Source organism: Prunus dulcis, chromosome 2, assembly GCF_902201215.1.
Source record: "Prunus dulcis chromosome 2, ALMONDv2, whole genome shotgun sequence".
Lineage (NCBI taxonomy): Eukaryota > Viridiplantae > Streptophyta > Magnoliopsida > Rosales > Rosaceae > Prunus > Prunus dulcis.
In genome coordinates, this window is record NC_047651.1 from 20,001,134 (window position 1) to 20,062,081 (window position 60,948).

At 35.8% G+C, this 60,948-nt stretch overlaps 5 protein-coding genes across 6 annotated transcripts; 4 read left to right on the forward strand and 1 right to left on the reverse strand.

Moving 5' to 3' along the window:
- Positions 1-27,675: 27,675 nt before the first annotated feature.
- On the forward strand, positions 27,676-31,039 carry LOC117618779 (probable protein S-acyltransferase 15). The gene is made up of 7 exons (XM_034348506.1): positions 27,676-28,069; positions 29,122-29,214; positions 29,314-29,415; positions 29,497-29,568; positions 30,003-30,101; positions 30,194-30,289; positions 30,411-31,039. The coding sequence occupies exons 1-7, from the start codon at positions 27,797-27,799 to the stop codon at positions 30,504-30,506; spliced, it is 831 nt and encodes a 276-aa protein (XP_034204397.1). The 5' UTR covers positions 27,676-27,796; the 3' UTR covers positions 30,507-31,039.
- Positions 31,040-36,189: 5,150 nt separating this feature from the next.
- On the forward strand, positions 36,190-44,427 carry LOC117618620 (amino acid transporter AVT1C-like). 2 transcript variants are annotated; one of them, XM_034348274.1, is made up of 13 exons: positions 36,190-36,430; positions 37,152-37,446; positions 38,252-38,583; positions 39,652-39,866; positions 40,155-40,178; positions 41,352-41,532; positions 41,911-42,130; positions 42,342-42,477; positions 43,062-43,081; positions 43,369-43,508; positions 43,717-43,760; positions 43,864-43,926; positions 44,120-44,427. In XM_034348274.1, exons 2-13 carry the CDS (start codon positions 37,262-37,264, stop codon positions 44,216-44,218), a joined length of 1,659 nt encoding a protein of 552 aa, XP_034204165.1. In that variant the 5' UTR covers positions 36,190-36,430; positions 37,152-37,261; the 3' UTR covers positions 44,219-44,427. The 2 variants fall into 2 exon arrangements, with proteins under 2 accessions (XP_034204165.1, XP_034204164.1); XM_034348273.1 differs by having other exon boundaries at positions 36,191-36,430; positions 37,228-37,446.
- Positions 44,428-45,973: 1,546 nt separating this feature from the next.
- Positions 45,974-48,726, forward strand: LOC117618622 (thioredoxin-like 3-2, chloroplastic). Its single transcript, XM_034348276.1, has 5 exons — positions 45,974-46,584; positions 46,924-46,998; positions 47,613-47,679; positions 48,328-48,345; positions 48,431-48,726. Exons 1-5 carry the CDS (start codon positions 46,235-46,237, stop codon positions 48,533-48,535), a joined length of 615 nt encoding a protein of 204 aa, XP_034204167.1. The 5' UTR covers positions 45,974-46,234; the 3' UTR covers positions 48,536-48,726.
- A 2,162-nt stretch (positions 48,727-50,888) lies between these two features.
- LOC117618619 (pumilio homolog 4) lies at positions 50,889-57,876 on the forward strand. Its single transcript, XM_034348272.1, has 12 exons — positions 50,889-51,131; positions 51,311-51,378; positions 51,701-52,382; positions 53,115-53,940; positions 54,078-54,663; positions 54,751-54,892; positions 54,972-55,079; positions 55,598-55,810; positions 55,888-55,998; positions 56,641-56,835; positions 57,108-57,282; positions 57,377-57,876. The coding sequence occupies exons 3-12, from the start codon at positions 51,711-51,713 to the stop codon at positions 57,412-57,414; spliced, it is 3,066 nt and encodes a 1,021-aa protein (XP_034204163.1). The 5' UTR covers positions 50,889-51,131; positions 51,311-51,378; positions 51,701-51,710; the 3' UTR covers positions 57,415-57,876.
- LOC117618621 (protein WHAT'S THIS FACTOR 9, mitochondrial) lies at positions 57,755-59,767 on the reverse strand. The gene has a single exon (XM_034348275.1). It carries the CDS (start codon positions 59,547-59,549, stop codon positions 58,323-58,325), a length of 1,227 nt encoding a protein of 408 aa, XP_034204166.1. The 5' UTR covers positions 59,550-59,767; the 3' UTR covers positions 57,755-58,322.
- Between the last annotated feature and the right edge of the window lie 1,181 nt (positions 59,768-60,948).

Consider the following 60,948-nt stretch of genomic DNA (forward strand, 5'->3'; position numbering starts at 1 on the left):
GCAAAGAAATTGAACACTAACGCTTAATCACGTGAGCTACAAATAACCTATTAATTTTAAATTGTTGGAAATTGAAAAGGAATTGGAAAGAAAATAAGTTTTCAACCACACTGAGGTGATGACAAGATCACCCACCCCACCTCACACACACATATACACAACTTTCAAGCTCTTATTTTGCCTAACTCAATTGGGAGATTGTATGTGGACATTTACTCAGCCATTTCACGTTAGATACCACATAATGCCTGGTAGGATGATTGTCTTGTCATATGGGCAAACATCTATCCTGTCCAAGCCATTATCTTTATTCCCTTATCATGTCTTCTAATTTAACCTAATTAGCGTTATTCACGTTCTTGTTAACCTCTTCCTCCAGTCCAACAAGTGTCAGATTGATAGCAAATTTGTAGGAGTGCTTCCAAAATGATTAGAAAACAATATATAAAAATTTATCGACGAAAAATAAGAATTTCAAATTTCAAACGTCTCGTAACATAAAGGTAACTATTAATAAACTAAGAGTTAGTTGATTCGAAAAATAGCACAATTGTGCAGGATTTTAAGATGAGAAGATATAGAAACAACAAGAAGTCCTACATAAACTAAAGTGGTAAGAATTTGTCTGGAGAATTGGCTTTGTGATAACTAAATAATGGGTGAAATGAAAATAATGAGACTATATATGGGGACATGTAAGTAAGTTGATATTCTGCAAGGAGATGTGACGTGTCATTGGGGATATATGGAATTGCTGATTAGACTAACCCACTTTAAGGGGCACAACCTCATTGAAGACTGAAAGCAAATGGGTCCTTTCCTTTTTATACTTGTTTGCAGGCTGCATTCATCTTTCATAATCTTTGATAGCAAATTTGACCGACACCTAACCCTCCATTTCGCATAACTAGTAGAAGGAGGAAAAGGTGATCAATGAATCATGCATATGGCCTATGGAGTCATTTAGATCAGGAAAAGTATTTCCCTACCCCCGTTTCGGTGTTATTCTCTTTTTATTTCTCTCAATACTTAACCTATCACGAGAAATAGAAATAGAAGAACCATAAAGTTATTCTGCAGTTTTGTACTTATTAACAATTGTGTATTAGCGTCACACGCCCAAGAGCGACTGATCAATGCGGAGCACCGCCTAGCAGCTAGGGTAAAGACTTCTTCCCAGTCCCAATAAATAAACTTACCAAATTGCATTCATGTTTGCCAACTTAAGTGTTCAAAGTTTTCTGCTTCATGGAAAATGGGATTGGACATAAAATTCACCACAGCATATGCAGTTGCCAATTGGTGGAGTAATTGTCTCATGATTTAACAAGTAAGGCAATGCTGCATGTGTGAAGCCAATTGAACACTCTTTTCCCCATTGGGATCAAAGACCATTATGATTCCACTGACTGATGCCTGCCGCAGATGTGACACCCTGCCTTCATCAGGCCCTTTATTTCACCTGCACGTGTCATGCATTAAAACTGGCCCCACATCAATGGAACCAATTGCATGCCCCATGATTTAATTCTTTGGATGATGCCTAGCAATTACCCTAGATCCAATCCAAGTTTTGATAATGAAGAATATGATCATATTTATAGGCATGTGCCCATAGCCACATGAAACAAAGATAGAGCGAAGTAGGAAAGGAATCAATGGAAGCATCCCTTCGAAAATAAATCGACATTGGGAAGAGGGAATTCGAACTTTAGACATCGCTTTAGCTACAAACTTCTATATGTGAATTAATAAACACCGTGAGGCAATATTACGATCACAATTCGAAGTTTCTTTTCACTACTATTTCTAATATCACTCGTGAGTACTTGATCCCAACTTATAAGATGATCTTATTGGCAGTAAATGTTCTAGGGCCCAGTACCTGGGAGTGAAAAAGTAAATAAAGAAAGTGAAAAAGTGAAAAGGGGGCCGCACGGGGGGAAAGTGGATAGAACCGTACGATGTCCCGCCGTCTGACTTACGTTTCCCATATTCCCCGATTCCCATCCTTTATTCCTTCCGATTTTCCTCAAAATAAAGTTTTGGCGATATTTCCGAGTCTTTAGCTTGTGATTCCAGTGATTTTATTCCATTATTCAGCAGTTAAATTTTTTAAATACGCATTTGGCCATAATAACGGAGAAAAGCAAACTTTAAAATAATTAAAACTTTTGTCAAATCAAAATTGTTGATAAGTGACGTATTACATTGTGTGGACTCACACAACAAATTAAAAAATTACAATTAATTACGTACACGTAGATAACGATTACAGTTGTTAACGATATAGCATTCATTATGAACTGTACATTTATGATTCATATATCATTATCCATACATAACTTGTCACGTCAATTTAGAGACCAGATCCGTACTTTTAAATCTCATTAGATATAGAGGATTATTAACCATTAAAGATCAGATTAAGCCAAGATTAGTAATAAGACTTTTATAATTTGTTATCTAGTTTACTTTTTTTGGTTGGGATATAGATTTAGGTGATAATTACACGTCTCCTTCAAAGAGAAGAGTTGTCTTCCTACACATTGACCATCTTTAGAGGGAAACGGCATTTGGTAAGGGATGCATGAGTTTTATCACAACCCACTGAAAAAAAAAAAAAAAAACTAATATTATGTCATTATAGAAAAAACAAAAATCAGCAGACATGATGGGAGCTTAATTAGAAGGGAGATATCCCATTAATTTTAGGAAAATATCTACCTCCTGAGTCATGGTCCTCAGCCTCTTGGCCAAAAGAAAAAATATTCTAAGAAAATTGAAAGAACAAGGAAATCCCTATGATCTAGAGCACAAGAGAAATCCAAAACCGACCTGAATTTAGAGGTTTATTTCATTAACCACCCAGTGATCCTCAAACAAAAACCCCCAATTGAACTTTGAATCAATTCCCCCTAATTAACTCCAAGCTTCTTAAACCAAATCTAGAGAGAGAGAGAGAGAGAGAGAGAGAGAGGAAACCAACACATAGAACTTGAGTGAAGCCAAAAATTTCAGCTATTAAACAAAATTGTAACATATAAAATTGGCCAATTTTTTCAGCATGGTCTTCTTCTTCTTCTTCTTCTTCTCATGAGGCGTATGCTATAATACATATACATATGTACACTCATATATATATATGATATAATGGATACAAAAAAAAAAAAGAAAAAAAAAAAGAGAGAGAACAAAAAAATTATAAGTCACCCCGCTCATGCCAACAAAGGAGCATAGTGACACATCGCCTGAGAATATAGAACCTTGCCCTTTGCTCCTTCACCAGCATACTGCATCTGCGCCCAAATGACCTACATGGCTCTCTCACATGCCTGCAACAGAAGTTGCTGTTGCTGACGTGGCCCTGCCCTTGGCTTTGCTTCATATCTTCTTCTTCTTGAGCTTTGAATGGCTATGTGTATTTATATGGAGCTTGAATTATAGTGAGAGGGAGGGGGAGAGAGAGAGAGAGAGAGAGAGAGAGAGTCTTTGATTTGTTTAGTGGAGAAGATTGAGGAGGGAGGGAGTGCCTTTTTATAAGTTTGATTTGGCTAAGTCCTTTAGGAGAGATATGACTTAAAGATTAGGTGGCCCTTTGTCAAAAAGACAAGTTTGTCCATGGTATTTTTCTGCTTGGGGAGATTTGGTAAGATTCCAACAAGGGTTTGGAGGTCATTTGGAGAGAGAGAGCCTATGCTGTCATCCACTTTGCACACGGGTACTTCCATTTTAAATTTGGAAATTATTATCTATTTGTTTATTTGTTAGTACTATTATTTTGGTTGTTATTAAGATAGCAGTTAGAGAATAAAACGAGGTTGTCATTATTGAATTGTTATTAGTTTGAATATTGTTTTAGTTTTTAATTATTATTAATCTGGTGTTGGTGACCAGATGAGCTATCTTCCAATGGGAGCCAGAGTGAGTAGATTCACAAGTCGACAATCGACTGATTTTAGAATCGAAAGCTTCTTTTGGTGCAAGAATTTTTAATTTCAATGCACTAAAGTATTGACTCCATCACAAAAGTTCGACTCTCGTTAATTTTTTTTTATATATTTAAAAAGTAATCTAATTAGTTTTTGAATACAAATCTAATTTCGTGCTCACATGTTGTTAAACTAATTTCAATCCAATATTAAGCCACTTAAGCTGGATTCTATGAGTAAAGGACCCACTAGTGTAGTGATTTAGAGTATTTACTTCCTCAGGCAAGGTTCTGGGTTCGAGTCTTAACATCCGTGTTTTGTGTATGAATTTAATATTCTATCGCCCATTTCAATAGGAAAGGTACTCAAAAATAAAAAGCTAAACTCTATGAACACTTAATTAGATTACATTCTAGTTTGATTTATTAAATGAATTATTCCGGTTGTTACATGCCCAAGTAAATGAAGAAATTGTGATTAATAGGGTGTTTATTGAATTGGCTCAAATTTTTGGTGTGCTTCTAAGTAGTCAACAGAAAAGGTACTCAAAAATAAAAAGCTAGACTCTATGAACACTTAATTAGATTACATTCTAGTTTGATTTATTAAATGAATTATTCCGGTTGTTACATGCCCAAGTAAATGAAGAAATTGTGATTAATAGGGTGTTTATTGAATTGGCTCAAATTTTTGGTGTGCTTCTAAGTAGTCAACAGAAAAGGTACTCAAAAATAAAAAGCTAGACTCTATGAACACTTAATTAGATTACATTCTAGTTTGATTTATTAAACGAATTATTCCGGTTGTTACATGCCCAAATAAATGAAGAAATTGTGATTAATAGAGTGTTTATTGAATTGGCTCAAATTTTTGGTGTACTTCTAAGTAGTCATGATTCAAGCCCCCCGTGTCTGTCTCCCCCTTTCTAATGTTGACAAAAAAATTAAAAATTGAAGAAATTGTGATCACGAACGCAATCGAAGTTTTTATATTTTATATTTTATAGTTTTGAAGTTTGGGCAAATTAGACACATGACAAGATATGATTGGTGGTAAAGACAAAGTTGATCCTGATCACCCGTGACGACCCAAACATTTTTCAACCAAAATGTCAATTTTGTAAGACTCCAACGTATAATAATTGATATTAATGTCAGAAAACTATTTGATTTAAATATGTTTTAATGAACTTTTTATGCATCAGTTGAAGAGATCGAATTCTTAATCAGTACTTGTTCTAGAACACCCTCCCCACTTGAGCTATTTAAGCAATACACAAGAAGTAAAAAAACTCACCGACTTCATGTCAAAAAAATTCATCTTCTTCCTTTCCAAATTCCATCCCTTTCTGCTAATATTACACTCTTTGAGCTCTCAAATTTCCACTGTCATTGCTACGAAACAAACAGTGTCAAATTCTGTATGTATGGAAGTTTCGTCCTTTGGTCAAGGTTGCAATCTGAGAGGGAACTAATTTAAGAGATTATATCATATAGAAAAACGAGTCACTTTGGTTTCTATAATCCGGGGAACATAAATGCTTTTTTTAGTTTAGAAGGAATATTTCCTTGTAAAGCACTCATGTAAATTCCTATATATACCTCATTATGAAGAAGAATAAAATTCAACATAATATATTCAAACCATATTCATATTTTAGCAAAAATGAAAGTAGAGATGAATGATTTTCCATTGTGGGGATTAGGACGGATAATTTTTAAGGTGTTGTTATCCTACTATTTTGTGGGGATTAGATGTGATTAGTTTTCTTCATGAGTAATCCATCTTTACAGTCCTGATCTCTTGGACCCCTGTAGTCCAAGAGATTTATGGTCACTCACCGTTGGATGTAAATTCAACGGTTGACTTGAATCGGGGAATAATCATTTATGTCATATTGCATTTATATATATCATTTTGAACCATTGGATTAATATCCAACGGTAGGTGACCACAATCTCTTGGACTCCTGTGGTCCAAGAGATCGGGACTGTCCATCTTTAACCTTCAACTTGGTTTCTTCCTTAAACATGCTTTAAATGTAGAGAGTTATCCTCTCCAATCCAATTCTAAACACCAAACGAGCACATAGAGGCAAATTCATACCCTGGCCTTACTCGCGGGGTAAATAGTAATTTGCTTCACTAATCTTCATTTTTTTAACATATAAAAAAACACTGTCATCCAATCTACAACGAAAAGTTTGCAACTTAATTCGGTACTATATAAAATCTGGAATTTGATTTTAGTAAATCTAGTATATTATACTGGAGCAAAATGCAGGTAGAAAGTCACCGACCAATGCATTGTAAAAAGCAACGACTATAATAATATTCCATTTAAGTGGCAGATTTTAGGCCAAGGTGAGGTGATGGCTGAATATGTTGAGTATTGTGTTCATATCTCAGTAGAAATTCTGTCCTCCCTCTTGGAGATATCGGATGCTCATCACCATCCATGTGAGTCTGCTTACCGATACACGCGTTGATCTGATCACATGCATAAAAAAAGGAAGATAATAAAAAAAAAAAGCCACATTGATTTGGGACGACGGTATCCAAATGTGATGTTCATGTGTCCATTTCAAGTGTGAAGATTCGGCAGATAAGGGGCTCAGGGCTGTTGTGAGAACCTCAACCACATTAAGCGTCATTCCATTTTTGCTTTTCCTACCTTTCTGTGTCAACTCTTGTTCCATTCTAATCTTACTCTCCCGTCCAACTATGCCTCTAGTGGGAATATGATACTTATTGTCGAGCCCTCTATCTAATCTAAGCACAAATTTGGAGGATCTTACTGTATGAGAGTATTTTTCTCAATCTTTAGGTATCAAATGATGTGACAAATGACATCATCGTACATGTATAATGTATTTGTCAAACTAGTCAGGATCTATAATTTTGATATTTGATTTGAATGCACGTGGTATTAATACTCATCCAAGCAGTGATAAGAGTTGGAACATAAATGCTCTTGAAATTACAAGGAAACTAACTATGCGTACCTCTCCATCATCATCATGGTATAGAATTGTCTAGTTGTATATACTTTTTCATACAAGCGTTATTAGAAAAGGGGGGAGGGGGGTGGGGAATCGAACCTAGGATCTTGGATAAATATTTGAGCTACAAATGATCTTGCTTTTAGCTCTATAATTTTCATAGTCATTAATTAAGAGCTTAGGTTATTAATCATTCGTTTAGTTATTTAACCACCTAATTATTAGATCCCAATAATAATAAAAAAAAAGGCTTATTTATGTACATGCCTCATGTGCTTTCAAAGTTGTCTCAGATTACCACATGTGTTTGCAAACGTCTCAAAATACCCCCTGCACTTTTAAAAATTGTCTCACCCGTTCCGTCAGCATAAAGAGACGTTCTGTTACATGGTGTTGGCCCGACTTCTTTTAAATCGCTTAACAATGGAGAATAAAGGTTATTCATCAGTTTTAGAAAAAAAGGGAAATTTGTGAGAAGGGGAAATTGGGAGAAGAGGGTAGGGTTTATGAAAATCTATCCAGTAGCCTTATGAAAATCTGTCTAGGATTTTTGGTGCACTATTATACTCCACTGAGGTGCTGCCCTCCTCCTCATCACCTCAATTTGAGCTTCTGCACAGTAGATTCGAAACCCTAGGGATTCTATTCTGCCAGTGCTCCATCAATGGCGAGTTGAAGAGGGAGACGTGAAGCAGCCCGAGCTCCAAGGTTTCATCAAGTGGCTCCGAGGGTATCGTCATTATGGCCATGCTCTACAGATTTCATAGTGGATGAGCGATGAACTGAATAATCCTAGCCCTCTTCTCCCAATTTCCCCTTTTCTGAAACTAAACAACCTTTACTCTCCATTGTTAAGCGATTTAAAAGAAGTGGGGCTCACACAACGTAACGGAACATCTCTTAATACTAACGGAATGGGTAACGTGAGACAATTTTTAAAAGTGTAAGGAGTATTTTGAGACGTTTCAAAGCACAGGCACTACAACAAAAAGGCTTTTTGATGACATGGTTTTAATGATGTGTCAGGAATACACGTCATTAAATGTAATTATCTATGACGTGCTTTTAAAATGCGTCATTTTGAAGCTGGTTTGTAATATCCTTTCAATGACATCTGGATATCCACGCCATTGAATATGCATTCAATGACGCATAAAACGCGTCATAGATTTTTTTGACTTTACATGACGTTGGATCTGCGTCATGAAATGTTTCTTAAATCAATGACGTGTACTGTGCGTCATAAATGTCTATGGCGTTGGGCTGCGTCATGGAATCAAGTATCCAAGGCAGGCTAGTTGCGTCATGGAAGTGTTTTTCGATGACATTTCCTATTCGTCTTAGATCTATGAAAATTTCCCACTTAATTTTTTTTTTTGGTTCCCCGCAATTGTTTTTTACCTCTTTAATTTTGCCCACTATTTTTTCATAAATTATAAAAATATTTTTAATACCCTTTAGATGACGCGTCTTGAGCGCCATAAAAGCTTTAACGATTTGACGACACAGTATATGCGTCATGGAATTGGTTTTGAGGGCGCCGTATACGCGTCATAAAATATTTTTTTACGACGTAGATTCTACGTCATGAAATTTGGTTTTGAGGCCCCAATTTCTTTTTCATGTGGCGCTCTTTTTTTGCGTGAAATTTTAGTTTGCCCGCTATTCCCTTCCATCTCTCTCTCTCTCTCTCTCTCTCTCTCTCTCTCTCTCTCTCCACAACTCCAAATCTTCTCTTCACTCTCTCATCTCTCCCTTCCCTTTCTTTTCTTTTTCTGTTCACTCATTCTCCAGCCCTCCTGATCTTCTCCTCATCTTTTCTTCTCGTTTATCTCCAACGGTGGCTTGTTTTGCAGGGGATATGTGATATTGAGTAATGAAGGTGGGGATTCTAATTGAAGTTGTGGTAATTCAACGCTCAATGTACAAATTTCTTCTTCTTCTTCTCTTTGTATTTTTCTCATTTATATTTTAGTTTGTCCTTAATTCTTTTTTATATTATCATTTTTGTAATGAATTTTCGGGACATTTGAGCTGGTGAAGAGGTGTCTTTTTTAGCCTTTAATTTCTTCTGGGGACATTTGAGAGCGCTTCATAAAGCCATTGTCAGCTTGGGCAGATTTGTTGAGAAAGCTAAGGAATTTTGAATTTCTTCTTGAACCCATTGTAAGTTTGTTTTGTTAGATTTAATTTCTTGTTTTTTGGATGTTGTTGTCTCTGTTGGGTTGATTATTTAAATTATGTAGTTGATTGATTGCTCCACAGAACCCACGAAACTAAATGAAAGAAGAATATGAATTGGATTTATTAAGTTTGGGTGTATTGATCAACTTTCAGTCTCCAGTTTTGGTTTTTCAAACTTCGATTCTTGTTGGTAATTGAGTAGCAGTCAGAACTGAAATTATATACTTGTTTTTAAGATTGTTCACGAGTGTTTTGGGGTTTTGTTTTGGTTTTTTTTTTTTCTGAAAAAAAAAAGGTGCAAAAGTTGTTCAGTTTCAAATTTTTAGAAAGTGTGATTGTTTTACCGACATTGACTGTTAGTTTTGCACAGGTTGTGGGTTAGTTTTGAGATATACGTACTTGGTTTTAAACTGTACATATCCAGGATTAAAAGCCCTCTGACATCATGTGATTTGGCTGAAATTTGATACCTAAAGTTTGGTAATTAAAGTATGACTACAAAATCTGTCAAAAGCAGGGGCTGCAGTTTCAATTTTGAGACACTTACCTTTGTTATATGAAAAGAGACATCTTAATGAACATTTGAAAACTTGTTTCATGTCAATCAGAGTTAAATTGAATTTATGGTAACTTTTTCAAGTTAGTGTTATGCTGCAGAAAAACAGAAAAGTCTATAACTTAGTCTGTTTTGAATTCAGTTTTTGACATGATTCCTTAACTTCGAATTGAATGAATTTTTGATATGATGAGGTTCTATATGTGTCTAGTTATGATCTAGAAAGTTTTACATTCTTTTGAATTAAATTGAATGTTTAGTTAGCAACACCACTGCAAATGTTAGGTGATGGCCACAGAGCTCAAGATCTCCTATGTCAAGATTGTAACCCCAATTTACCTTCTATGCAATTGATCATCTTTTCTCAAAAAAAAAAAAAAAAAAAATTTGACGGGGGATTGTGTTGGTTTTCTCTTACCATTCCTCCCCGTACTTACACCCATTTCTTATCTTTCTTTTTTTTTTAAATGGTTTTTTGGTAAGTTGACTTCATTCAGGAATTTTTGGTCCTTAAAATTTGTTTTGTTGGATTCTTTATTCCTCTTGTTTTATTTGGCATTTGGTTTAGCAAGACATTTCTATCAAATGAAATTTCTGATTTGGACCAAGAATTTACAGACCTGTATCATTTTCATTCATGCTTACTTGTAATTTCTAGACCTTCATTCTCATTTTCTAATCTTCTGTTTTAATGCAGGTGTGGTTGTAATTGTTTTAGTACCATTTACACCCTTTTTTGGATATGAAGCATCACATCCTCTCATACGATCATGGAGCATACTTTGTTTTGGCAGTCCAAGTATCAAATCTTCTCAAACTTCATAGGATTGACTTTGTGGGATTATTTCAAGAAAATATTAATGTACTAGCATCCTTTTGAGTAACAGAGATATAATCTTGAGTACTTTTCCTTTGTGTCTTCATTTTTGCTTCTATATATTAATTTTTTTTTAATAGTTATAATGATGAGATATATATACATATTAGAATTTTAATTTTTTTAAAAAAATTAAGAATTTCAATGACGTCTGAAATGTGTCATGAAAAATATTTCAATGACTTCTCATCAGCGTCGTTAAGTTCCATAACGCCTAGTTCGCGTCATGTAAAGTCCTAAAAGAAGGCGTCAAATAGAACGTCATATTCTTAATGACGCTCAATTAACGTCATCAAAACTTAACACATGACATGGAAGACGCGTCATGGAAAGAGTAGGACGACACACGATCCGCGTCATTGAAACCCCATTCTATGACACGGAACAGACGTCATGTTTTGAAAAAAGTTTCCATGACCCCCCCTTTCTACGACGCAGGTTACGACGCCTGATCCACATCATTAAATGCCTTCCATGACGCAAATCAGACGTCATAGAAGGGTTTTTGTATTGTAGTGAGGTGGTAATCTGAGATAATTTTGAAAGCACAAGAGGCATATATATAAATAAACCTAAAAAAAAAAACACGTTACCAACTAGTTTCTAATCTAGTATTGCGCCTCTTTTCAATGTTGGAAAAGGATCACAAGTTCAAATCTCACACCCATGTTGATAAAAAATAAAAGATCATGTTACTATCACGGTATCAATTCAACCTGCTGGCAAATATAAATTAATAAAGGGATAAAAGAAAATGACAGAATTTGAAGGGAAACAGAGTTTCTATATAATTAATTTATTAATTGTCTTATTTTATATATTACTGAACATTATGTCATTATATCTATACCCTATAACTTATGGAAATTTACATCTCCATTCTCATCATAACAACACAACTTTTGATACACAATCACACAGCTTTTCTCTTTCTTCATGGCCTATTCATGCGCTTGCTTGAAGAACACAGTTCTGAGCCGAATGTCTGGCCATTCACATAGTGGCTAGGGGCAGAGGAGGGACGAAAACCTTTCGGCAAGCAACTCTCCACAATGTGACTTCCAAAACCATTTGCAGCACCACCATGGCCCTTTTTATAAGCTCTAACAGGCACATAATTTGAAGGGTTTGAATTTGACTGAATTGGCTCCAATGGCCTTATGGCAGCCACAACAAGCCCTTCAAAGTTGCTTTGGATTAAACTGGGAGGAGGAGCCAAGAGAACCAACAAGAGGAAGAACACTGAGATCAAAATCTTGAAGGACATTGTGATCAAAATAACGCAATTTGAATTTGGATTTGGAGAAGAAGATGTGGTGAAAATTGAAGGGTGAGAGGAAGGCCTTAAATAGGGTCATGAGGAAAAAATAGATGGATGCAGCTAGATATGCCCAGCTCATAGCTAGCAAAGATTGCATGCTGGTCTTCGTACTTGCTGTGCAATTATGTCTTCACTTTTTTGACTATTCAGATAGGACTTCCCGTGTCCTTAATTACTATTGTCTTGAGTTTCTTCTAGTCAAAGTCAAGTTCTTTGATTTTCCACAGAAAATATAGTTATAATTATGTTTATGCACAGATGAAAAGAAAATTAGGGCAACTAAACCCAAGCCAAGTCAATCCTATCAACTTCAAAGGCAACACATGGGACCATCTGATTGGGCCAGGTGGAAGTAGTAGCTTACCTGTTTGGCCTACTGTATCAGGTTTATCATCTGTTACACCTGGCTAAGCTCATCTTTTGCCACGTTTGATCAATATCCAAAACTTTAGATCTGCGAGTATACTTTGGCATGCACATTGTGCAAAATCTCAACAACTACTTGCAGATCTGTAGGCAAAGATATAAGATTTAATGAAGCAACAAGTGTCCTGCTTTATAGTTTCTTGCCTTGTTGGTATAAATCTCTGGTTGATAACATTAAGCTAGCTGTGGGAGCAAAACACCCACCTATTTCCATCTTTATCAATTTCACTTTAACTACTCAAATATATTACCTCCCTAAATTTTTATTTTCCCAAATTTTCTCATTGTGTTAAAATGAAACTAATTTGATTTATTTAGTAATAGGTCGTATGATTTATGAGTAGAAATACCCGAATATAGCCGCGCGGCTATACTTGTTTTGACACGTAGCTAGGCAGGTCCTCTTTTAAATTTTTTTTTTAATAGTATAGTTGAACGGCTATACACTTGGGTATGTTTTTTTTTTTATATTTTTATAAAAGACTAGTATAGCCACACGGCTTCTCTAGACACGTCATAGTATAGCCGCGCGGCTATACTCGGGTAATTTTTATTTTTTTTTAAAAATAGTATAGCCGAGTGGCTTTACTGTGGTATTTTTTAAAATTATTTTTAATAAATAGTATAGTAGAGCAGCTATACTCTTTATCTATATACTGGGGTCCTTTCTTTAAAAAAATATTTTTTTCCTCGGTTTTCTTTTATTGATAAGAGTAGTTTACAACATTATCCATTATTATTAGGTCATTACCCGCGTCTCTATTGTCCCCTTTTGATTTTTTATTTTTTTAGAGTTATTACCCTTATAAAGAATTTAGCATTTTCACATTTAATACTCGTATTATACATGTACATATGTTTTTTTTCAATAATACATTTTTCTGTTCACATCTTGAAGACTCAGTAAAATACACACTTTTTAAAAAGAAAATGTACAATACTCGATCGTACAAGTATGTACGTCTTTTCATGTTTAATGCACTTATATTTTACAAATTTTTAAATATTACACACAAATTTTCAAGAAATTACTACCTCAATTTAGCAAGGCAGGTCATGCATTCTTAGACCAAATAAGTTTGGGTTGAACCTCCTTGACGCCAAAAAAAAAAAGTTTGGGTTGAACCGCGTGGGTGCAGATTTGATATTTGACACGCCTTTATCATGTTAAGGGGCTCTTGGGCTCAATTCATTGTTGTTCACTTCTTGGGGTCGACAACTCTAAATTTGATAGATTCTAGGGCTATTCCCAACCCAACCATGAGAGATTAAAAAAGGTCTCATCCATATTGTAGGCCCAACTGTTAAAGGAACCCATACTATATATGGGCTTAGACATGTTCATGGCTTAGACATGTTCATACGGTGAAAAAGACTTTTCAAATGTTATATCAAAATTTTTATTTTTGAATACAAGCGATAGTCTCTAGTTTTTTTTAATTTTTTTTTTAATTTTATTGAAGACCTTTCCTATTGAAAGGGGCGATAGCATATTAAACTCAAACACACAATACGGATGCTAGAACTCGAACCCAAAACCTTGTCTGAGGGAGTAAATACTCTAAACCACTACACTATCGGTTCCTTTGGCTAGTCTCTAGTTTAAACTATAAGGAAAATGGGGTTTCTCACACACACAATACCAAGGTGTCGTGGAGGTTCGAACCTGAGACCACTGATATGCAAGTCAAGTTTCTCCAAATTTATAATAAGTAACTATAAAAAGGTTTTCATTAAAGAATCGTATAAAGTGGTGGCAATACCCGACCAAATTATTTACAAAACTTATATTAACATTAACCCCATCGTGGTTAAATTTAAAAAATAAAATAAAATAAATGATGGTGTGATTAAGCTCTTAGCACAATAACCAAGACATATATGAGAATGTTATTATGAATTTGGCACTGGCTATGCACTAGTGCACAAACTAATTGTACAAGTACAGTGTCCTTTTGCTTCACATATCTATGTGTAGGTACACTGCCTACAAGACCAAATTAATTAAAATAGTAATTTTACCTAGTACATGTTTTTTTTTTTCCCTTCCTCGTTCCTGGAATTAGTAAAATAAGGTCCTGGTTTCAAAATGACCGCCCAAGCTCTGCCATTGGTTTCAAAATGAATCTCATTCAACTGATAAGAGCTGCTCCTTTAAAGTTCTTTTAACTAACCGTCCAAGCAAGGCCTTGAAGGATTTTTATTCATATTTTTAGCAGGGAGGCTAAGGTATGATTTATTTATTAATTATTGATGAGTAGGCCAATCGTTAGGTTAGGTCCTAATACAACTGTGCCTAGTAGATCTCACGATATTGTTATTAGAGTCGGACACACACATTTATAAATTACTCGTGTTTATTGAGTTTGAGTCGTAATAAAAGTACGCAGTAGATCTAACGTTATTGTTATTAGTGACCGACTTACATATTTATAAATTACTCGTGTTTATAAAAATGATAGCTTCATGTGATGCTTGAATATCTGTGATTTCTGCTTAACTTCCTTAATTTACTTGACATTAACTGATACCTCTAATGATGTAAAATGAGGATTTATTAAAGTTCATGTGAAAAAATTCATATGTGAATGCTAAGGTGGTGGACTTCAAGTAGCTGATCACTTCTCCCCAAGCAATTAAAAAAAAGTCACCACCACTTGGGAGATTGCAAGCTGAGAATTCCACCTTCTGTTTGCCCAGCTGTGTGATCATTTTTCTTTTATTTTCACTTTGTCTTGCAGCGCAGCTGCGCAGGCCAGTGTGAACACTTATTATTTTAAGAAGATGGTGAAAACTTGAGTGGACTTGAAATCCAATTTGTTAGTTTAGTTTTCCCGAGAAAAAAACCAGATGAAAAGATAGGTCAAATGGGAAAATAACAAATGTAATGCGCTGCATTTCATCCCTTTTTATTGGAACCTAAATTCCAAGTCAATTCTTTTCTTTCTTCTGTTTGGTAATTATCACATCAATTTTTACAGTCAATTATTGTTAAAAAATATATAAATAATTATCATTTTGTCAGGGTTTTTCTGTTTTCCAAGTTTGAATAATAATAATGAACACATGAAGTCCCCTCTCTGTCTCAATGTGTTGGCAACCTAGAATCCAGCAAGGCACTCACACATACTTCTTAGAGCTAATCAAATGTAATCTCGAAAAAGATTCATGTGATTATAAAATAATGCAAACCAGCTGTTAGCCCACTGTTTTGGAGCAAAACCACACTATTGTTAAAGAATATACCACTCCAACAAAGCTCGGATTATCATATTAAGTCCGTAATCTCCAAACAGCTTAAACCAATTAAACTAGCAAAAGATACTTAACTCTCGTGATTACTTCAACATAATCAAAGCAATAATCAACTATGCCCCGATTAATTAAGTTGCTATGTTTCACAGCCCAAGAGATTGTTCTTCAGCATCCTATTAATCAATATCCATATTAAAGTAACACATCAAACGATTTTGCGTCAGATTACCACCGACTAAAGCTCGATGATTACGGGAATAAATCATAACCATTCACATGAGTCATGTGTGTTGATCATTGAACTGGATTACCATTAGATTAGGTTGTCGGCATTAGATCATAATAATATTAAGAGACTCCTTTCTCATAACTACCATTCAACGATCACGCGAATAAATTATAACCATTCACATAAACTCTACTCATTAATGTTTGACTTAAGTCGTGAGCAGATTAAGTTGCCCCCGGGATTTTTTGTAATGTAAAGAGGTAAAAAAAGGTTGGGCAAGTACTCATTTTGCTATCTTGTTTGCTTAAACGGTATAGTTACTCATTGCCAAAAATCAAGAAATCTAAGGACATGTATTCTTGGTGCTCACTTATTAAGTACCATCCCCTTTAAAACCAATAAAAATTCAAGTGAAGGTAAGATTAGCCAACAGCGAAAAGCATAATCTATCTAGTAAATCCTTCAATATAGTTGAAGCACTTCATTCACTCATGGAGGGCAGGGCGTGACATTAGGATCTAAACTGGTACTAGGTTGTTGGCCACGAGTGGGGCATCGTATCTCCCTCTCCAATTTTTTAGTAGTTATTAATGGTGCGGAAGTTTGTTGGCCACCTAAGGAGTGGTTTGATTATTTATAGCCACTTAAATCGCAGATTCTTAGTGTTTATATACAAATAATTTTATTGATTTAAAAACATCAGATTCTTAGTGGAGTATGGTCCACCATGAATTGGTCCCACATTCAGCTTTGTGTAAGTATCGTATGATCAGCTTGAAGAGTCCAAACAAGAAAAGATTAGTGCAAAATATAATATGCAGGCGTGTAGGTTGAATGAGATGCTACTATTGAACAAACCTCAATGCCAACTAATCTTTAATCTTTAGTGTAGTGGTTAGTAATTGTCTTTATTTAGTTGGTGGTTTCAATTTCGGCTTACATAAATATGAGGATGATATTTATTTGTGATAAATTCAATATTTAATTGTGGTTAGTTCTATTGTGATGATGTAGTTGATTGTAAAAATATCTTATAAATATCTTATCGTTTATATACATAAAAGATATGCAATCACGTCTATCTTTTCGCATATAAACTGGCAACTTTTACGTTTACATAAAGTGTAATGGGTGACGGTTATATCTAAATAAGGTACAACTGGTGCGAGTTGTATCTACACATTGATCGCAAATTAAACCATCATCCCAAACAGTAGTTCTGTTTGAGTTAGAATCAAAGGACAAACACTTTCACAAATATTTTTACAATGTGTCCTAGCTTTTAGATCTCATGCAATCTAAAGGATTTTTAACAAGATGACATGGGAGTTTTTTAATTCGTGAATGATACGGAGGTGATGTGACACTATAACTAGAGAGAAAAACAAGCTCTTGGATTAGAATGAAATTAAGTTACCTGGTAAAATGAAAAGTTGATTTGGTAAATAATAAGCACAAATATGCAAGGACATTGATAAGTGCTTAAGCAAATGGTGGAGTTAAGTTGACCTTAATTTAAAAAATAAAATACAATAAAAAAAATCTAAGTGCCGTAAAGTAATTTTGTTTTCGTACGCAGTGCACCAGCTAGCAGAGCTTTGCAAGTGGTGTACGATATCAATCGAGTACTATCTATCCATCTCTCTGGTTTCATTCTCGTTTGCATTATTTTCCCTTTGTTCAACAAAAGCATTTACGTCATAATACATTAATTCATTGTCGTGTTATGCGTATTTTATGGTTTATGTAAAAGTGAAAATGAAAGTTTTAGTTACAGGTTCATCATAATATAGAGAGATAAGATGATGATATTGATGGGTGAATGGCTTGTGCTTATCTATAATCTCTATTTCCCAAATTCCAATCTTATCGTTATACATGTCATATAATTATACCATCTTGTTTTTTCCCTCTCAAAAGAATTGTATAATTATATGACAGGTATATAGGAAAAATTCGTAGATGTGACGATCACATTGCCTCATAAATGTTACTACCTAGTACCGAAGAATTAAGTTTTACAAAGCAGAGAATACTTTTTTTAAAATCACTTTCTACATTTTCTACATAGAATTGAAAATCAAGGATGGCCGGCCGGTATTGATTGGTTGAGGCTGTGCACCGTTAGTCTTGTGGATTAATTAAAGCAATAAAATTAAGAAATTAGGGAGAATTACACCCCTTTAGAAAAATAGAGAAAGAAATGAAAACAAAATAAAATAAGGTTTTTATGCACTGTATATGATGCATAAAAAAAATACTATGATCTTTAGCTTCGCAGACCACCCACACACAAAAAAAAAAAAAAGGAAGAGAATTGCCCGACACTCTCCACTAAACCCGTCTCAATAATTGTCATTGTACCAAAAAATATAATAATAATAGAAATTGTGGTCATATGGCTCCCTATAGGCAACAAGGCACTTGATACTCTAGATCTTTTTTGTACTAACGATATTTGAGAAGGGAAAAATCGAATTTAAGATCTCAGGTGCATAAGTAAATGCTCTTAATCATTTGAGCTATAAGCTCTTGCTTGATATCTGGGATCTTTGATTATGGAATTATCATTTTCTCAAATAGGAAAATATTGTCGTGGGCTTAGCTTTGATCAATATGGGAAACCTTCTGATTTCTTTCATATATAGTTTGATCATTAATTGTTGAACATTTAAGGGCTCATTTGATAACTATTTTAATTTTAGTTTTTAGTTTTTTGGTTAGAGTATAGAGGGAAAATGAGAGTTAAAATGGGAGTCAGGATGAGAGGGGAGGATAAGAGGGAGGAGTAATAAAAGTGAAAACAATTTGAAATTGAAAACTAAAAGAGTTTCCCTCTCAATCTCATCTCCACTCTCATCCTCACTTCTATTCTTCCTCTTTTTTTCTTTACTCTTAACACAAAAAATGAAAACTAAAAACTGAAATTGAAATGGCTATCAAACGAGCCCTAAATTATTAGGTCAACACCTTTATATCAAGTCTTCTTCCAAGTATCTCTGATTAGTGTAGTGAAATCAGCCATGCACCCACTCTTTGAAAATGGAAAAGTTTCTTCGCCATAGCTTTGAACCTCAAGTGTACATATCTGGTCATAAGCTTTTGTTTCAGAAGTCAGAAGTTTGAATAATTGAGCAAACTTTTAGTCTTGATAGGAGTCTTCCAAACCTTTAATTGAAAATGTCTATACTAAAAGTAGATATTCAAGTTCGAAAACTAAATTAGAAGGAGATGGGAAAAGTGTTAATTTGAATAATTGAGCAGGCCTCTGCCTTTTCTCATTGAAAAGCTACATCCCAAGTGTTGACTCACGTTTTAATTTTGTATTACATGATATGCGTTTGATTTGTGATGAAATATTAGTAGACCAAAAGCTAGTTGTTAATAAACATTATCTTTTAAACTCATGTTATATAATATTGTATGACATTATATACGTTTGAGTCATAATGAAATATCAGTAGACAAAGAGCTAGTTGATAATATAATATTACCTTTTAAACTCACGTTATAATCTTATATGACATGATATACGTTTGAGTCACAACAAAATATCAATAGACAAAAAGCTAGTCGATAGTATAACATTACCTTTTAAACTAGTCTCATCCATGCCGGCTCCATTAATATTACATGCCCTCAGTTAGAAGCTTATTTGCCCCACCTTGAATTTTTCACCCCCACTTGATTTTGTTTCCCTTAATTGGATTCATCGGCTCTGTCACAGCTTATGTTGAGATGGACAGAAGAAGAAATCTTGACTTTTCAACTTTGTTTACTACATATAATGTGTCTAGCTGGGGTGTTGACAATCTAATTTAATCGGCTCAAACTAATTAATCCAATTCAAATTATTTCAACAAATTGTATTCGACTTCTTAATTCAAAAACCTTTTGTGGTTATTGTGCATTCATCTTTATATTAACTCTTTATGAGTATTTAGTATTTGTAATTATTGAATACAATTATCGTTAATTTTCAAAATGAAAAAAAAAAAAAAAAAAAAAACCATATGCCTGGTCAGTTAGCCAAGTTTCCCATGAAAACCCAATCCAACTCCATTGAGGTTTCTTACTTTTTGATTATACCCTAGGTTTACAAGCATTTGAAACTATGTAATCTAAATCATTTAACAAAATTATGTTTGATATTCTACAGCAATTTACTCTTGAATATTGTAATGTCACATATAATTATGTATATAAAAATTTGTTACTGGATTTAATTTGATGACAAAAAATTTCTTTGTTTCAGTATTTGTGTCTTCGTTAGAGAAACTGAATCATCCATTCGAAATTGCAAATCTTCGAACCAATCAACATTTGAGTTGGACTGGATTTTGTCAAATCCACCAAATTTGAACCCAGGAACACTTTTCCTGATCCTATGACGTGGCGTATCACTGACCAATCAGAAACCCGGATAGCTTTTTACCCCTTGTGCAAATGCAAGAGCAAAACCCCTATATATACACAACCATGGGCACACAAGTTCCATGCATCTAGCAGTCACGGAAATACTCCACAGCAAGACGTCAGTGTGTATATATAAGTACCCCTAACAACAAACCCTTCCTCAACTACTCTTCTCATCTCTGTCTCTCTCTGTCTCTGTCTCTCTCTCTCTTTCTCTCTCTCTCTCTCTCTCTCTCCTTTTTAGTTTTATGAATAGATCTTGAGCTTTCTTCTCTTCCTCTTCTTATTTTTGTTCTATACACAATTTGTGTCTGATTGTTTCATTCCTGCAACTTTTGCTTGTTCTTCTTCAATTTTTTCGATGCGTAATGATTCGTATCTCATCCACCGGATTTCGAATCGGGAGTGCTACAGTTTTTATTGGTTTTTTAAGCTGATGATATATTATTAAGTATTTAACCCACATGTAATCTGGTCGATCAGTCCTTTTATTTTTCGCAGCCTGCAGTACTATCAGCCTACTGACCCACAAGTACCCTCACACCCAGTGTCCATGAATATTATTACAGAAGGCAAAAGTAGTTGGCCTGTGTGTTGTTAGCTTTGTGCTGCTTTCTTTTTCATGGCATAATTAAAAATCCAATTTTTTCCAAAAGGATGTGTTTTTTTTTTTTAATAAAAAATTTCTGAGTCTTTGGTAAACGTATATTCTATTAGGGTTCCCTCAGGTCATTGGATTCGGAGCTGCCCTTTTATTCATATCTTAGGACTATTTGTTAGATGCCAGTTGCCACCTCAGCCAGATACGAACATACACAAGAAACCTCAGTATATTAATTGTTCCTTTTCTTTTTCAAATCATCTTAATTTTCTTTCTTTCTTTGGTTCTCTTTCTTCTCGATCGCCCACAGATGAGACTGTACAGAGTACAACAAATTGATTCAGTCATTGTTTGCGGGTGCAGCATCACCAAGATTCACAACTGATCAAGGGCACAGTGACATCATGATGTTATGATTTTATTATGACTATGTGTCTCCTAAGTTTGAGAATCTTGATGATGCTGCATCAGCAATAGACGACTATAACCCCGGGAAAGCTGCGAATAATCGATTTTTCGGCATCTCCAGATCAACAAGGTGAACTCCTTCCCATCATCAAGAGCCACTATGCTGTGATTATTAATATTCATCATCCTTGTTTATTATGCATAATTTGGTGGTTAATTTTTTCTTTATTTGAACAATTGAGGGTTTTTCTTCTTGGGACCAAAGAACTAGTCTTGAAAAAAGAAGAAAAGGTTACCGAAAGGGGCAGAAGAAAGGAGGGTGGGACTGCACTCTTATATGTTATGCTTACCTTTGGATTTTATTATGTTTAGGGTTTTTGAATGTAGAGATCTAATGGGTAAATGAAGTTTAGGGTTTTGTTTGTCATGGAAAGAAGAATTTATGGGTGATTGAACTGCACTTGCTATTTCAGGGATAATTTCTTGGTGTGAGTTTCTGGATCTATAAAAATTTGGAGTTTCTTTACTACTTGAAATTGAACCAGAATATGTGGTTGGTTCTATGAGTTGTGCTTCAATCATTCTTGTTTTTCTTTACTCTAAACATCTATTTCTGGGCTTGATATAGTTCAATCGAATTTTAAGCTAAGCGATTTGCAGAAGTGTACTATCAACTACATCCAAATAGAAAAAGGGAAAAGAAGAGAAAAGGCATGTGTACTCCTTCATCTTTTCCTCCAATATGTATAAGGAATCGGTTGTTTCGACTTCCATTCTCTCTAGAAATATAGTGGATATGTTGGATTGATCATGGAAATGAGTTAATACCTTAATTTAGATCTGTTTTTAGGCCTATTTCACTTCTGAGATAACCTTCTTCATTCTTAATCCCACACCGAATCAGTCACCGATATTCTTCTGAGACCTAGTTGATCAGTTAATACATTATAATTAACATCAAATTATGATGAGAATTAAGGACTTGCTACATGTACTTATGCAGTGGAAAGTAAATTAACTTGTGAATATGTGAGATATATAATTAAGTTTAAGTATAGACAGCAGTTCATAATTCCTTTACATGTTAAAGCCGGTCGATCGATGCCATGCATGCGCATATATATATTTCTGTATTAATAATATCTAAACTTCATTGCAGTGAGGTGCGTGCTTAATTAAGCTTCTATCAACCTGATTAGTTTGGAGGGTGCTTGGTTGACTTCCATTAACAAGCTGTATTAGTTTGGAGGGAGCCATTTTCTTAAGTATCTAATTAGTAAAAAACCATGACTAAAAAACCTCGCTCTGATACCATGCTTGAGAAACTTTCGATGTATTGTATGACTACGCCAAAGTCTCAAACCTAACGAGATAAGGATTTTCAATTACAAATAATTACAGAGAATATTCTAGAATATCTGCAACTCAAGTTAACAGTTTGAAGACATATGTTCATTTTCCTTGTGCAGTTAGGTGAATATTAGACCTAAGAGAGCACCCAAGCATGGCTAAAGCTGTAGAAATTGAACTGGGGAATATTGTAGCAAACTTATGAAGAAGAATCTTAAGCCATGTCATGTGGGGGCATTGGTGACAAGAGCTGTTATGTCAAGTGAAAAGAAGGGAGAAGAATAATTCAAACATCTGAAGGTCCACAAGTTTGTAGAGTGAGAGAGAGAGAGAAGAAAATAATAGTAATGAGTATGATGAGGTCAGAGCTAGCAGATCAACCCAACTGCAAAAACTGCTGGGATGCGTATGCAAATAATGCATGTAAAAAAAAAATTAAAGTCTCTGGTTTCTTGATTGATAACTATATTCTTGTACAATAATATGTGGCTAGAACCTTGTCGTACAATTCATCTCACTTTTTATACAGTTATTAGTTGAATGTTCCAATCAATCTTGGCATTGTACAGTTCTTGATTTTGTTTCAGAGACCTTTTTGATTCTTATTGTATGGTTCATATATTGTGGTTCATGTATATTACATATATATATATATATATGAATGCCGAAAAAGCAAATTAATTTATTTTTATAATATATTTAGATTTACAGTTTAACAACATAATATATCTCATCGTACTCAAAAAGCAGAATTAATTTGTTTCCGAATATCATGCCATTATAATGACGACCTACCTTGTAAGCTAAAGTTTAGGAAAGCACAATCATTAAAGCTATATCCTGAGCACCAAAGCTAACTTAAGGAATCTTATGTATATATAATACCAAAAGGTGAATCCAACGTTTAAGTTATTGTGACAAGATTGCAAGTAACTTGTCTTTAACTTTCTTTTAGTTAATTAGTAACGGCCATATGCTTGCATGTGTGCCCTAGCCAATTCATTATACAAGTCAAATATTTTCGACCGCCATTCTTTTTTTATCAATAATGGAAATCCTTATAAATTGATCATGACATTTTCATGTCTCTTAAACTATATATTTTTTTTGGTTTTCTGATTGATTATTATCAACGTATATACATGATTTATCTCATACTCGATTGAAGGAAAAGGGTTTTTTTTTTTTAGGGTACTCGGTAACAGATCAAGTGGAGAAGAGGTGGGCTTGTAACTCAGAGAATTAGAGTACGCGGCCACGAACTATGGTGTAGGACTATAAAATGGTTACGAAAGTAATATTAATAAAACGAGTGTTATTACATTGGTGGGCTGTAACATCACGTACATATTGGTCATCTCATACCAAAAATTTATAGCTATTGTGATGAGTGGTTGATTCTTGCCATAGCCGTTCTGACAATTAACCAAAAAAATATAGCTAGGTTCACTGAGGAAAGGAAGTACCGCCTATATAATGGTCAGACGACGGACAAAGTAGCAAATTAATTTGAACCTACCGTAAATGAACAAAGCAGATCATAATAGTACTGCATTATACAAATAGCAGTATATATATTTAGACATTGGTATCTACAAACCCCAGATGAACAGAAAACATTTGAATTCTGTGGTACAATTCTAATGTGGTTTCAAAAAGTTCTGGCTCTTTGTGGACCAAATGCTAGCTAGCTCTAGCTATATGATATCTATCTACTTTTTGGAGGGAAACGGTTTAAGAATTGTGCATGAAGCTGCGTCCACCAATAATGATGTGAGAGAGGAATAGTACTGTGGACCTGTATAACAGTTATTTCAATTGATATTTGAATTCGCAAAACCATTTTCATCCCTTATATTGTATAGAAAGTAAAGCCATCACGACACTGTCTTAGTCCTTCCACAGCTTTTCTTAATTTGTCTCATTTTATTATGATATACGTACGAATGCTTTTATTGTCCCACTTAATAGCAAACTATGCATTTCAATAAGAATTAAGTCAATTAACAATTTAAATTCACAATCCGACAATACACGAGTGTCTTATATTGTCAAACAATGTGAAATATAACATAACGTCAAGGGCCTTTGGGCAAATCCGTGGGACTGGTGCACATATTTATAGCATTTTCGTTGGTTCTAAGTCTTGTTCCATGCGTTGTATTGATCAATAGTTGTCACCCTAACATTGTACAGTGGCACTGAAGATGCTAGCTATCATGCAAGCTGGGTTTTGGGGTCCGCATATACAAATTAAAGATTCAGATGGATCGTATATCAATGGTCCCCATATATACATATATGTATACATGATGTGTTTTAGAGGGCATAGTACAATATATTGATGCTCGAGGCCGACAATGGTGTGGTGTATTCCCACTTCCCACAATTCCAACCTAAAAAGTATGCAAAATCGTAGACGTGGCATTTTGAATGATGTTCATGTTTGTGTGATCAGATAAATCCGTTGCCGTTGGCACTTGTACTGTTTTTCTTGCAGACCACAAGTGTAGTTTGTGGGTAATGACAATTGCCAGAGAGAAAAGTTATTCAACCTTATTTGCGTGGCTCTTCAGGCTCCTTGCTATATATGTTGCTTTTGAGTTTTGGCCGGTATGAAGCTAGCTCAAGATCGAGGCCAAGTGATTGCGCCTTAGTTTGATGTATGCTAGCTTTTTAAAGTACTTTTCCACTATGGAACAGCTGGTTACATATATTTATGGCATTCGCCCAATAATAATATACGGAACTTTTCTACTATGGAACAGCTGGTATATGTATTTATAGCGTTCGTTCGTACGATAATTATGTCCGAACGTTTGCATAGAAGAAAATTCATATATATATATATATATATATATGTACACAGAGAGCTTCCATGAAGGATCCCTCAAATAATTATTTGAGGGACACTCTTGTAAAGCCTACTTCGTATTGTATTTTATTATTCCAAATGTCTATTTTGTAGATATTCATTCAAATATCATTTCTACAAAAAATCACTTGAATTCGATATCATTTGACCACTCACTTGAATGTTGAAACGTTTTTCGATTTGTCTAGTTTTTTGCAAGGATGATCTATGAATGTAGACTTATAAAATAGATGGTTTGAATCGTTGAAAAAAAAATTCGTAAGAGATCCTAAAAGGTGTCTCTCAAATAAAATTATTTGAGGAATTCCTCAATAGAATGGGATTGATATATATTATTTTTGGCCGATGATGTGTTTGGATAATACTTCATCTAAAAACTTACATATATGGTCTTAATTTGTAGGTTAGTTAATTATAATTTCCAAAACTTGAATCTGATTTGCCTAAACTCAGTTGGGATGCGACCAGATATTTCACAAGACCCCCCTAGCCCCAATTGTCCTAGGCTGACCTTCCCAAGTTCCAACCCTATTCAACTAGTTAATTAAGCTAGCCCAAGTTCCAAGCCCTCTGAAAATCAGGAAAAGAAGAGGAAATTAAGGGCATAAACAATAGGGTTAATTATTATAGCCAACTGCATGGTGTCTAACGATTAGTAATTAACTTACTAGTTTGATGATTTTTTCAAAATATAGGCGATAGTATAAACTAAAAAGACAAGGAGAGTTTCTCACACAAACACGATCAAGATATCATGGAGGTTTCTCACTACCTTGTTGACATTAGTTTGGTGCTTTAATAGAATATAAAAGGCTAATGAAACTCAAATATAATCCTAATCTCTATACATTACATAGGCACCACAAATGACATATCGCAAGAGGGCTAGCTATTTGCTGTCGTATAATAGTTAACAGCTAGGGTTCGATTTTCCTAGACAATAATGTTTAAGTGCATATAAGATTTTCTCAACCCTGTAAGATTTCCTTAGCCAATAATGCAAGAACCTTTTGTCTGCGCTTTTATGTTGTGGCGTGAAGATTATTACATGTACGAGCCTGACTAGCTTCAGCCCCAGTTGAGGATCGAGATCAAATTCGATCGGGACACCAGAAATGGTAGGCCTTGATTGAAACATCAGTGACAGAGGGTGGGAGCTTTGGGACCGCTCTACTTCTCCAAATTCTTGCAGGCTAGCTAGGGTTTCCTTTCTACTACTGAGTTACCTAACCTGAGTAAATTTCTTTCTCCGCCGACCTCCCCACGAAAAGCAAACTTTCCTAGGTCGGCCACTGCACAATGCGTACATTTAATTAAGGATAGGATTCATGGGAAACTTTGAAACTAAATAATTGAGATCATAACTTCATGGATTTTAAGGCATCCCAAACAAAACAAATTGATATTATTATCTCTCAAAAAAAAAAAGATAAATTGATATTACAGATGAGTGAGAAATGGGTATGGTTTTTGATGTTGCTTTTCCGAGGAGGCTATAATGATGAGACTATTTGAGGAGGTCAATCTCATTATCAACAAATATAAAGAAATCATGGGACTTAAACATTTCAAATGTTTTGATGGTGAGATTGACCTCCTCAAATAGCCTCCTCACTTTAAACTCCTCATTGTAGCATCTCTCGTTGTTTTCCACGAGTCTTTTTATGGTGAGGGCGCAATATATGGACCATAGATATAGATATTCATATTAGTCACATGATTCAATTGAAGAGTAACTTAACTTAAGTTTAATAAAATGATCATGTAGCTAATATGAAGATCCACATGAAAAGTCCATATATGACACACTCACTGTAGAATTTCACTGCTTTCCACTCCATTTGTCCATTGTTCTCATGGGTTATGTTAAGGTATGTCCAAAGACAAAATTACTTTCATGCTTGTTGGGCCAAAAGGCAAAGTTTCTTCAATTGTTGTTATTGAAGAAGATGGGTTCATAGATGTCTAAAGATATCCATTTGTTACTTGGGTTTGAGACTGATTTAGGCCCAAATTCTGACATATTTTTTTTTTGTTTTTGCCGGCCCAAATTCTATAAAACTTATACATTTATTTATTTTTATTTTTATAGCACTTTATATATTTAAGTCAAATAATAAGTCCTTATTTATTTTTATTTGTGTATTTTTGCCTTTATGATACCATAATCAACCAAAAAAAATTATGAAAGCAGGCTGTGATTAAATTATTTTTTACGCCTAGAATAGAAGAGAAACCAAAAAGCAAAAAAAAAAAAAAAAAAAAAAAGCGCTGACCTTTTTCTTGGATTTAGAATTCCCGGGAAATAGACTTCCTAGAAAAAAATTGGGAAACTTTGCTGTTCTTCCATTCCTCAAAACCCACGATGAAGTGCGAAAGATTCCTTTCAATTCCAATCTTTATGGTGTTTGTGTTAATTGGTGTTGTGTGTTACGTCACGCTTTTCATCTTCATCGAAGATTGGGTTGGGTTGAAGAGCTCTGCTGGTTCTTTGAACGCTTTGATTTTCATTTCCTTGGCCTCTCTCTGCCTCTTCTCTTTCTTTTGTTGTGTTCTCATTGACCCAGGTTATGTTCCAGCTTCCTATGTCCCTGATATTGAAGACAGTGAGGCATCTGATCAAGAACTCAAGAAAAATGTAAGCTTTTACACGCATATATTTGGGCGTGGTCTGTTTGGGTGATGAGAAAATTGAGCTAAACGAAAGAAAAAAAGATTGAATTTTTAATTCTAATGCTTTCTGTTTGGCTGGTGATTAGAATATAAGTTTTGACTGGTACATTAATGGGTTGATGAGAATGTTATCTAATTTTAAATTCTAGTGCTTTCTGTTAATAGCTATTGTCACTCCATTGTATGTTGGATCTGCTTCTTGTGTAATTCTCACTGGCTGATATGGCATAGACAAATTAATTAACATACATGCTTAGTGCGTGAGAAAATATGAGAACTGGACCACTGAGTTGCATTGCTTGTTGAAGGGGATCTTTTCATATGTGAGTTAGTACTGTGTTACCTATTTCATCAAAGGTGGATATTTGTTAGTGTAGTAGAGAGTGATAAAAAAATGTTAACAATTAGGTCAACGCTGAGATGAAAGTTTATACAATTACAACCTTAGGAGCATGGACATGGGACATGGGTGACATAAGATACAAGCGAAGGAAAATCTTGACAGCAGCTAATAGGGGTTTTGTTTTTGGTAATGGCTAGGGATTATGCACTGGCATACCAAATAATTATGATTTGAAGCTCTTAAGGGGGTAAAGAGAGGGGAGGAAGGGGGGAAGAGAGAGAAGGCTGAATGTTGTTTTGATGCTATGATTGGAATCGCTGATAACTGTCAGGATTTCGCTTGAGGTTTTACATGCTGCTTGTTTAAGGTTTTAAGTCATAAAGATGAGTTAACATGATCAGGAACTCCCCATTTCTTACTCCTCAAAGACCATAATTGCATGAAAAAACTTCTAGAATTATGGATTAAAATGTTGCATTTACAGCTAATTAACACTGGAATGATTTGTCTACCTCATAGTATAAATCTTACAGTCTGTTTAAAAAGCGTATCACACTTGTTCATTATATCAAGTACTTTATGCGTACCCTGTTGTGTATCTAGACACACATTTGTAATACTGATTTCTTCTCTTTGTAGCTAATTTTGAAACGTTGGATTCTTATTTCTGACAGGGCATATCATCCAGGCGCTGTGACAAGTGTTCTACATACAAACCTCCCAGGGCTCATCATTGCCGGGTCTGCAGAAGGTGTGTTTTAAGGATGGTAGGTTGCATTACATTCTTATTACCATATCATCTTATTCATGATTTTTCTGTACATGGATTAGAGTTTTTATTTCTTTCGTGCCAAAATTGGATGCAGGATCATCACTGTTTGTGGATCAATAACTGTGTTGGTTATTGGAACTACAAGGCCTTTTTTATGCTTGTCTTGTATGCAACACTAGGATGCTTGTATTCTACAGTAAGTTTATCTGGTTCTTCCTTTTACATGCTTTGATAATAAGCAGCCTCATATTCTGACAGAAGCTTTTGACATGTTTAGGTTATGATTATATATTGTGCATCTTATAAGGACTTGGAATACAGTGGAAGTGGTGGCCTCAAGGTTTTTTATGTGAGTTAGTACACTTTTTTTTCTCTCTTTTGTGCTGAGGATGTGAGTACATAATCATCTATTCTGTTTTTCTTGTTTTAAAGTAATTTCCTAAGTACTCAAGTTAGATCAGAAATCTAGTTAAGCCTCTTCTATTTTGATGGACTCTTAAATGAGTTAGAGGCAGAAATAATCCTGTCTACTACAATGGATGTCTTATAGCTCATATTGTAATTTTCAATGGTGTCAAGCATTGGTAGAGTGCGCAAAAATATGGAGAACTGGTTGCTAATAGTCACATAAATGGGTTCTTCTGCATGTTCCTCTTTTCAGCTGTTGAATACGGGTTTCGTAAATATATGTATTCATAACTCTATTTGGTTCTTGGCTCTCTTTGCAAATGAAATCACTTAAACCCTTTGTTGCCTCACCAATCATCTTAACTGGTTTTTTAGGTTATGTCTGGACTAATGATGGCTTCCTTGAGCATAATGCTTGGAACTCTTTTGGGCTGGCACGTCTACCTCATCATCCACAATATGACGACTATAGAGGTAAACTGTGACTTTTCGTAACTGGAAGTGAACTTTTTTATTTTATTTTTTGGGAATCATTGATACAGAGCTTGACATGGATCTTTTACCAGTATTATGAAGGAATTCGGGCATCGTGGTTGGCTAGGAAATCTGGCCAGAGCTACAGACATCCATACAATCTTAGTTTCTACAAAAACATTATTTCGGTCTCTCTCTCTCTCTCTCTCTCTCCGCCTCTCTGTGTGTGTATCTTGTATGTTCATATATAAGTTATGTCTGATATATGTTGAAAAGGTTAACATTGCAAGTCATCTGCCTTTTGATCAGGTCTTGGGTCCAAACGTGCCGAAATGGTTATGGCCCACAGCAGTAAGCCATCTAAAAGATGGACTTATCTTCCCTACTCCGCGTGATAATTCATGAGTCTTCTGCCTCTGCACAAATTCAGATTTGGTGGCCCAAGTCCTTGTTTATCAGCACACAAAGAATGTGAAGCATGTTCTACTATAGTCATGTCATCTCCTAATCTGAAAAGAAGCTAGCAAAAAAGCAACAGAGGGGAAGAAGCTACATATCTTGTTGATAAACGCAGGGCAGGTTATCAGCTTCATTAGAGACTAAGAAAGTGCCAAGACTTACAGAATAGGATATGTTGAAAGCAGGTAGAACGAGCTTCCCTTTTCACATGCTGGAGATCAACTAGTCTTTTTTTGGCAACAGTAGTTTGGATATATGAAGTGTACATCAGATATTTTATACGATAAACGTTTGTGATATTTTACGCAGGAGGACACTGCAACCCACTTAATTAAACCCAGCCCCAAACCGAGGGATGTTGGAATAGAAACAGTGTTTGTAATTTCATGTAAGATTAGCATTTTTGTTTACACTCTTGATAAAGAGCTTGCATTGTGCCATTTTCGCTTAAATGACCAGTAAAATGTTTATTTATACTATTTGTCTCTCCACAAAAGGAAAAAACTATATTTGTGACGCCGGCTGGTTTGGTTTTAATTCTATTGTCAAGAAATAAGGATTGCTTAATGCTACGGTCGGTTGCACATGTCATTCCTAGCCATTGATGTGTTGATGCATGTGGCGCCCACAACGCAATGAACGATCAGATTTCTTCCACATGTGCCTCCCTAGCTAATGCTAGCTAAATCCTTGCCTTAAAACTTCGACTCAACTCAATTGTAAATGATGATATTTAAAAAGTGATTAAGGAAAAGAATAGAACAGGAAAATAAAACCTAAAAGATTTGGTGTAACATTAACGATCATATATGTAGGGAAAGAGAGACTATTGAGAAAATTGCAGGCACTAGGAATCATGAACGCGAAGAAAAGAGAAATAGAATAATTGAGGTGTTAGCAACATGTTGAAGAGTGACTAAGATGGAAACAAAATGGATAATTCCAAATTTTCAGGAAGATGAAAGCACACAATGATGCAGATGCAGAACATGTGGATGGCCCCTCATCCATTGAAACCGGTTCTTCTTTTCTGATGCAGATGCAGAACATGTGGAGACAAAAATATGTTGTTGCAAATCAAATCCTGGATAAGTGTGTTCCACCTTTTTCTCACTTAAAATGCTCTTTACGAAGAATTTAACCTTAAAAAAATTAAAGTTGAAGTTGAATGTGCAGCACATCCTCAAAGCTGGGATGGTGCAGAATGACGTTTCTGGTGATCTTCTTAACAATAATATTAAAACTTTGTTAGGCTTCTTGGCATTAGCATACATCATGGATCAAAGCCAGTTGGTGAAGATTCTAGTGACTTTTTGCGTCCCAATAAGCTAGGAGCAAATTGCCATATTGTGTGGCATTAGGACAGCAGTTCTTATTTCCTGAGTCTTTGGGGATTGGTTTATATGAGTAAAGGAGGCAGCAAGTGCCAGGAAGATCAGTGGTGGGCTGGAAAGAAGAAATTAGTCTCATTTGTGCACATTCTAAAGCCCATATACAGTAATTTTTGTCTAATACTTTGCCTTTTATTTTTAAATCACAGTTTGACGAGTGCATAATAATAATTATTATTAATTTTTTAATATTTTTAATGAGTTATTTATATATATGCGTTAAATTGTGATTTGTAAGTAAGTTTGATAGAGCCAAGGAGTCAAACAATATTCATGGATGTTTGTATTATTTAAGAATAATATGTATCACTTGTTTGCACCATGTCGGGTGAGAAAATAATCCGAACTTCTCAATCTTATAAAATCAACAAAATTTAGAAGGAACTAAAATATTCATAAATACAGTGTTAGAATATATTCTAAATTCGATTCTCCCTCCCTTGAAAATTAAAAAATACATATACATATAGGGAAAATTATAAAATCCCTACCAGGCCATATTAATTACAACACTGACTCATTGGGTTGTTGGCAACATGGTACGGTATATTCTTGGCATACACAAATCAGCAAGACCAAGATTTCTGCTGCATGAACTTTCCTATCCTGTTTTTAGATTGCATCCACATTAAATTCAAAAACTTGGGTGGGAATTGGGAACATCGCATGGAGAAATTTTTGTTCCCAAAAACAGGTTTTTCTTGATTATTTTGGCTGGCCTTGGATCAATAAACCAGTCAGATCTCTTCACAGCTAACCCAAATTCCAGAATTGGTAATCAAGAGAAATAGACAAAACCAAGAGACCATATTCTATGGTTTGAAAAACTCGAATAAAATAAATGGTTGTTGGGATGGGATGGGACAGTTAAATGTAAATAATGCATGGTCTTTGATGGGTTTATGTTGTACAAACAAAATAGCTGCATATGCAATTTGGAGTTTTATATTATATTTTATATATATATGATAGAGCCTGTCAAGATCGTGCATCGTGACGTGGTTTGATAACCATGCTAACCATCTGCCAGTTGCATTATATTGAGGGGAAGCAGGTAGAGGGAGATTGATATATACAGATGCTGCGAGATATTTGAACTTAAAATTTCTTTCAATGAAATAAATTGAGTGTCATTAGACTAAATAATTATGTGTCGAGTGAGATGTTTTATTCCTTCGTCTTTAAAGGGGAAAAAAATATATAGAGATATTTTGCTAACTTGAACGGACTCGATGTATATCTAACTCATGATCGGAAGGAATTCGAGCTAATCTCCAGCTTACTCAATCCAACCAAAATCGAAGTTGAGTCTCAGAAAACATCTATATTATAATCATAATCTTATTTAATTGACCACAGATAGGGACAACACATAAAGAAATATGGATAATTGGCACCCAACACGACTAACATGTGGCTTTTTTTTTGGGCTAAATATAATTTATTTTAGCATTAAGAAATATGATATATTAGACAGCCGTATAACATCGTCCTTAATTCACATATGAAAATCGAAAGACACAAGCGCATTTCTAGCAAGAAAATGAAAAACTTTGTATTAGCTAACAACTAAATTCAGATATTTCTATATGGTTCTAGATTTTTTTTTTTTTTTTTTTTTAAGGACATTCTCTATTGAGAGGACGATAATATACTAAACTCAAGCGCACTATACGGATGTTAGGACTCGAACTCCAAAACACTATACTAGTGAGCCTTTCACCTAAATTTAGTCATTAATATATTAGCAATGCTCAACAAACAATGAGAATTCATTATCAATTGATTTATTTGAATTATTACTATTCATTAGTGACATTAAACAAACTAGAAAATATGGTGAAAAAATAAAAAACCAACCCTCCAAAATCGCTATCAATGGACACCGATGTACCCAACTGGCTTGGTCAACTTTCTTATAATATTATATCTGGAAATTTAACTTTCATAATAGAATGAAAAAAAATCCAATAATGCATGATTGAGATATTTCATGAATTTGGTCATTAAAATTTATCATGGACAGACAGATCTTATCCATACCATGTTAATACGATATGATATTACCAAGCAAATTGTCTTCATTCTTTCTTCGTCATGTCCCTTTTTTTTTTCAAAGACGAAAATTAAAATTCCTAAAGACGTACATCAAACTTAATTTTATAAACAAGATTAAAAAATTAGTAAACCAAATATATATGCGGCCGAGCATACTTATGTCCAACATTTGCCAAAGCATCACCGTTGCTGATTTTACTTTTCATGAAAAATGTTCTTTTTTTTTCTTTCATTTTTTTATGATCGGGATTTTTTGTTTTTGTACAAAAATAAATTTATGTTGTAATGTAATTAGGTTAAGGGAGACTCATGGCACATAATTGTGGGTGACGTAACTGTCATGAATAGGCTGCCTATGCAACTAGACAACCAAGTTGTAATATATCCATAAAATTACAACATGGATTTTTGTCACCATCTTAAAGGGCAGATCTTGTCTGGTCTATTCTGTTTGTAATCCTCAATCTCATTCTGATTACTTAAATAAAAACTATTTAGGAACATCATTTCTTTTAAGAAAACACGTAGAACATATTTTTCTAATTTCTAATTTTTTTTATAATAAAAAAACAGAACTCGGCAGACAGATTTTGAATTTATCAGTCCTCTCCCAGCCCCCCTTCAGCCTGATTGGTTAGGAAGTTTATTTTCCCAATGAGGTTTATGAAGCATTTTTGTAAACTTAAAAATCCATATGCTCCTACCTATTCAATTAGAAGTAAATGCCTTCTGAGAAATGGTTTAAATGCCAACAAGATCTAACACATTGAAAAATGACATTGACTTATAGATTAATGGTTTTATATTCAAACTCTAATGATACTGTGGTAGTGTGTATGTAAAAATCCCCATCTCCAGTAATTTAGACTATCGCTTGTATTAAAGAACAAATTTAAAAATCTTCATCAAATGCAACAACCAACCATATCCAAGTTAATTAAAAATAATTTACTCCTCTTTGTTGAAATTAGCCCATTACAACTGTAAGATTTCATCTCTAGAGGTACCCACACACATCAAACATCATGTTTTTCTATTACCCATCCATGTTAGCTATAACTTTATATTTGAACTTGATAGCTTAGAAGTAGTAGGTCCCCTCCTCTTTAAAATTGTATCAACCTATATCCAATGGGTTCTTTAATATTAGTAAGTTTCTCTCTTACTTTTGTTTAATTTTCAATTTCAATTGTTATTGTTAGCTTTTTATGATTTAGAGTTTGGGTTTTAAATTTTGGGGATTTTTTTCTTATGCAATTTGCTAGGATTTTATTGATGACTTGTCATTTTCTGATTTAATCTATTCATTATTTGATCTCTGCTTTTATATAGCCTAGTTGTCTCTTGGTTTTGTTGAATACTTGTAGCTTATGATTGCGCAATTGTAGATCTATATGACTGCACTCCCTACGTTTATGTGTACACCTATAACATTTAAAAATTGTTAATTAAAGAATAGTTACTAACATTCATTTTCTTTGCATATAAAAAAAAACCTATATCCTATAGCCAATTAATCATGTAAACCTGTTTTTTTTTTTTAAAAAAGAAAATATAATGGATCTCACATTAAAAACTATTAATCCACCCCCCTAAAATTTCCTGGGTCCACCCTTGTGTCCCATAATGTTTTTCCTGGTTTCCCCCCCTCAAAAAAAAAAAAAAAAAAAAAAAAAAACAGCCTTCTTAGAAAAAAGTGCAATTATAACTCAAATGTACGCTTCACTTATTTATTTTAAATCTTAAAAAGAAAATATATTCTGTCATTTGAAAACGCTTTTACACTGCCAAGCAATCCCAAAGGCACTCCAACAACACCAGCGCAGGAGTAGATTACCAGCTTCCCTTTGGTCACTTATTAACCGACTTATAATTACCTGAAATCCCTCAAATAATTAGCTAAAAACCACTCAAATAATTAGCTAAAATCACGCAAATAAATTTTTTTTAAGAAGAAAGAAACCCAGAACCACTTGAATTCAAAAAGGCAATCAATTATAGAAGCTGACACGAACCAGGGAGTTCTACAAACTAAAATAAATGTAAAAAAAAAAAAAAAAAAAAAAGCAAAACACTGGCAAGTTCACGTTCACAGAACCACAACCATACCATACTGACTGAGAGAGACAGACGTATCTCTCTCTCTCTCTCTCTCTCTCTCTCTCTCTCTCTCTCTCTCCATATATATATATTGGTTGTGTAGACGATAAACGTACAGCAATATCTTCTCTCGCTCTGTTTTCCTTTGCCTCTGTTTCTCGTTCTTTCCGGTGCTTTTCTGAAAAAGCCGGAGTCTTTTTCAAATTTTCTGCCTACCATAGTACCACTCTCGGGTTTCAACAGATTCTTGAATCCTAGAAAAAATCAAATCTCCTTTTCGATTCGCGGGAAACAAAAGCAAGAATCCAAAGAACAAAAAAGGTTTACTTTTCTTTACTTTAGTTTTTTTTGTTGCTCTGAAGCTCCTGTTATAGCATGACACTTCTCGCCTTTAGAGATCTCCTTAGTTAATTTTTCTTTCTGGTTTCCGAGAAAACCGAGGAAAAACAAAAGAAAATTTCCGATCACATATCCTGATATCCGCTTTGCTAGTTCTTTGTTTTTCTTAAATTTTTATTACAGAATCCGGGCTTAGCTGAATTGGGTTTATTGTTTTGTTTAGGATAATGCATCAATCAGTGGTTTCAGACCTTAAGTCAGCTTTGTCTTTTCCTTTATTTTCTCGGAAACCAAACAGAGTGTAGCATGTAACATGCAGGGTCCTTTTGAAAACTTCAAACTTCAGCCAGCTAGAATTTCTGCTAAATCCGTGTACCATTATGTCTCTACCAATCTGAGTGTGTTCTTTTACTAAACGAGTTTTAGTTTTCTCTCTATGGTATGCAATTTTCATGTTTTATTATTTTTTTTGGTCTTCTTTGTTATGATTTGCATTTTTGCTAGCTGTTACTGTCATGTCATTAAGCTTATTTAGCTGGCAATATAATTTTTTTATTTTTTGACTACATTCAGACGTTCTGTTAATCCCAAACAAAGAAACCATTATCTCTACCTTCTTAGTATCAAACAAAAAAGAAAAATGTGTCCCAAGCCTAACTTTGTTCTCATCCGATTCATATTTTTTCACTGTTTTCCCAAGTAGGCCAATTGCAATTTGGAAACCCTTTAGCCTGATCAAGATTTTCATTGGTTTCTTGGTGTTTTGGGAGTTTCTGCAGAAGGTTATTGGCAGAGGAAGATTTGAAGAAGAAGATGAATAACTCAGTCTCGGATCGCAGTTTTTACATTGAGAGTGAAGATGAAGAAGATGAGGAAAAGGAATTCAACAAAAGCATAGAAGATGGAGGAAACGACTCTGATTCTTCTGAATCTTATACTGAAAATCAGCAGCAGAATATTCCCAGTTCTTACAACACCCAATGGCCTCAAAGTTACAGGTTCTCTCTCTCTCTCTCTCTCTCTCTCTCTCTCTGTTAGGCTGCTTGAAATTCTCAGCTCGTTGTATGATTTTCCATGATTCTTTCTTGTCCAGTTAGGATTTTTACCGCAGAAATATGTAGTAAAGGAAAATTTACTACTTTGATATGTAAAATTTTGTGGGAGAGTAGTGACAACATGGTTTCTGCTGGAGAAAATGCATGGTAAAATTTGTTGGATTTGGTGATAAAATCTTACTTACTGAGAATATAACTCAAAACATGTTACTATATTGCAGTGGTGATTTACAGTCAACTAAAATAATCTCCTAGAAACTCTATACAAAGTAAAAGAAATCCGTTCCAATATTGAAGTAAAGTCGGCCAAAATTTCAGTTTGGTCAACGTCAATATTTGGCTGCTTTAACATTTTGGATTGTTTAGGCCAAAATAATAGAACTTAAATTTGGGATTATTAGGTGGTAATGTAGGATGAAGAAGTAAATTTGCTTTGTTGCTCTTTGAATCCTTCTTTTTAACTCGCTGGAAAAAGGGAGTGATTGATATGGCTAATGGCTCTATCAAAGGTCTCCACAGAAGTATAGGGTGGCTTTAGGCTTGTACTTTTGCTACAATGACTTGCTCTTTGATCTTTTTAGTTGTCTTTTTCGGCTCCATTAAATGTCTCTAGAGAAGTTTACATTGATCAGTAAATGAATGAAATAACTGATAAAAAACTGACTGATTTGTTATGTTATTCTGGTGATGTATTTTTTTCAATTTTAGTTCTAAATTAATACTTACTGTTTGTCATTAACTGTTTCAGGCAATCCATTGATCTGTATAGTAGTGTACCATCCCCTGGTATTGGGTTTCTGGGCACTCCTTCATTGTCAAGATTAGGAAGTTCATTTCTTTCCTCATCACTGACAAGAAGGCACACTCCCGAAACATTACCTTTCTTGACGAAACCCTCGGTACCGATAGTTGCGGATGAGCAGCAACAACAGCAGCAACAGAGACGTAGTTCTCATTCTCTCCTTCCTCCTATTCATTCAAGGAGGTCTTCTATTAGAAAAGATGATAAACCATCCAGGGTTTCTCATGAACATCATCCTATTTCTCGCCACAGCTCATTCACACAAGCTGTGATTAACGGTAAGTATGGGCAAAGCACATGCTATTTAATTTTTTCCTGTCATTTATGTTTTGTACACACATATTTGTTCATGCATATCCATTCACCCTCATCTGCAGATTATGCCTGAAAGGATTGTGCTATGTAGCACTGTTTAAGTCTAGAAATTATATCTCTGTCATCAATTAAATGTCTTTAACAATACATCAAATTCAAGTAATTTCTGGTGTTAAGCACTCCAAAGAGTGTGCTTATGTCTATGAAATGAACATCCATAGTCATGATTAGCTGAGTTAACTACATTTGGATTCTGATCTGCCTAGTAATTTCATACATATTGATAAATAGTTATTGTGCCCTAGGATGTCCAATACATAATGAGATGATACTTTTTATGTGTTCTAAATGCAAATCCAATGAAATTATTCCAAGCAAAGGAAACCCAAATCCTGCACCTACAGACAGTTAGAGCTTCACCATGTGTCAGCAAAAAAGTTGCAGGGACCACGTAGTCCAGTATGATGGTTCTATCCTTTCAATTAAAATCAGTTTGTTGCCCTTCACATGTCTCAAGATAAAGTAGAAGCTGTCTGTTCAAAACATTCTCCACTTACCACCAAAATTCTCTTTCTACACTGCAATTTTGAGCTTGTTCTGATGCTAACATGCATATACATGACATGTTTGCAGATGCATCTTAATTTAGTATTTCAAAATCTGACCATGTTTTAGTTATTTCTTCATATCTTTGAATATTTTAGAATTTGTCTGTAGATCACCACATTGATTTGTCCTTACCCTATTGTTATCTTCATTTATGAGCTTTCGAACAAGCAAGACTCAGTTTATTTCACATGAGTTGATGAGGTGGCTCACCCCAGATTGCACATGGTGCACATGAAAAGATCTACTAAATAAGTACTAAAATTGTATTGGTACCAATTAACTTGTTTGGCTTGGCTTGTGTAGCTTTCAATGCAGATTTACAATTTGGATCCTTTTTTTAACTTTGACTATGAACATATTATATTGTTTGTAACATAATTCCGAGCTTGATCATTGTCCACTCACCATTTCCTGTGATTCAGGAATCAATGTTCTTTGTGGGGTTGGAATCCTTTCCACACCATATGCTATCAAAGAAGGAGGATGGCTTGGGCTCTCGATTTTGCTTATATTTGCAGTGCTTTCCTTCTACACTGGTTTGCTCCTGCGTCGCTGCTTGGATAGTCAGCCTGGCCTTGAAACTTACCCGGACATTGGCCAAGCTGCATTTGGTACGGGAGGACGAATCGCCATCTCGGTAAGCTTACCACATTTATATATTACTTAAAATTCTCCTTAGGTAGTTTGTATACAGTCATACTATTCGTACCACATTATGAATCACATCTTTGATAGAGACGAGATTCACATGTATAAATGAATCCCATCTTCATTTGTCATGTTTGAGATGTGGTTGTATAAAATTTCATCAATGTTGCTATTTCTGTCGTTTTAACAACAAATAAAGTTAAAACGTCTATTCGAGAGTTCAGGTGAATGGCTGCTATTTCTGTCGTTGTAGTGATTTGTTTTTTTGTGGGTGCAGATAATACTGTACGTGGAATTATATGTAAGTACCAGCTGGCTTCACTGAGTGAGTATTTTACTTTATTTGTGCTTCACCTATATCTATGGTTTGAAATGGAACACATGGATGGGTGGAAAAACAGGAAGTCGGGCTCCAGTGGGGCCCACCCTCATATTCTCGGGTCCCACATCTGGATCTGATTGATTGAGTTGAGCCTATAACTTGGGTCCGCATTTTTGGATCTTATTGGTCACTTGTTCTTGACTAGCACATAACAGTGAAGTGACCATGTGGTTCTTGTCTTGGTGCTCATTTACCACAATTTCCCATTTGAATACAACAAGCTGTACCTGGTTGGCTGATTGTTCAGTTCTCATTTGATCTAAAAATCCCAGTTTCCTTGAAAATTATTTTTCTTCCAATGTTCCTGAAAAGAAAAAGCTTGATGGGTTCTGTTGGGATTTTCTTTAAACTTTTTTCTGCTTCTCTTTAGGATAATGAGCATTTTTCAATGCATGAGATGATTGGAGTTCCTTAAATCATGCCAACATTAATCATTTTCAGTATGAATGACCGTTAGGACATCACATGAGACACACTGATGTATTTTTCTGATCTCTTGAGTGCAGCATCTAATTTAAATTGCACTCAAGGTTGCCTTGAAATCCATATCTGAAGGAGGTTCTTCGCTTTTTAGGGAACTTTAGACTTTGCCATTTAGAATTTGGTATGCAGATAATGACCAAACTGGCTGTTGCTGGACAAAATTATGGATTTTCTTTTGTTAGAACCAAGCTTAAATGGTTGTTTAACCAATGACGCACTTATCCAAACGAAGGGGTTGTTTTGTATCATATATCCATCATCAACATTGTCATGCTGCTCTGAGGCAATGCATCAGTAATACTCATCATTTAAATGCTTGCATTTGTAAGGATTGATCATGCACCTCTGTTAGAGCCATTAATATCACAGCCTTTGCCAGAAGACTTATGCAGCATGGAATTGCATGTTCTCAAATTAGGAGACCTGACAGGAAGAACATCCCATAATTTTTGTTGCAATTGCCATACACCTGCAACAGCGTTTCGTTTTATAGTTAGAAAAACTTATAGCTTAGATCATGTTGATCTTGAACCTTGACATTTTGAGTATTTTTGCTTAATAATTTTAAAGCACATAAATCACCTATTTTAAGTTTTCCTCTATTTGCAGGCTTGCTGCATAGAATATATAATTTTGGAGAGTGATAACTTGTCTTCGCTATTTCCAAATGCGCACCTAAGTTTGGGCGGATACATGCTAGATTCTCGCATTTTATTTGCGATTTTGACCACCCTTGCTGTTCTTCCTACTGTATGGCTTCGAGACCTCAGTGTTCTTAGCTACATCTCAGGTGAGTTTGGCAATTTGAATATAATCCATGTATTCTATACATCTAAACATTCTGTGAAATGAATTTGCTTTGTCAAGCAATATTTTGATTATGAATAGGAATATCTAGACTAGTTGGCCATACTGGTAGTGTCAAAGGTTCAAGTTTGTTGTCTATGAACCAAGAAAAAGAGTCTGTTATTCGAAATTGAAGTCCTATTTGTGGCAAAAAATAGTTGAAGCTTTGGTGGCTGACAATCATGTTTAGATAGTGAATTTTCTTTCCCAGTCTTTTTTCTCTCTTGAACCTTCTGTATTCTCTTGGACTGCAGTAAGACTGTTAACCAAATGCATGCTATTCTCTTGAAAAATTCTTACATTTTACTTGTTTTACTTCCAGCTGGTGGAGTTATTGCATCGATCGTGGTTGTCCTTTGCTTGTTTTGGGTTGGTCTAGTTGATGGAGTTGGCTTTGAGAACAAAGGAACACCACTGAACCTTTCAACTCTCCCTGTTGCAATGGGTCTCTATGGCTACTGCTACTCAGGACATGCTGTTTTCCCAAATATTTATACTTCATTGGCAAAACCAAACCAATACCCTGCAATCCTCTTAACATGGTAAACTAAAGATGCTCAACTATATTTCCATTTAATTTAATAATTAATTTCATCAGAATCCAGCTTTAGTTTTTTCACACTCGTACTGCTGTCTACCTTTTTGTGTGAAATTTCAAAATTCCCTTCACATCTTACCGGAACTGCAATTATTTGTGAGCAAATGCAACTTGTTATACTTCATTTATGTACTTAATTGATTTTTTCCGTGTAGTTTTGTGATTTGCACTATTTTGTATGGTGGAGTTGCTGTCATGGGGTACACAATGTTTGGGGAATCAACAGCGTCACAGTTCACTCTCAACATGCCTCACGATTTGGTTGCCTCCAAGATTGCTCTGTGGACTACGGTATGCTCATGATTTTTTATTTTATTATGGATGTTCTCTTGATGTTTTTGACTTTATTATTTGCACAATTATCAAGAGGGGAATCATGCTATTTTCCTTATGTGTTTTGCACAACTGTCAACCAGAAAATCAACTTTTTATCCCCTCCACCTCTTGAAAACCATGCAATTATCAAGCCGGTCCATGCAGTTGTTGATAAATATAGATTTGTTGTTTCCTTGTCCATTGGAGGTAAAGAAAACTGGGATTTGATTTTAGGTTTTAGGCTGTCGAGAGATTTTACCATTTGGCTAGTTGGCTAGTTGGCTTGTTCATTCATGTAGCCTGTAGGAATGGTTTATCCAACTTTTTAGCACCATTTGATTTAGGCTTAAGTCAATAGATTATAGAAGGAACAAAAAATATAGGGATGGCCTTAGGCTGCCTACAGTTCTCTTCAGCAGGTCCTTTTTATGCCTATTGTTTTTCCTTAGGCACCTCAAACATTAACTTTATGTTCTTTCTCTGTGTTCTGAACCTTTCCTTCTATACTTAGAATTAGAACCGGTGGCTAATACTATTATTGGGTATTTGTTCTTTTGCAGGTAGTCAACCCATTTACCAAATATCCTTTATTGCAAATTATGCAGATAATGAATGCCATCTGATACACCAGCACACACGCATCACACAAACAACACACACCCGTGCACAATTCATATAGTCTAGAAGGTATTTTGTGCCTTCGACAAACATCAGAAAGAAACAGTAACTCAACTCTCTGAAGCATAATGAAATTGAAGAATCATTTTTGTTTCTTTTGTGCCTATGTTGCTCAATGTCAACGCACACACACGCGCACAAGATAAAAATCGGAAAAGACTAGATATGTTTCGCCTTAATTAGAACCACGTATGCATTAACTATATCTCCTGTCGCAATGAGTCTGGAGGAGCTGGTTCCATCAAACAAGTCCCATATATACGCGATCTTAATTAGAACGGCACTGGTTGTCTCTACCCTGGTTGTTGGTCTCTGCATCCCCTTCTTTGGTAAGTCTCCCTTGAACTTTCTTTATTTATCATTTCCGTTTCATTGCCATGGAAACTGTCTTCCTATACCTTTTGTCTCTTGGTAACCACATGTGCCACAGAGAAAAAGAGAACAGACATTAGATAGACAGGGAACAGCAGCATCTCACTTGGCATGCTACATTCACCATTACCGTACTGTTACAACTTCAATTTTAACTTATCGCAGGTCTGGTGATGTCGTTCATCGGATCTTTATTCACAATGCTTGTAGTAAGTTTTCCTTTGTATTTGATTACAAGAAATATATTTTCAAATTTCAAATATCAATCTATGAGTTAAGTTACACTATATTAACAAAATATAATGTTTGCAGACCTTGATACTTCCTTGTGCTTGTTATCTGAGTATCCTGGGAGGGCGAGTAACTCGGCTTCAGGTATGTCTGTTTCATACGCTTGTTAACATTGGTTTAGAAAAATAGGCAAACAAGAAACACAATCACATTGTTATATAGAAAAATGCTTTCATATAATTTCCATGTCGATCAAAGAATGTGAATTCCAAACCAACTCGTTAAGATTTTAATCTGCTCTTTTTGCTTTTCTTTTTTTTTTTTCTGCCATTGCCAGGCAACACTTTGTATTATAATCATTATAGTAGGTGTTGTATCGTCTTCCTTTGGAACGTATTCGGCGGTTTCGAAGATTGTTCAGAGCTTGATTCACTGAAGTTTTTGGGACATTTTCTTGGAACAGTGAGAGAGAACATGATTATTAATGTATTGTGGATCCTTAGAGAGTATATATAATCTCTTGGTGTTCATTTCCAATTTTGAGCCATCTTTGAATTTGTTGTATCATGCAATAAATCCTGTCTTGTTTCCATTATTATTTGCAGTAATATTACATTTTTTTTTAAAATAAAAAATATTACTAACTAGATGCTTCCATATTTCTGTTAGTAAGACCCTGCATCGGTCTTGTCAAGTAAGAGGAGGCTCTCTTTATAAAAATCACCATCGCTAGACTGATATCCAGAAATCCCAAGTTTTTTCAACTGTTTGCTCAGAAGGTCCAGTGATACTAGTTCCTTCCTTGATTTACATAATGTAGTAATTCTCATACACATTATAGTAATTCTCATATACTTACTCTTACTCACCAATTTACATTATAGAAAGAGTAGGTAATTCTTTTTGCCAGCCACATATATACTTCAGGAAGAATCATCCGTTAGAACCAAAAGGGGAAGAATCATCCGTTAGCATTTCCTTTCTCATGAACCAAATGGAGCCTTAGTCACAAGCCAGACAAAGAACTGCATTTTGGTTACACACTTTTTAAACATAACATATGCTATTGTTGCTCATCCAAGAAGGATAAATATTCTATTACTTTTTTACTGACATTTTTTATAAAAGAAAAGGCAGTAGTATTCATTGTTGGTATTTCTATGTAGAGGAGGGTTAGCGTTGGTTGCGTGTGTGCGGGTGATGAAATATGGGCTGATTGTGTCAGCCGTTGATGTATGTTGGTTTTGTATAGGACCTATATTCATCACTGGCTTAGATTTTGTCACATGTACAGAGTACCAAAAATCATACTAACTTATCATTTGGGTAAGAGACTTGTAGTTAGGAGCAGTTACTTATGCACCTAGAGTCTTATATTCAAATTTCTGTTCTTAATATTGCTTGTATATAAATTTTTTTTAAAAGCAAGCCGCAGGGCTATACTATATATAAAAAAAGACCCGACTAGTGATTTGGCGTCACGTGTCAAAAAACGTATAGACGCGTGGCTATACTATTTATAAAATAACTATATATATATAAACTACCAGAGTAAAGCCGCGCGGCTGTACTCATTTATAGCCGTGCGGCTATACTATAAACCAAAAAAAAAACAAAGCGCCCAGCGATTTGGCCCCACAGTCAAACAAATTATAGCCGAACGGCTATACTATTTATACAAAAACTGAAAAAAGCGACCCCAGTAAAGCCGTGCGGCTATACACATTTTATATATTAAAAAAACCCAAGTATAGCCGTACGGCTACACTATTTATAAAACAAAGACTATTAAAAAAAAAAAAGACACGCCGAGTGCCCGCCTAGAGATTAGGCGCCACATGTCCAAAACAGTTTGGTAAAAAAATTTAGAGTACAGCCGTGCGGCGATACTCATTTTTTTTAAAAAAATCGGAGTATAGCCGCGCGGCTAGACTATTTATAGAACTCAAAAGGGACTCTCCCAGGGATTCAACGCCACGTGTTAAAAAGTATAGCCGTGCAGCGATACTATTTATAAAAAAACTAAAATTGAAAATATTAATAATAATAATAAAAACCAATAATTTGGGCCTTGTGCAAAGAAAAAATAAAATCGGCTATCTTTAACTGGGCTAAGTGTGTGTGTTTGGGCCTCCATCAGACACCAAAAACAAAAAGCAAAAAGAGAACCAAAAACAAAAAAAATGGCGGCTGTTACATTGGTTCTTAACGAACTTCAGTCCGACGTCACTTCAGCAAATCTGACCGTACCCGCGGGATCGAACAGTCCGGGTGTCTTTTATTCCGTTGGTTTGGTCAGGCCATGTGGGTCCCGCTACCCTCCGGCCACTAATCCCGTCAGGCGCCGCTATTTTCCGTGCGGCCAAACACTCCCTTCCGCCGTCACCTCAAATCCTCTGTCAACGGTCCTAAATAATCCCAAGTCGACAGTTGCTTTCTCTTTCTGTTCGGCATGTCCGCGGTACCTCCCCACCCTGCTCTCAGGCACCTGGGAACCAGGGCCTCACGTGACCCGTCACGTGACCCTCCAACTTCACCCAAACTGAAAATTTCAATCTTGAGCTTCAGGCTCAGAGGGCCAACTCGCTACCCGCCTTCTTCAAATACTCTGGTCTTTTCCCGTAAATTTGATGAAATTCGGCGTCCAATTAGGGCCGTAAATGCTCTGAGCCAAGAAGGGTCGTTGCAAGAGCTCGATGATACGCCGGTCTCGGTGGCGCTCGTGCCGATTTCCGGCGAGACCCAGTTCGACCGGGTCATGGCCCAAGCGCAGCAGCTGGAGGAATCGGTCGTTGTCGTTTGGTACGTATCTGGGTTGTGATGGGATTTTGATTTGTTGAGGTTTTTGGGTTTTTGTTTGGTGGGTTCTTTTCATTTGGGTTTGTTTGGTTGCTGAGAAATGTAGGGAGAGAAAAAGGTGGAGGCTTTGACTTGCGTTTCCATGCTTAAGTGAAAGGAAATGCATAAAACTTTATTGGGAACTTGTGATTGGGTTGTGATTAAATTTTGCAAGCAGAGCAGTACTTCACTTTTTCCATTGTTAAAAGATTCTTTATAGTTAAGAAATTTTATGATTTGGCATTAAGAAATTGGTAGATTTTCCTTCTTTGAAATGAAACTTCAATTGAAATGTCTCTGTAGGATGGCAAGCTGGTGCAGAAAATGTATATATTTGAAACCAAAATTGGAGAAGCTGGCGGCTGAGTATTATCCAAGGTTAGTTTGGCACTAGTTCACCCTCTATCCAGTAGTATAAATTATAAATCATTTTCACATTGAAACTTCAGAACATTGATATGTCCCTCTATTTAAGTTCAATTTTTCTGAGTTCCATCTATGCGTGCATTAATGAAGAGGTTTTGAATCAACTTAAATCTGCATTCTTTTAGTTTGCCAATTGTCAAACTCTACTAAAATTCTGATGAGCCATTCATGGAGATGATAGAATAAAGCTTCAAACTCTACTAAAATGCTTGCCCTTCTGATATCCCTGCCCTTGTAGAAGCATCATTCCTGGTGCTCAACTTATGATAATATAACGGTGAGATTTCCATACGCAGTCTGCAAAAGTGGCATTAAAATTATAATAGAAAAATAAATGTGTAAAAAAGGCAGAACAAATTGAAACACATTAAATCTCTCATTTGTATATACAGATGAGTATTTTAAAGCAAAGTGAAACTTGTCATGCATTCATGTATGTAAAGAATTACATACACGTGTACATATGCATTCTATGTGCTTAGATAATTCAATAGTATGTTATTGTTCTTGCTGGATTGTAACTCTGCAGTGGAGAATAAATCTAAATCTTAATTAATTTCATGTAGATTGCGGTTCTATTCTGTTGATGTCAATTCAGTTCCTCACAAGCTTGTTGCTCGTGCTGGGGTCACTGTAAGTTTTTCATCTCACTTGGAAGAATATGTCAGTATGGTTTGTATTTGAATGGAAGTAGGGTCATGTAAGTTTGGGCTGAACGTCAATTGTAAAGTGTATAGCTTCATGGTAATGAGTAAAAGCCAAATATCCAAAATCTTCTGCGGGATATGGACATGGCTTTTTCGTCATTAGCTATGGAAATCTTAGTAACTGATCAGTGAAGTGATATGTAGTCTTCATAAGTTTGTGGTTTTGACTTTTGAGTTAGTTTGGTAGTTGTGGACATCATTTGAAGTTAATGTTGTTTGCACTGTGCGTGCAAGTGAGAGGGAGGGAGGTGGGGGTGACTTGCAAAGCTATATGAGTTTTGAACTTTGTTAGCTCCACCAATGCTATCTAGGTCATCTTTATATGATTAAGTCTTTACTATAATCCCATGTATCTTGTGCTCTGCATTTTAAAGCCATCCTTTTTTTTTTCTTTCCGGTGCATCACATGATGGGCTTCCAAATTCTGTATTTCTGTGATCATACAACCATGGGAATTCTTAAACTTGTCAATTGTATTATTTTTGCCTTGCTTCAGTCATATATGTGAGAAGATGTTCACTGACAGTTGTGTTTTTTTGTGCTATTTACACCGTGGGCTTTCATATCTGTGCAGAAGATGCCAACTATACAGGTAAATCCTCTTTGACGAACTTGGGATGTTTTTCCTCCCCCTTTCTATTTTCTTCTTCGTAGTAATCAGGATGATTATGTTACAGCTGTGGAAAGACGGCAAGAAACAAGCTGAGGTGATTGGTGGTCACAAAGCATATTTAGTCGTTAATGAAGTTCGTGACATGATTGAAAATGAGGATGACACGTGAGGTTTGGTAACATGGACAATCATATTATTCACAGATTCATTAACATGAAAAATCAAAGTTGTAAATTTTTTTTTTTCATAAATATATAAATATACCAGATTTAGGGTAGAGAATAAATTGAAAACTGGTTCTTTTGTTTTCAGTAAGAGGTATCCCTGGCTTAGCCAAATACAAATCCCCTATTAGCTGCATAACCATGACTTTTCCCCTTGTTGTGTGCGTTGGAACCCAGCTTTTGCTTGGATAGTCTCCTTTTGCATCAGCACTACGAAACACAATGCTCATGTTATATTTGATCTGGAGGAAATTTGTCACCTTCTTTCAGCATCACGTTGTAAATCAACCAGCAAGAAAATCGCAGGGGACTGCTATTTTGACAGAAGATGATCTGCAGACTTGCTAGATTCTTACTTGAAAAACTAGTGCCACACTTTTTCCTACTTTAAGAGTATAGAACATAAAACATAAGTTGAGAGCAGAAACCCGTATATTTTTTCTTGGCCAGCCATATGCAGAAAAAACAAGCAATAACAAAGAATACATCTACTCATTTGTAGAGTAGATTCCACTAGAATAATTGCATTGAATTTTTCTGTCCTCAAAATTACATTGGTCATTTACAGAGCCGTACACTTTAAACTCCCAATAGAAAATCTTCAGAACTATTGCCTCCATTAAATTCAACCTCCAAATTTTTTCAACAATTGTGATGCAGAACTTATGAGGCTGATGGCCAAGTACAAAACGATAGGTGAGTATCTAGCGTTGTAAGTCATGACCAAGGACAAGCTTAAGCCGACGGTCTTTTCCTATGATTTTCTGAATGAATAGCTTGAGCCAATGGTTACCTCTTGGTATTTTAATCAGGATGAATAGTTTTCATCAGGGCCCCAATCCATTCACGAACTGTGATGTGGGTGCATTTGGCCATGGTGGGTTCTGTGATGTGATGCCGATGATGGCAGTTTCAGGGCAATGGAGTGTGTAGTAGTAGATGAGTGCATCCCAATTCCCATACGTGTGCAGCAAATGCAGTGCAAAGTTTGTGGCCATACTTTCAAATAGGTAGCAAAACTAATGATATGAAGACATTAAAAAACAGTAACAACCGCAGAGCAGCATTTAAAGCATTAGAGAAGCTGATGTTGCTGCAGACAGGGCAGCAGCAGCATGCAACTACGAGCAGTCACAAACTCAAAACTCAAATATGTAGCAAAACTGAAGCAAACTTTCTTCATCTTCTACATTTTCGTTTGTATGGTTAAGTTTGCAGCGCGGGCATCTAAATGGTTCATACTTTGGACAATTGAGCAGAGCTGAAAAAGTCTCCATAATTAGCTCCGACTTTTAGGTTTTGTTTGGTTCACCATCATGTGAGCTTGGGTGGGCTGGGACCCATAGAGGATGCCAAATTTCTTATCTTATTTAATGCTAAAACCCTAATGCAGAAGAAATTTTGTTTGATAATCTATTTTAAACTAATCTAAATTACAGGAGGAGGATTCGAATTTGGGTGCAGAATAAGGAGTATATTTGTTCTATCTAATTTGGCTAAGTCCATATCTAATGAAGAAAAACTTTGACCAAAACAAAAACCTTATATTGGCCTGATCATTTAATAAATTTCGGGTTCACAACACTTCAATTGTTGCACCCAGTTTAGTAGGCTAGGAAAATTTAAAAAAAATTCAAGGTCCTCTCAAGGAAACAATATATTGTACACATTTGCTGTTAGGCAAGCTCAATTTTCACAAAAATGATGCAAAAAGCTTGTAGTTCAAGTAGTTAACAATATTTACCTATGCATTCAATGTCATAAGTTCGATTCCCTCTTTCTCTAATATCGCTTGTATAAAATTAAAAATTAAAAATCTCTAAAAAACTGTAGACTTGTCAATAGATACATAAAACATCTCATTTTTAGCAAACTTTTGGGGAATGCATTAACAATAATCAATGGTTTTTGTGAGAGTGCAAATAACATTACGATTGCAAGAGTGTGAGCCATTGCCTAAATAACATTAGAAAAATTTAGACATTTACTTGTATTTATAAATAAATAAATTAAAAAACATAAAGTGACATTGCCTAGAAAAGAAAAACATAAAGGTGGGACAAAATAAATCACAAAGAAACCAAATAAGGAAAAAACACAACTAAAAGGGAAGCCAATAAATAAATTTGTCACAACGCCCATGCACGTACCCCCTCCCCTGCGCCGCCCATCACCGTCCATTCCTTAAATCCGACGGTCCACGTTTCCTCTCTTCCCGCCTCGTCCCCACCAAAACTCTCTCTCTCTCTCTCTCTCTCTCTCTCTCTCTAAAAATTAAAAAGCGGCCGTTTCGAAGGGTATCAGGCCCACACGATCTCATCCCCAACCTTAGCTTCGCTCTCTCTCTCTCTCTCTCTCTTCCTTCTTTCTCTCTCTCTGTAAAGTTTCTCTCTAACCCTTGGAATTGTTCCAAAATTCGTTTACCTAGATTTTCGATCACACAAAAACCTTTAGCATCTCATACATTCATATATATAAAAGGTATATAACTTCTGTCTATACATATAAGAATTGGAGCTCCTTTGCGATCAATTTCGCGACGTAAGTCCCTCCCTCCTCCTCTGCAACGAAGTTTGATCCCTGCCATGTTTCAGTAGCGATTTCAATACAATTCATGAAAACTACAATGAGAAACGAATTTTCGACAATTCATATTGTTATTTGTTATTGATCATATGCATGGGTTTGCTGATTTTGATATGTTTCATTATTTGACGCAGTTAGCCAAGGATCTGTTCGGGCTTTGTTTCGTATTGATCGATGTGAGGATTTCTCCTCACGCTAAGCGGTATGTAATTATTGGTTTCAATTTTTTATGTTTTGGAATGCTCAATTTTTGCTTTGGGAAACAAAAAATGGCTGGGAGGGGATGTCATAACGGGATTGAATTATACAGTTATGTTTTTTTGTTGCATTTTGGTCCTTCTAATTCAAAAGTTAGCCGTTTATGTACCCATCTTAACGATTTTTTTTATTATTGAAGCTGAAAGTAGCTGAATTTTTTAGAATTCAAATTGCTTATATGTTTTTGAGAGTTTAAATTTAGATTCTTTTGGTGGTTTACTGTGTTTATACACTGTTAATTTGTGTTTTTGTTTTTGATGATTTAGAGGTTTGGAGATGGCTACTGGGAGTAACATAGATATGCTATCAACCCTAGATAATAATCTGCAAAGACCCAATGGGAATTTAGAAGATGCTTTACAGAGTGAGCTTGAACTGATTTTAAGAGAGCAGCGAAATCAGCATGCCATTCATCGGGAAAGGGATCTGAATATATATAGAAGTGGCAGTGCCCCGCCAACTGTTGAGGGATCGCTAACTGCTGTGGGTAGTCTCTTTGGGAACTCTGATTTTAGGGATGTCACTAGTAGGATTAGTAATAACAATGGGGTTTTGTCTGAGGATGAGATTCGATCGCATCCTACTTATCTTTCGTACTACTATTCACATGATAATATTAACCCAAGATTGCCTCCACCTTTGTTGTCAAGAGAGGATTGGCGTATTGCTCAAAGGTTTCAGGTCGGTGGGTCTTCTTTTGAGGGCATTGGGGACTGGCGGAAGAAGAAATTGGTAGATGACGGTGAGAGTTTGTCGCTGTTTTCAACGCAGCTGGGGCTTTCTGTACAAAAGGCAGAGAATGATTTGATGGAGTTGAGGAATGGCAATGGAAGCAATCTCCCTAAACAGACTTCATCTGAGTGGCTTGATAGAGGCTCAGATGGTTTAATTGGTTTGTCGACAAGTGGGCTTGGTGCAAGGAGGAAGAGTTTTGCTGACATTTTACAGGTAATCAGCAGTACATTCAAGACTTCACTCTGTAGCATTTATGTAGTTCTTGGTTAGACTTCAATTGTATGGTTTTCTTTCTGGATTTTGTTTGGATGCCATTTAACAGCTAATATTGGTATTTGTTTATTTCTCACAATTCGTATACTTGGGCGTCTTTATGTTGTTGATCACTGCCCCCCTTTGATTAGTATTGCTCTTGTGGGGAGGACTAGATGTCAGTTTGAAGCTTGCACACAGTTTATGCGTACTGTCATTTTAGATTTGATATTTATTGCATACTACACATGATCACACATTTCCATAAGTCCTGGGACACCCGTATAGGGATAAAGAGCAAGGATATAGCCAAGAGCATGATCCTACTCTTTAGAATCACTGTTGCAACTATCTGAACTGACTTCTGTTGGAAGTGCTAGCTTTTATATTGTATGCACATGACATAACAAATGCATCACGTTGTGCTAAATTCTCATTTCTTTTTGCTTTTTCCTCTTCCTTTCTAGATATCAAGAAAATGCAGATGTTTATTAGTTCTTCCTGGTTCTTATGCAGAAATTTTCATTTTCCGGATTCTTTAAATTAATATGCTTGTATTTTCTTTTTGCCAAATAAATTCAAACGATGCGGTTTGGTTTGCCATGCACAACTACTGTGATGAAGTGCTTGGTTGTTTTGTTCTTGTTTCATCTATTAGTGCCCTGTTTCATTGATAACTGGCATGTGCTGCAGGAAGGACTTGATCCACCTGCTTCCTTGACAAGGCCATCAAGTCGTATTGCTTTTAGTGATATCATGGATTCCACAGGCATGGCTGATGCCCGGCCAGTGGGGTTATGTAATGGAGTGGAGTCTGCAGAGGGCTTGCATAATGGAGCAGCTTCATGTGGCCTGGTGGGAGTTCAGAGCCATGGTACAGCAGCTTCTCATTCCTTTGCATCTGCTGTGGGTCCTTCTCTGTCAAGAAGCAGAACCCCTGAACAACTATTTGGGAGGTCTCCCAGTGCTGGTCTTCCTCCTGTGGGGAGTAGAGTATTTCCTGTTGAGAAGAAGAATGTTGCAGGTCCAGATATGCCAAAGGATAATTCTTCTGGCATGAATGATCTGGATATTTCAGCCAATTTATCTGGCTTAAGCCTGTCAAAAGGTAGATCTGTAGATGAAGATAGCCGTATTCAGTCTCAGCTTCATTTGGATCTTGATAAACAGCGTGATTTTCTGTTCAACATGCCAAATGGTCATAATCAGAGGCTGCAGCAGCAACTGATAGAGAAGTCAAATGCTGAAAGTTTTTCTCTTGCTTCGAATTATCCTCATTTAGCAAAACAAAATGGGATCATGACAAACCGTAATACATCTGATGGGCAAGCTAATTTTGGCAGAAGAACTTCTGCCAGTTTTTACTCAAAAGGGAGTTGTTCAGGCTTTGGAACTTTGGAAGGATCTAATGTTCATTACCAAGATGCAAATACTCCAGGCATGGAGTTTCATGGCCATTCTGGGGCCTATCCTGTGAATCCAAAGTTGAATATGACAATTAATAATCATCTTGATGCAGGTAATTATGTTTCTCAAATTTATTGTGCAAATTTTTTTTTTTTATAAAAAAAACCCTCATAGTATTTTGTTTGAATAAGTTAATTAGCATTGACAGTTATCTCTCCCCCCTCTCTCCTCATTTTTTTTGGAGTGCAGCAGCATTGCCTGGTAGTGGTGATGGGCATAGTATGAACAGACTGGGAAACAAAGTAGGGTCTGGTCTTCATTCTTCAGTTATGGACCCATCTTATATTCAGTTTTTGCAAAGAGCTGACTATGCAACACGTAATGTTACCAGTCCAAGTGGTTATCCTTCCAGTAAAAATCACTTTGGCACTTTGCATGGAGACTTAGAGGGGCTTCAGAAAGCATATCTTGAGGCATTGCTTGCTCAACGGAAGCAACAGTACGAGTTGTCACTTTTAGGTAAATCTGGTGGATTTAACCATGGGTATTATGGGAATCCATCATATGGGCTTGGCATGACATATCCAGGAAATCCGATGACAAATTCTGTTCATCCTTCTGTTGGATCTAGTAGTCCAATGTTTCAGAATGAGAAGATTGAACGCTTTAATTCAATGTTGAGAAGTTCAATGGGAGGGTCAGTTAGCTCCTGGCAATCAGAGATTGGAAATGACCTAGAAGGACGACATGCATCATCATTATTAGATGAGTTCAAGAACAATAAGAATAAGTCTTTTGAACTTGCAGACATTGTTGATCATGTAGTTGAGTTCAGGTACTTATAATACTTTCTTTAGTGCATATTCTTCTTAGGTTGTTTTGGCTGCAATTCTGACTGCACCATCTTCTCCTCAAAATACAGTACTGATCAGTATGGAAGTCGCTTTATTCAGCAGAAACTTGAAACTGCCACTGTGGAAGAAAAGATGAAGATATTTCCGGAGACTATTCCTCATGCTCGTACCTTGATGACTGATGTATTTGGAAATTATGTCATACAGAAGGTATAAGCTTTGTATTCCAATACTAAAAAATGCAATCCTCACAGTTCAAAACTATTAATTTAATTGTGTGAAATTGCAGTTTTTTGAGCATGGTACAGAAAGCCAAAGAAAGGAATTAAGCAGCCAACTTACTGGCCATGTTTTGCCTCTCAGTCTTCAAATGTATGGTTGCAGGGTGATTCAGAAGGTGATTTTCCGATCCTCAAATTTTGATCTTCTTCCTATTTCTATCCTTTTAATAATGTCTTTCTAGATGTTTCCTCAAAATTTGCATTAGCATTGTTATGAAATCAGTTTGTCCAGTTTTTGCTTTGTGGAACTCTTTCTAGCATAGCATTTGTTGTTATTCTTGCCACTTAAGTTCTTCATTTCGCAAATGATGTGCTATAATGTATTTGACTATTTTGTTTCATGAGATGTTTATCTCATTGGACAAGAGAAAGACAAAGTTGTAAAGATGAAAAAAAGTTTTGGAAAAATTCAAGAAAGATGCCCTCCTACATGTTAAGCATGCTTGTGTCTTGTATGACCCTCATTTTGACTGATGACCATGTGCTGTTATGCTATCTCCTATGATATGGAAAGGACACTTTGGTGGATGGAAGAAAACAAAGAGCCAATCATATTGTTTAAGAATTGTTTAAGCTTGGTATGAGATGAAGCATACTGGGAAAATAAGTTGTAATGCTCTAAATTTTACCATAGGCCTTGGAAGTGGTTGATGTGGATCAGCAGACTCAAATGGTGGCGGAGCTTGATGGTTCAGTCATGAAATGTGTCCGTGATCAGAATGGGAATCATGTCATTCAGAAGTGTATAGAATGTGTCCCTCAAGACCAAATTCAGTTTATCATTACATCCTTCTATGGGCAAGTTGTCACACTTTCCACCCATCCTTATGGTTGCCGTGTCATACAGGTTAGTTGTTGGCATGTTTTTTCCTTTTGTAGGGAATTGTTGTGTTTACTAGTGCAAGTCTCTTTTGATGCCTACAGAGGGTTCTGGAACATTGCGATGATTCAAATACACAACAAATTATCATGGATGAAATCATGCAATCTGTATGCATTTTGGCACAAGATCAGTATGGAAATTATGTCATTCAGGTATTTTTACTCTTTAGAAACTGTTATGTATATGTTTGAGCTACAAGGATTATCTTTAGTTATTTTTTCCATAAATAGCTGCCGATTGTGTATTAGTATTTTGTTAAATGAGTTAAATCCCAGAAAATGTGCATCGTGTCAGATGGAAATTCTTTTTTTAAAGAAGGAAAAGAAAATTGGATTTTGCTTCATGAGCGGACATATCGTCCTAACTAGATAACAACTTAATTGGTTAGAAAATATCATGTTCATGCTGACCAGATTTGATCTTGTTTGGGATTATTATTATGAGCATTTGTACAGAAATGGACGCCGAGGTACCTGATATATATATATATATATTCATATTTCTATGCCTTAAAGATTATAATTTATGATATGTCTCTCACATCATCTTGTTTGGATTATTCTGCGCATTGGCACAAAACTGGATGCCAAGGTACTTGATATTTTATAGACTACGTGCTTGAAAGCCGATGCTATTTATGATGTCTTCTCCCTTTGTAAACAATGTTAGTGTTATGTCTCTTTGAAAGCCTACACGATTTGTGATATGTAACATCAGCTATATGTACCTGATGTGAATGCTCATGTACTCATCATCAACTGTGCGTATCTGATATAACTATTCTTGTTTGGTAGCACGTCCTTGAACATGGTAAACCACATGAACGGTCAGAAATTATCCACAAGCTTGCAGGACAAATTGTAAAGATGAGTCAGCAGAAGTTTGCTTCTAATGTTGTGGAGAAGTGCTTAACATTTGGGAGTCCTGAGGAGCGTCAGTTTTTGGTGAATGAGATGCTGGGTTCCACTGATGAAAATGAGCCCTTACAGGTCTGTTCCATTCCTAGTTTTCTTAAACCTTATACGGTTTTTCTACAGAAGATAATATAGGTTCTGAATCTAGTCTATATTAGTGGTGGCAATTGTTTGCGCAAAATGGTAACACAACTCGAAAACGATTGGTTACAAGTTACAACCGTGCTTGCATGTTTGTGTAAAAATTGTGTCAGCCTGTTCAACACGATTAATAAACAAATCAATATATATCACGTTGACCCGCCTAACCTGTTGTGTAACCAAATTTCAAAAATGCAAATATGCAGGCCATGATGAAAGATCCATTTGGAAACTACGTTGTGCAAAAGGTTCTTGAGACTTGTGATGATCAGAGTCTTGAGTTGATTCTTTCTCGCATTAAGGTTCATTTGACTGCCCTGAAGAAGTATACCTACGGCAAACATATCGTTTCTCGTGTTGAGAAACTCATCACAACTGGAGGTGAGGCTTTTCCTACAGAAATTATGGACGTTATCTTTTTACATATACACAAAATACAATGACCGCTAACAGATCTTTGATCTATCAAATGCAGAAAGGCGCATAGGGATGTCAGCCTCGCATTCTTCTTGAAGCATCCAATTCGGAGCAAGCACGGCATTTTTCCTGTTGCCACCACCAATAAGAATGCACCTTTTGTACAGCTAACATGGACAGTGACCTTAGCAAGTTCGTTCGATCATATAATATACACAGAGACTATAGTTGTAAATAAGCATGAAATCCAGAGGCCCCTGCGATGTGATATTTTTGTCTATCCGCCTCGTATACATTTTGGCGCACCAATTCTAATCTGATCATGAAGACTCCACATGGAAGAGGAGGGTAACTCTAGCCTGTGGAGAAGTATGTGTAAAAGGTTCATTGTCTATATTACAGCATTAAGTGTAAATGGTTAACTGCATTTTGAAAGAGAGGGTAAATAGGGAGTGTTTATGTATGGTGGGGTCTTTGACTTTGAGAACTACATAGTGTAAATATACTGCAATTTTCTCCAGGAGGAATCAAAATAACATTTAATTCACCTCTTTTTCATTCTTGTGTTAGAAAAATTCTTATTCACAGCCAAATGGCAAATTAGACACAAAGAGTCGTCACCTTGTCACTTTCCCAAGGGCTTTAAAAGCGTTTTGAAGAAAGAAATTAAAAAAAAAAGGGCTTTACAAAGCGAATAAATCATTCGAGCCTGGAACAACAAAAGCACCTCCTGGTTTCAGTTCTATTATCGGCCTCATGCCATGCCAAGCTTGTTCTCCACTTTTTCATTTCCGGAAAGTGATTGCGCTGCGCAAGTCTTTGTCGATTTAAGCTTTCTCATTTGTTGTTTTGAACTCTTCAGGCAAAAGATGTTTTACTGAATGTTCTTTGTAACTAAGCCTGTTCTTAGTAACTCCATTAGAAGACTCTTCAGCTCTCCTACTTTTAGTTTAGAAGCAACTTCTTACCGGTCTTCCATTGGGCTACGTCCTGAAAATCATCTACTAAGTACACTCTGCCACCTCCTTACCATCTTCATTCTCAGAACCTGAATCCCAACGATCAGCGAACCGGCTATTCACTCTCCTAGTTTTAAAAATCGTCGCCGATTCCCTCATCAAATTAATGTACTTATTCCTTACCCTTAAAAGTGGATGCCTCTCAATAGCAGATTCATCACAGTAAGCCTCTTTAAGGATGGCTGTACAAGTCTTGTTCCTCAAAGACAAATAAAACATACTGGGGTGCCTCTCAAATGCTTTGTGCACCTTCTGTGGCAGCCCCATGTGCTTCTTAAGACACAGAAGCTTCTTCCTCTCCGCCGAATGCTCAACAAAGAGACTAAGCAACTCATGAAGAAGCCCCACAACTCGTTTTTCGGATATGTCACTATCCGGATCCAAATGCGAAAATTCCTCATAAGGTGAAACATAGGGAAGCTTCTGAAACTCCTTTAACCAGTCCACAATCTTCCTCCTCAACCTCAAACCCTTAGATGGGAAAAGAGGAAACTCAATTGCCTCCATTGGACCTCCAACATACACCCCTTTTTTCATTGCATTCCTTTGCACCGTAGACAAGACCTTTTCACCACTCTCCACAGCCAATCCCTTTAACCCATCTTCCATCTCCACAAACCTAAAAGACTCATCCAGATTCTTATCCGGGTGCTGCAAGAAATCATCAGGCAAACCCAAATACCACTGCATTCCTTGTATTATTTTCAAAGGCAAAACCTTTTCTTTACTCATCAGGATAAACTTTTTCAACCTATCCCTCAAGTCCTCCCTGCAATCCTCATAAACCCTTTTCTCCTCCCTATCAACCTCATCAGCTTCTGGGGTCAACCTAAACCAGGGAAGATTGTATTGTGGACCAGTAAACTCTTCAAAGATTGATGGGTAGAGCCTCAAGAACCTTGCAACCTTCATGGGGACCTCCAATTGTATGCCCCTTTTGGACACATCAGAGATTGGGATGCAACCATTGGGGTCCTGGGAAATGCAGTTCTTGAGAGAGATGATGGGTTTAAGCACTATGGACTTGTGAATTTGCTCGATTGAATCGTAGTACGAGTCTTTCTTCCATTTCATGTAGACATCGACAAAGTTGAATTTCTGGGTGTACGTGTGAGGCGGGTTATGGGGATGGCGCAGGAAGGAAAAGATTGTTTGTTCAGAGGGGAAGATGAGGTTCTTTAGGGTTCTGCAGTTGGGTTTGTTGAATAACATGTATAGGGTTTTGGTAGGTGCCTTCTACCTTGTATAGGTTTTAGGAAAATCTACAAATTTGTAGAGTTTTTAAAGGGTGAGGGAGTGATTGCGTTTTACCTGATGAGAACAAAATTGCAGCAATGGCACGAACAGTACCGTGTTTTAATGAAAGACCCTTTTTTTCAAATAAAATAAAATAAAATAGGGTTAATTAGTGATTTACCTCTAAATTAGGACTTAACTTTTGATTTATCCCCTATCATTAAGGATATGAACTTTTTATTTTCGCCAATAAAAGATAACACAAAATTAAAACCTTATTTCCCCTGTTTCTTTTTTCTTCCCTCTCCCTCTGTTTTTTCCCCCCCCCCCCCCTCCTTCGCCCGATGCTTCTCCCGAGGCCAACCAACCCCAACCCCGACGCACCTCCTCCCACCTCCTCCTCTCTCTCATCGCTCCATTCCCTTAGGCTTTAGGGTTTTGATCTTTTGTTTTTGTTTTTCTTCCTTTGGTTCTCTACAAAGTGTGTCTCCCTCTCTCTTATCTTTTCCCCCTGCTCTCTCTTCACAGACATCAGCACTGCCCACCCTTCACCCGCCCCTTCCTCCTTATGTCTCCTTCTTTCTTCGACATCCACAACCTCACCTCCTAGAAAACCCAAACAGTTACCCAAAAAAAATTTATTCAATATCAAGATCCTAAATAGCCATCCAAAAAGTTTCACGATCTTTATTATTAACCTCAGCTTACTCCCTAAGAAACCCAAACAACCACTAAAAAGAAAAAATTCAAGATCAAAGCCACCCAAAAAATCTAGAGATATTTATAATTAAATTCTGTTTTCCTCTCTGTAACCTTGGTAAGGGGAGAAAGAGACGCGAAAAGAGAGAAAGTGGGATGGAGAAGGAGGAGGGGGTGGGCAAATGGGGAGATAAGAGACAGAGGGTGGAGGATCGTGATGTTGGTGGATGTTGAAGAGAAGGAGGGGGAAAGAGATCAAAGAGACGGTGGTGATGTTGGTGGCTATCAATCAGAGGGTGAATTTAACATTATTATTGCAATTTTAATTTCAATATTTAGTATTTATAAAGTATGAAATTACAAATATGCCCTCATATTTAACGACAAATTGGATGAAATGTTGAGAATTTAGACGGTAGGGGGGAAATCGGCAAAAAAATATATTTCATATCCTTAATTTTCTATAAATTAAAAAAAAAGATATGGGATTAATCGAAAGCTAGGTAGAAGTTCTGGGCGGCAAATCACCAACTAACCCACTAAAATAAAATAAAAAAAATTATTGGATAATTGAATAAAGAAGGGCCCAATCGAGTAATAGTTTTATTATTAAAATTACTTATCTCATTACACCAACTTTCATCTCATCCATACGCATTTTATTATTCTTCTTCAA

Coding starts and splice junctions, on each gene's coding strand:
- LOC117618779 (XM_034348506.1), top strand. CDS start 27,797: ATGAAGTGCGAAAGATTCCTTTCAATTCCAATCTTTATGGTGTTTGTG. Junction 28,070..29,121: donor ATCAAGAACTCAAGAAAAAT/GTAAGCTTTTAC, acceptor TATTTCTGACAG/GGCATATCATCCAGGCGCTG. Junction 30,290..30,410: donor TCTACAAAAACATTATTTCG/GTCTCTCTCTCT, acceptor CCTTTTGATCAG/GTCTTGGGTCCAAACGTGCC.
- LOC117618620 (XM_034348274.1), top strand. CDS start 37,262: ATGAATAACTCAGTCTCGGATCGCAGTTTTTACATTGAGAGTGAAGAT. Junction 39,867..40,154: donor GAGGACGAATCGCCATCTCG/GTAAGCTTACCA, acceptor TTGTGGGTGCAG/ATAATACTGTACGTGGAATT. Junction 42,131..42,341: donor CCTGCAATCCTCTTAACATG/GTAAACTAAAGA, acceptor TTTTCCGTGTAG/TTTTGTGATTTGCACTATTT.
- LOC117618622 (XM_034348276.1), top strand. CDS start 46,235: ATGTCCGCGGTACCTCCCCACCCTGCTCTCAGGCACCTGGGAACCAGG. Junction 46,585..46,923: donor GAATCGGTCGTTGTCGTTTG/GTACGTATCTGG, acceptor ATGTCTCTGTAG/GATGGCAAGCTGGTGCAGAA. Junction 46,999..47,612: donor GCGGCTGAGTATTATCCAAG/GTTAGTTTGGCA, acceptor AATTTCATGTAG/ATTGCGGTTCTATTCTGTTG.
- LOC117618619 (XM_034348272.1), top strand. CDS start 51,711: ATGGCTACTGGGAGTAACATAGATATGCTATCAACCCTAGATAATAAT. Junction 55,080..55,597: donor GTTGCAGGGTGATTCAGAAG/GTGATTTTCCGA, acceptor ATTTTACCATAG/GCCTTGGAAGTGGTTGATGT. Junction 56,836..57,107: donor ATGAAAATGAGCCCTTACAG/GTCTGTTCCATT, acceptor GCAAATATGCAG/GCCATGATGAAAGATCCATT.
- LOC117618621 (XM_034348275.1), bottom strand. CDS start 59,549: ATGTTATTCAACAAACCCAACTGCAGAACCCTAAAGAACCTCATCTTC.